Source organism: Zootoca vivipara, chromosome 3 (assembly GCF_963506605.1).
Source record: "Zootoca vivipara chromosome 3, rZooViv1.1, whole genome shotgun sequence".
NCBI classification, from domain to species: Eukaryota; Metazoa; Chordata; class Lepidosauria; order Squamata; family Lacertidae; genus Zootoca; species Zootoca vivipara.
Genome location: NC_083278.1, coordinates 54760385 through 54832473, shown reverse-complemented (window position 1 = coordinate 54832473; position 72089 = coordinate 54760385). Strand labels below are relative to the sequence as shown.

At 41.0% G+C, this 72089-nt stretch overlaps 2 protein-coding genes across 3 annotated transcripts; both read right to left on the bottom strand.

Annotated features, from left to right (window-relative positions):
* Nucleotides 1-37883: 37883 nt before the first annotated feature.
* TRMT11 (tRNA methyltransferase 11 homolog) lies at nucleotides 37884-60503 on the bottom strand. 2 transcript variants are annotated; one of them, XM_035109252.2, is made up of 13 exons: nucleotides 60321-60503; nucleotides 57987-58052; nucleotides 56377-56450; nucleotides 55862-55943; nucleotides 55651-55743; nucleotides 54015-54149; nucleotides 52825-52981; nucleotides 50753-50833; nucleotides 49897-50061; nucleotides 47764-47836; nucleotides 46129-46260; nucleotides 43934-44054; nucleotides 37884-38476 (listed from the first exon to the last, which is right to left on the bottom strand). In XM_035109252.2, the coding sequence occupies exons 1-13, from the start codon at nucleotides 60447-60449 to the stop codon at nucleotides 38345-38347; spliced, it is 1440 nt and encodes a 479-aa protein (XP_034965143.2). In that variant the 5' UTR covers nucleotides 60450-60503; the 3' UTR covers nucleotides 37884-38344. The 2 variants fall into 2 exon arrangements, with proteins under 2 accessions (XP_034965143.2, XP_034965145.2); XM_035109254.2 differs by lacking the exon at nucleotides 56377-56450 and having other exon boundaries at nucleotides 60321-60347.
* Nucleotides 60504-62529: 2026 nt separating this feature from the next.
* HINT3 (histidine triad nucleotide binding protein 3) lies at nucleotides 62530-71518 on the bottom strand. The gene is made up of 5 exons (XM_035109251.2): nucleotides 71215-71518; nucleotides 69787-69904; nucleotides 66684-66753; nucleotides 66315-66441; nucleotides 62530-65682 (listed from the first exon to the last, which is right to left on the bottom strand). The coding sequence occupies exons 1-5, from the start codon at nucleotides 71407-71409 to the stop codon at nucleotides 65635-65637; spliced, it is 558 nt and encodes a 185-aa protein (XP_034965142.2). The 5' UTR covers nucleotides 71410-71518; the 3' UTR covers nucleotides 62530-65634.
* Nucleotides 71519-72089: the final 571 nt, after the last annotated feature.

The window sequence follows — 72089 nt, the reverse complement described above, 5'->3', positions numbered from 1 at the left end:
CATGCAGAGCCCTAGGCATTTCCCTGCCACTTCTTGCTACCTCCCACACCCATTGTTGACCTTACCAGTGTTGGAGCTCTGACCTTGGTCCTGGCCACTGGAGGATTCAGTAGCAATGAGGAGGCAATGCAAAGGAGGAATCAGACATCAGATCTCCAACTCTAATACTGGAGCTCTGTCTTCAGCATTGGCAAGGGATATCTGGTATATCCTTTGGCCCTGGAATGCCCTCTTGGGGTCCAAACAATTACAGCCCATGCTTTCAATTAAATTGCATAGCCCTAGAAGAGATATATAGTGAGGGAGAGGGATATCTGAGTAAAAAAAATGAGACGTATAAATTATCATATAATGATTGACATGTTGTGGGTGCCACCACAAAAATGGCTGCCACACACAGGGAGGTGCTAGTTCCAGTGATTACTGGTGGGGGGGGGGGAAGCCTATATATTGACTGTACTGTAAATACATTTCAGTGTACAGGCTCCACAGAATGAAATACAAAATAGAAAAGAGAAAAACTTGAACTGGGGCTTGTTTTAGGTAAGATTATACATGCTTTCAGGTTAGAGAAAAGAGAGTACAGTGGTACCTTGGTTTACGAACTTAATCTGTTCCGGAAGTCTGTTCTTAAACCAAAGCGTTCTTAAACCAAGGCGTGCTTTCCCATAGCAGTGGGGGACTCAATTTACAAATGGAACACACTCAACAGGAAGCGAAACATGTTCTTATTCCAAGGCAAAGTTCACAAACCTACTTCCGGGTTTGCAGCGTTCTTAATCCAAATTGTGCATAAACTTAGCTGTTCTTAAACCAAGGTACCACTGTAATTAAAATGTGAGTCGGCCTCAATATATTTATCAAAATATTTATATTCTGTCGTCTCATAAAAAATATCAGGGCAGCGTACAACAATAAGTATGCAATAAAACATAAAAACCATTAAAAACAGAAAAAAATAATCATTAACGATGAACAGCAAGTCAAAAGGCTTTAAACAGTTGCGTAGTCCTGTCGGCATAGGTTAGGTTGTTTTCAGTCAAACAGTACTGGGAGATTGCTGTTGGTTTCTTTCCCCTCCCTGCTTCCTCAAAGATAAGACCCTCAAATAAACATTCAGCTTTCCTCACAGTGTCTGTGTCATGGTACACCAGTAACCTTGTCAAACCACAGCAAATTGATGAGGATATTGAGTGTAGCTCTCCCTCCTTGTCAGAATGAAAGCCACCTTCTATCCTCCGTCCCAAGAAAAACTCACTGATCCAAAGCTGAACTAATAGAAGATGAATGAAGGTGTTGCTACCTGAAGCTGTACAAATACCTAGTTTTGTCAGGAACAACTTGTTTTTCGTTCCTTTGTGAAAACAGCCAGCCATGAAGAAAATAAAATAAAATCGTACTTACTTATGTTAAAGCTTTTAATCTTTAAGGTCCTCCTAATGTCTGCAGCATGTGTCTCTAAGTAATCTTTACATTTAAACCCAATAATCCCTAATCTTTCCCTATGATGCACATAATCCTTTGATGCTACATGGAGCAGAGTTCAGGAACCAGCCCAAGAAGACTGTTCCTTTTAAATAAAAAAAACACATAAAGTTGAACATATTTTCCTTTGCCCACCCACAAAAGTTTAATCTTTTCTGTGACTGAAGTTGGCTTTCAAAGTTTCCATTCCTGCAGGTTTCCTTATTAAAAGGAAGAAGACAATTGCCTAGTGTTCTGACTAAAGGAAAGGACCTCTCAGTAAAAAATCTTGAAGCGGCTCCTGAAAATGTTGGAAGACATTTGAAAAGGAATTCGTTCACATTTTGAACAGTCCTCTTTATTGTTTCTGTTATCATTAACTTTCCATGATAATATTCAAACAGGGACATAGGAAGCTGTCTTATATTGAGTAAGACCATTCAGGGCCGACCCACCCATTTGGAAAGGTGAGGCAACTACCTCAAGTGGCAGAATTCACTGGATCCTCAGGGGCAGCAGTTCCACTTTCCATGGAAATTGCCACCCAGTGCCATGGTGGCAGCGGAAGCTGTGGTGCGCTCCTTGAAGGCCAGATCTGCCACCACTTTGGGAGCCCACCCCCCAGCGTCCTCTCACCAAATAGGAGGCACTGCTGGTCTCCTTGAACCCCCAGAGAGTAAATGACGAGGATTATCCCCCGAGGTCTCCTGGGCTCTGCACCCACCCAGCATGATTTAGAACAGCTCCCTCCCTGGTGGCAGCCTTTGATTTCCACTTCAACTGTCAGGTAAGGTTGATTTGACACACACCCATTGTTTCCAGTGTAGAGCTTCACTCATCCCCTGTTCCCTGGTGCAGAGCTAACTTTCTGCGGCTTGCCTCAGGTACCAAAATGTATTGGGCTGGTCCTGAGACCACTGGTCCATCTAACTCAGTATTGACTTGCAGCAGCTCCCCAGAGTTTCAGACAATGGTCTCTTCCAGCTACACCTGGAGATGCCAGAAATTGAATCTGAAACTTTCTGCATGCAAAACAGATGCTTTATCACTGACCTACAACTCTCTCCCTTAAATAATGTTATGCTATCATACATTTGCACTCCTCCATTATTCTAGGGATAATCACAGGGTTTATCTGCACATAGTTGATACCCTTGAAAACCCATGCTCACCCCTAAAATCCATGCTCACTATTCCTAACATACTACATACAGCTATTTTTGTTATTACTTAATGTTGAATGCAGGCCTTACCAGTGGACATTCACAGCTATCATTACATAATATCTATAGATGATATTTATGTTGATTATGTTGATAGTCTTCTATAGGAACCAGTGAATCTCCACATCTTATTAATTAAGACTTCTAATAGTTATACATGGAAAGATATTAATACATAACATCTCTGTCTGGAAAATAATCTACCAAGAAATAAACTGAACATTTGTATAATAAGTTGAAGGTATAACTGTTCTTTTTATCTAAATTGTTAGCACTAGACCTCAAAATGAGGAAATTGAGTTCAAATTCTCAGTTATAAAGCTTACGCGGGACTTAAGGCTTTCCTCACAGGGTAGCTGTGATAAAAAAAAGGTTGAGGGGGATATATTGTGTTACTTTGTGTTCCTTGGAGAAAGGCTGGTTTTAAAATAGCACAAGTAAAATAGAATGGAGCAAGATGCTGTAAAGATTAATGCTTGGGATCTGTGTAAGCAAATATAGTTTTAATGAATTTGAATGCATGGAAATCCAAAGAAGACAAACTTTACCATTTTGTATTTGGTTTTTACATTTGTAAGAGCAGGGTTGTGTGTTGTGTGATACTGATCCTGCTTTGAAGGTAAGAGTGCAAAGAGGTTAGAGAAACAGATGGGGAATTCCAAATTTTAAAATTTGGTTGCCTGGTATCCAGAGTCTCTGCCACAAGAGATGCCACAAGCATTTCTAAAATTCCTTCAGTAGCACCTTAAAGACCAACTAAGTTTTTATTTTGGTATGAGCTTTCGTGTGCATGCACACTTCGTCAGATACACAGTGTATCTGACGAAGTGTGCATGCACACGAAAGCTCATACCAAAATAAAAACTTAGTTGGTCTTTAAGGCGCTACTGAAGGAATTTTTTTATTTTGTTTCGACTCAGACCAACATGGCTACCTACCTGTAACTAGAACAATCATTTCTGTTTTATTTTCTGATGGCTTCCCGCTATTATGGGTGTCTTCATTTTAAGAGATTTTGCTTGTCTGTTTTGCCTGCTGGAAGGGGGCCCATGGAGGAAATAGGGCACATCAGTTCTTTTACTAGCTAGTAAACACACAGAAATCAGAAATTCTTTGAAACTAATATCTGCAAAGATTCATGACCCATGTCAATTATGCAGTGCAGATTTGTCGCAGATCATTAGTGGGATTTAACTGACTAGACACTCCAGCAAAAGCCCATGCAAGGTCTTTCGCTGGTGTAACAGGGCTTCGCCACCCTCCTTGTGCATGTTGGGTGAAGACATCTCCACTCCTTCTCTGATGTGAACAATGTTGTGCAAATGTGGCTTGAAACACAGCAGGGGGAAATGACTTTGCTGCATTTTAAGCCACTAATGTGAACATGCCAAAAGAGAAACTGAAATTGACATGCTTGTCCACACCTATATGAGAATATTGCCAATGAGCTTATAGAACCAAGTCTTGCATATGACAAGCATGTGACAGACGATACAATTTTATTAGAAAGAGGAAAGCATCACTCAAGTGTTTGTTTTTAAAGCTTCCTAAAATTACAGTATCTACCATGTTTGCATGCAAAGCCTGCAGATATAAAGATATTTTTGAAAAAATGAGCTGCTGCTTCTTCTTTGGAAGAAAAAACCTGTGTTGTTTTTAAGGGCTTTATGGAAAATTAGAATTGATTAGTACAATCCTGTTGTCTTAAACTCAATGGGAGCTTTGCCATTGATCTTAATAGGATGTGGTTTGCATCCCGTGCCTTTCCTTTTATAATAATTAATGAGCAGAACTAGTTGTAACTGCAACCAGGCAGGAAAAATTATTACAGGGTAAATAAATGCTAGTTCAGATGAATATTGTGGCCTTCATCCACCTTGGAATGTTGCTGGGTTACTAAATGGAAGCAGTAAAAGATCAGAGAACTGCTAAGCACTATGAGACCAGGAGGTGGAGGAAGGGGTGGGTGGGAGTCAGCCAAGAACAGCAAGATGTGGATATAGTTTTAATGGTGAATAATAACTTTTCATCTTCTGGCCAAACTGGGTATCTGTTATGAATAGTCACCACACCATACACAGACACTCTGTTTCCACAAGACCATGTACCATGGATTGCATATCCCTGTAAGACTCCTAGCCTGGGGGGTTGTGTGTGGTTGTATGATTTCCAAGTTCTTAGCCACTTTGGATATGGAGTAAACATTTGAAAGCTTCTGCTTCAAGTTCCAACGGGTCATGATCAAACAGAACTTCTGAAGGTCAGAGCTAGAACAGCAGAGAAGTTGCAAGGAGTCCAACTATGTCCATTTGTGGTCTTTCGTTATATTGACAAGTAGACGAAGATCTGATTCAAGAACTGTTGGGGACTAATAGAAATAAAGATAGCACAGTGGTACCTCAGTTTAAGAACAGTCCGGTTTAAGAACGATTTGGTTTACAAACTCCACAAAATCGGAAATAGTGTCTTGGTTTGAGAACTTTACTTCGGTCTAAGAACGGAATCCAAACGGTGGAAGGGCATCGCGGCGGGAGGCCTCATTAGGGAAAGTGCGCCTCGGTTTAAGAACGGTTTTGGTTTAAGAACGGACTTCCAGAACGGATTAAGTTCGTAAACCGAGGTAACACTGTAGAGAGGGATCAGAGTACTGCTTTTTCTGAGGCAGGAAACCACAGTACCACACACTGGGAGTTATGCTTATGGGTCTCTCTTAGTATTATAGTCTTAAAAATGTGAAAAGCCAGTAGTTTAAGAGCCATGAACACCGTCATCAGAATGCTACCCACCATATAAGAGTTGCGTAGCTCAGTGGCACTTAAGATACATTTAAGAATATATGCCATTTCCCAAACACTTAATAAACAATAATTTCTCCCCATTTGTAGGTTATACCGATAGCTATCCTTTCTGCTCTTAACAAGCAGGCTCCTGTTTTCATATTTCAGTTACTGCTATCTCATGAGCAGCCTGTATACATCCAAATAATGAATACGTTGGAATGGATTAATCTCCACCACAGCATCAAGTTTTGCCTGCGAGAAAGGAGGTTCACACACTAAATTCATTTCCCTTTCTAAAAATACCTTCAACATTTTTAATGTTCTGCTTTTGAGATCAACTTTACTAAGGTTATCTAGATTTACAACAGGTGATGCCGTTTTAGATGTTTAAGACAATACAATGAAAGAGATTTCAGAGGAAAGCCCATTTTTATTTTTTTATTTAGAAATGACTGGCAATAAATTCAGCTTGGATAAAGGAACAGGTTATACGATGATAGGGGAAATATGGGTTATTACTGGCTAAGTACAAAATGACTTCATAAAAGTGCAAGTGGTCTTATACAGGACAAGCTACTATATCATCCAGTTAAGCTTTTTGAGGGGAGGAGGGCAATGGGAGGGATCACCTTTTATCTCTCCAAGATGCTGAACATCTGGTAACCAGCTTTCATGTTGCTCATTTTGTTGGCCCCCTAAAAGTTTAGTTGTAAAGGAAAAGCCATTACACAACTTCAGCCTGGCCTCTTACAATAAATATCTTGAGAGAGCCATTGATATGTTTGATGATAATCTGCTTATTTATGGACATGCTAGTAACTTTATAGGTCATACGGGTTCCGCCTGAACCTTCTGCTTTAGACAAGATACTTGTTCTTCCAAGTTATGGAGCAGAAGCGCAGCTATATGTTCTCAAACGGAATGCATTGTAGAAATAAATGGTATAATGCAATCCAACTGTACGATTCAGGCAGCACTGAGATTGGCCTGAATTGGTACACCAGGCTAAGTAACTTACCAGTTGTCGTTTGAACACCCGTCACCCTGATATACTGCCAGCTTTGGAGGGGGACTTCAAGGCTCAATAACAATATAAAACAACCTATTTGATATTCAGCCCATCATAGTTGCAGCTCGCATGGTGAATTATAGACTAGAGACCCAAAATAATGTCAAGCATCCATCATTTTCAAAGAATGTTCCAATCTTGCCCTGTCAAAAGTTACAATACACATAAGGAAAGTTATGGATATATGGAGAGAAATATTCAAAAACAATTTTTGGGCCCACAGAATACAGACCTATTCCAACTCTACTAGACTGGGCAAGAAAATGGGACAGTGATTGATACGTATTACAAACTTTCCATAGAATGGGAAATGTAAGGCTTCTCTTGTCTGGGGATGAATGGCAATTGCTAATGTATGCACTAGAACATCTAATGATTCCCATGCGAGGAATTGTACTCTTGTCCTGTGCAATCCTTATCTTGTTTATTTTATTTAGTCAAAATCTCTTTAGGTCACCTTTAAGGACAAGAGCTCTCTCAATGCGCTTTATATGGTAAAATAATATACAAAATAAAACTTTATATATCTGCCTTTCACCTTTCCAGAAAACATTCAAGGTCCACAACCCATGCAGAAATAGTACGCCTAACTCTGTTGGATTGTGACCACAGAAACTTCCTAATTAGAATTTTAGACAACACCGTAGTAATGTTAAAAATCACACTAAAAACAACAAAGCAATAAAAGCAACAATGAAATAATAATAAATTTCAATCTATTGTTTAAAAAGTTCTGACTGCAACAGATGCTTCCTTGTTAGCTGAAAAGTATGTTCAATTCTTGCCAACCATTGCTAAATTCAGAACTATAACAGGCAAGCACAACAATATTCTTTGTCATAGCCACAAACTAACAATAACATCACATGGTTCTGCATAAGTAGTATCTCTCTTTCTTGAAACTGTGTATGTGGGTTTGTGGGATTTGTGGGAACCTACTATAAAAATAGATTTTTGATGAGAAAATACATGAGATAAAGGGTTTGGGACAAAAGGAAAAGCAGGAATGGAGAAAATTTATATTTAATGTCTGGGAAATTTCAAATATATACAAAACCACATTTTAGTTTTAACTTGAAGGCAACTCTGTGTTTCTCTTTTAGTAAGATTAACAGGATCTCAGTAGAAGATGCATCTGTTCAAAAGTAAATATGCCCAGAGGCGTTAAACTTTATCATAATCTGATGGCAGATTTTGGATTGTTAGCCTGCAACTCAGTGCACACTGACCTGAGAAGAATCTTCTCAGAACAGAATGGGACTTATTTCTGAGTAAACATGCATAGGATGGCACAGTAAGTGCTTCATCCCCAACATCCTGAACTCACTGAGACAGAACCAGAAGAAAACATATTATAGTTTTGGTTTGGAGACCTACAGCAGTCAGGTTGCGATTTGGGGGGGGGGGAACATTATCAGGCATGGTTTCCCTCCAGTTTCCAACCACAAATGTCCAGCAGAGGCTGGAGGTCTGAGATAAAAGACTTGGGGCTCAGTTACATCATTTTAATAGACACAGTTAATGGAGCTGTTTGGGGTTTCAGATCTGCCAAACCTCATCATTCAGGTTTGGCTCTGGAAAAGCAAAAACATGTTCAGAACGGTTTGGATCTTGTTCCATTTTATCCAGATCAATGAACTGAGGAGGTGGGATTTGGGAAGGAAGAGAATGGTTGGATAAGACATCTAGTCAGTTCCCCGCCTTTAAATTAGATAGGAGATTAATAGCATAACATTTCTTTACAATGAAAGAAACCAGATTTTAAAAGTACCAGAACTCATGGTTTAATTTAGGGCTCTATCCAGCATGGCAGTGAAACCTTTATATGACCACAGCAACCAAGAACAACTGTGGTGGCAGGATTGGTCATTTAGGCAATTCTGGACAGGAAGAGATTAATCTCAGTCCAAGAGTCAATCTGCATATGAGCCTTCCATGTAGTACAGCATTGTGTAGAACAGCAGTGTAGGAATGTATTTGACATTACTGTATATAGTTTCCACATAGCAAGGTTCTACTCAATTAAAATTTCTGCAGATTCCATTTGAATAGACTTCCATTAATAGAAGCTAGGCAATGTATTTTGTATTTCTCAAGTGCTTGCACCAATATGCCAACGTGTTATTCTGCTAAAGCATCCATGAACACATGCAGAAATGATTGTATAAACTGGGTGATATATGGACAGCAAGACGGTGGCTGCTGGTAGACAATATATCCAAAATCTCTTCTTTTAGTGGTTTTCAGTAAGACAGAGAAAGCATGCTACCAAATTACAGTAATATTGATGATTCTGAATGGTTTCATAAGTTTATACAAGTCATGTCTACAATAGTAATAAATTGTGCCACATTGCATTTTTGGCTCACTCAAAGCTGGAGTTCTGAGCAAACTATCTTCAAAATCAATTATAACATTCTGAAGTTTTCTCTTGCTAGACTTTTAACAAATTATTGAATTACAGAGTAAAGTATTTCCTCCTAAATACACAGAAATTAACTTAATTTCTTTTTGTGCTCTATATATTCCTTGATCTACACTGTTATTCCTCAGAGATTCCACCCTATACTGTATCCCTACTCTGGTTTCCTTTCGCATTTCCATTCTGCAATATGGTTCCATTTAGACACAGCTTGATAATTTCATAACCCAATTTATATTTTCTTCCACTATAAAGAATGGCTTTAGTTTCCTTTTATGCACCCAGCATGTAACAAATGGGAAAATGAACAAACACAATATACAGTGCCATTATGATTTTATGACTCTATATGAAATTAATTGTAAAAATCATTTTGCTTCAGTAACAAAAAGGCCTATATTTCCAACTTAATGCTTGGATTTGTTTTCTAGACTCAACTGGTTCAAATAGGAAGAAATCTGATTCAAAATGTAATACTGGCTATATATTTTAATTGCACTGGAATAGTACTTCATGGCTCATGAATAATTCTTCTTGGCTCATCTCCTTGACACTGGCTAAGCATTCTAGTATATTTCTGAGCAACAAGTCCCCTGTTATTCTCAGGTACTTCTTTGTTATCTTCTCTGTGAAATGAGAGGGGAGGATTAACTTGGAAGATCCACTCTAGTTTCAGGCAACGGCATTTCACTTATCAATGAAATAATGAATGGATTCCCTGGTGAGGTATGATTACATGCTCGCCCCCAGCACAGTATCCTATTATTACTCAGCTAAAAGGAGATTAAGTAATCTAATTCTGCATAGCAGCTTCTTCTTTTTAAGAATACCGGCAACAAGAGTGTAACAATACCCTTCACAACTACTTTACCCCCATCCCTAACCCCTGCCGTGACAGAAAATTAAAAACAAAGTAGTGGCCCAGCGATAACATTTTTTTAAAAAAAAACAACTAATCAAAATTAAGGGGAGTAAGAATTAGAAAAACTCTCAGGAGATACCATGACATATACAGGAGCAGAGAGACCAAGAAATGGAGAAACCTTTTGGAATTATGTAGATGGAGCAACCTCATGATGAAAACAGTAATTTGTGCAAATAAGGTAGAGGCTGCATACACACTAATCCATTTGTGACACAAAAGTGTAGTTTTTGTCAATCCAGAATCTTCATGCTCAGCCTTCAATCAAAATTGATTTGAGAATTAGCTTTTATGTTTTGAATGAACCCAGTTTCTCAAGAAGCACTTCTCAGGGGCAAAACATGTGCAATGGAACTGGATTGTGCATGAACTACATAGAAAAAGGCAAGTCCCCAGTCCCCATGGATTCTGGGATAAAATGCCATGTTACGCACCCTGTGCTTCTGAGGACCAGGGATCACACATTTGAGGGAAGGGGAAGCTGTAGTTTTTAGAGTTTCTTTCCCTGCATGTTACACTCCCAACATCCACATTTTTGTGGGAAATTTTGTCACAAGGCAGCCCACAAATATATAACAACAATATATGAAACATGTCATTTAAAACTAAAGGGAAAACACTAAAAGTAACAGGATTAATATATAGCCAGCACCTACAATAAAACAACAATCAACCTCAGCAGAACTTTAAAATTATGATACTACCACAATGAAACAGCACCACAGATGTCAGGTCCAATTAAAATCAATACAGAAAAGCCCCATATTGTAATCAGTGGGACACTATGTGAATACACATAGCTTAGAGTGTTCTACTTTATATTGCAATGAGATAATCCTTCAGATAAGGAAGGGATAAGAAACCTACGGCCCTCTGGATATTTTTGGACCACAGTTCCCATCATCCCTGGTCATTGTCCATACTGGCTGGAGCTGATAGGAACTGGAGTTCAACGACATCTGGAAGGTCACATAGCTTCAAGCTTATCACATCTGCAGCCATAGGAAAAGCCATAATTCTACTCCCTGATGATTCCATAAACTTTAGAAGGGAGTGAAGAGAGGACAGTCTGCAATAATAGGAACATAGGGAGCGTCTTATAACGAGTCAGAACATTGGTCCATCTAGTTCAGTATTGTCTACACTGACTGGCAGCAGGGATTGAACCTGGGACCGTCTGCTAGCAAGGCCTCAAACAGGGAAAAGTATTCAGGAAAGTCTGAGCCAGTTTCAAGTTCAAAGAGCAAGCAATTGCCCTTAGGAGAAAATGCAAACTATTTATATTTGGCTAGAATTATGACCAGCCATAATCAAATGTCTTTATACTACATAGCAAGTGGCAGAGCCAAAGTACAACAAGATGTAGCCTATTCTACGGAATCTCTAGAAATGTCCACTATTGTCATGCTGAACTAAATAAATACCAGTGGGATTACAGAAATTACATTCAACCAGCAAATGAAATATAGTAAATATGAGACAAATTCCAAAGGGACTTAACACGCTTTTCCCCTTCCCATCTTTGTCTAAGCCGTAGTTCACTGAGGAACTGTTTACATTCTGGAGAACTGTGAATATTACCACCCTTGATATATGAAAATACACAACACTGTGAAAAACTTCATAGTTACAATTCTCAGTGAATTTCTTCTCAGGAACTCATGATAAAGACTGCAAACCAGCCTCTTGGTGAACAGCTGGTAGATCACCGTTGCTGGGAGTTCCTACCTGGTGGATCTCTTAAGAAGTTCATTTTCAAAATGTCTGTATTTCAAAATAGGTAGTTGGTTTAGTCTGTTGAAGGAAAAAACAGCAAAGAGTCTTGAGATACCTTAAAGACTAACACATTTCTTTGGGAACTTTCACCTGCTAGAGACCACTTCATCAGATGCAACAAATCCTTTACACCAGGATTGGGCAGATTTCAGGCTTATAGGACCTAATCTTTATTTTACCTTGGGCAAAACAGTAGCTGATCCAGGTGGGCATAAACTAAGGGTTAAGAACTTCTCTGAGCACACGTAGAGTCGAGGAATATTTAATCAACACTAGGATCAAGTTCACAAGTCCTTTCACATAAAAAGATGCACTCATAGTTTCCCCCAAGCATTGTTTTTTTAGCAGAAACACCTAATTTATGGTGTGTTAGGAAAAGCTTTTGTTAGACAGTTAGGAGTCAGAACTCCTTGCCAACCCACTGCAAGTAAGGTAAATCTCGATCTACCTTAAGAGCATAAGAAGAGGTCTCATGGATCAGTCCAAAGTCCCATGTAATCCAACATTCTGTTCTCACAGTGGCCAATCAGGGGAGAAGCCTGCAAGAACCTTAGCACAACAGCACTCTCCCCACTTGCAATTCCCAGCATTTAGTAGGCAACATAGGATGTAGAATATAGCCATTGTGGCTATCAGTAGCCTTCAATACCTTCTGCTAATCCCTGTCTTATTGTGATCTCTCAAGACCAGACCCACAGAGGGAGTCTCTTTTTAGATGCTATAAAGCAGGGGTCACCAAACTAAGGCCCGGGGCCCGGATGCGGCCCAATCCCCTTCTAAATCTGGCCCGCAGACAGTCCAGGAATCAACATGTTTTTACATGAGTAGAATGTGTCCTTTTATTTATAATGCATCTCTGGGTTATTTGTGGGGCATAGGAATTCGTTCATATTTTTTTTCAAAATATAGTCCGGCCCCCCACAAGGTCTGAGGGACAGTGGACCAGCCCCCTGCTGAAAAAGTTTGCTGACCCCTGCTATAAAGCCTGCCTCTTCCGTCTTTTCTCTCCACTTCTTTTCAGTCCCAAACCTATTCAAGAGAAGATGTCTGCACACTCCTAGAGTCCATCTTATTACGATAATTTGGATAGCACAGATAATAAAGGGGCAAGGAAATGGAACTCTTGAAATAAGGGAGACGAAGTGGTCAGTTGAACTTGCATTGAGGAAAGGCTACAGAGAAAAAGAAGCAAAATAGAAAAAAATTCCTTCAGTAGCACCTTAAAGACCAACTAAGTTTTTATTTTGGTATGAGCTTTCATGTGCATGCACACTTCTTCAGATACCTGAAGAAAGAGAAAAAGAAGAAAAGCAGACTTTTAATTATATGCTGTTCAGCTGTCCCTCTTTAATTGTGTTGTAATGGTAGGTGATGCCCTTCTGCTATGGACCTTTATTTTTCACAGTTCAGATGTTATTGCCATGAACGTTTTCCTCAGAGCTAAAATTTGGCACAAGATCTCAGAAAAGGGGTGTTGTTAAATTTGAATGTCAGCATATTTCATGCTTATGAAATGTTCTTTTATATTACTGTTTCTTCTACCCACTCTCAAAAATGATGGTGTCTGTTTACAAAATGGGTGCATTATTAGTCCTTAATGGAGCATAGTAGCTTTAGATCAAAATTGTTATGTGGTTTTCAAGGAGACATTATTGTTCCCATGTGTGATGACTTTTTTATATGGCCAGTGGTTTTTGTTGTGATGTTTTCAGCATATGGCATGAGTATCACACTTGACAGTTGACTTTAATTTTAGTCCAAACCAGTCAATCGACATGACTTAAACAAAAGGACTTTAATCCAGGAATAAGAAACTCCTAAATTTAATGTGACTTGCTACAAAGCTTTAAGCAAGTCTTATGACAGCTAACATGGCTCCACCAATTTGAATTGCTGGAATAATTGAATTGCCCAATTTATGATGCCTTAAGTTTTGTAAGATCTAATCAAACACAAGGCCAACTGATTCAGTAAAAATACTTCTCATTTCCACAGGATTATGGAGATGTAGCATATGAAGGACCATGCGAGTTAGAAAGTCCAACCCCTCTCTAGAAGCAGGGGATCTATCTATATATTCCATTTTCAAAAATCTGTAAACCCTTATTTCTATTATGACCGCTCACATGTAAGACTGGAATTAGAGTTTAAGGCAGGTGTGGGGAATCACTTTCAAAAACCTAAGCTCTGATGAACACACAGAAATGCTCCCCTCCCTGGACAGCTTTCCCTGTAATTTCAATGGTAAGGTACAAGTCACAAATTCATTTATTTGAGGATGTCTAAATGCACAAGAGATATGCCTGCTTACAGTTGCATACACACATTTTAAAGCACTGTATGTTGTTTGAAAAGTCTATTATGTCTCTTATAAGCGGCCAACAATGGCAATACCCTCAAATAATGTTAAATAATACTTCAAACTAACTGTTTAGCACCCAATTCTGTGGCTACGGTGCTAGAAATATTATCTGTTAGTACTGAAAATGATAATTTGTCATTCATACTTTTAGAACTATAATTTAAAACATTTCTATACTGCCCTTTGTCAATATTACCAGGGTGGTTCACAGCAACACAATGAAAAGACAATAAAATACATTGCAATCCACATTAGACCAACCAGATGCCACCCAAGCTCAGTATTAACAACACACAAATGCCTGGGTGAACAGATGGGTCTTTTAGCAAGCATTGAAAGCACATCAAAGTCGGTGCTTGCTTTATTTCAGAGAGGAGGCGGTTCCATATGAGTTGAGATGTCCACATATTCCCACTTGCAGAAACTATCAAAAGAACAAAGCAACAGTACAAAAACAACCCTGCCATTTGTGGGCCTGCTGGCAATGATTTAGTCCAAAAAGCTTTCACAATGGAACTAAGTATGCACAATTTAGAGACTCGTGTAATTAAACAAAATATTGTCTAGAGTATTGTCTGCTCTGCAAGCCAAACTAGAGGCAGTATTTTTAATGTAGTTTGGCTTCGTATAGCTGATTTTTGTTTAGTAAATTATGCCAGGAGAGGGTGCAAGCCAGATCAGGCCCATGGCTTGGAGGAGGTGGGCTATAATAACCCTTTGGCCTCTGCCAAGGTCCCACTTGGAATTCCTACTCCATGCCTTTTTCTTTGAAAAGGGATGAACATTTCCATTGGTGCCAGTGGCAGCTTTCCTGCACATTGTCAATAGTGAGTATGGTGTGCCTGACTCTGACTGGTTCCTCTAAGGGTGTAGGGAAAATAGTTAAAATACAATGGTCTTGCTCATTGGGGCTGATGGGACAGAAGGCCTGAGGCCAACAGTAGGTGGTGCCTCGGCCAATGATAGCCAGCACCAACTGACTGTAGTTAGACATCTCTCACTGTTTGTCCCTAGTGTTTCAGTATTGTGTGTCCAACTGTCAATAGCTTGAGAGGTCCATCTTACACTCATGCTGTTACTGTTTTTCAACATATAGAGTATTTCACAATGTTGTGCTTGTTCATCACCATTTCATCAATTCAGTGAAAACAAAGCCACCAAGACTGCCAATAAGACCTATTTTGGGAATGAATGGTGGCTCAAGCATCCAGGCCAACACACTTTCCTTGTTCTCTGATTCATTAGAAAAGAGGCTATCACTGAGGATGGATGAATCAGTCTATTTTGGTGCCATGACAGTTTCACATGTATTCATTCATCAATCTGTTCCAGCCTCCTTCCGTATTTAAAAATGCACCTAAAGGATAATATTCCAATCCATGAATTAATCCAGGGAGTGCAAATCAAGTTGTTTCACTTAAAAATATGGACCAAACATTATCCTGAGCTTCCCAAAATACCATCTTGCATACTGTACTCTGGGCATCGGTCTTCAGGAGGCTGGTTACTATCCTAGCCAAGATAAACTGCAGTTTTAGGTGATCTAATGGTGTGACTCAGAATAACCTGTGTTTTCTGCTTTATATATGCCTGGCTTCAGTATGCTGATGACACCCAGTTCTATTTCTCCGTAACATAAGAAGCAGGAGATGCTGTGCAATTTGTGAACCAGTGCCTGAACTCAGTAATAATCTGGATGAAAGTCAATAAACTGAAGATGAATCTCAGCATGAGATTAACCTGTGGCTTAATATTGTCTGTTCTTGACGATCTTGCACTCCCTCCGACAAAACAGGTGCAGAGTTTGGGCCATACTTTTTATCAAGCATTTTCACTGGAGACCCAAGTGTCTTCAGTGTCCAGGAGTACCTTTTGTCAGCTTCAGCTGATATGCCAAATACAACCAACCCTAGACAAGGAAAGCTTGGCAAAAATGGTCCATCCATTGGCAATCTCTAAACTTGATGCCTGTAATGCACTTTAATCGGGGCTGCCCTTGGCTTTGACCTGGAAGCTGTAGCCAGGGCAAAGCACTATTGTATGGTTGCTCCTTGTTCAGAGCCAGCCTGAACTGTGACCCGAGCACATGCTTTTAGCTTTGTGGCACCAATTCTCTGAAATTCTCTTCCCCGTAAAAGTGAAGCAAGCACCAACGCTCGTATGTTTTCTATGTTTGCTGGAAACTTCTCTTTTTCACCAAGCCTTCATGAATTAGGGCACAATTCAAATTCCCTTTGCATGGCTGATGGTGGATTGGATGGAGATGTTCCTCCACCCAGCTCTGCTGGTCTCTTCCATCCTCCACTCCATGTGATGCTAGCACATATTTAAACACATCATTGCCAACTTAAATGGATGCCCCAAGAGCCCGCCTAAACTATAGTTACTGGCCCTTGGAAAAGAGGATAATCATAACCAAGCCTGCAGTTATTTTCCAATATGGCACATATTCTTAATACTTTATACTAATATCATTTCTCCATTGGTGTTCTTGCTGAATGCAGATGGAATGTGTTTCCTCCTAGGAAATTAGACTCCAAATTTAGAATAAGCTCTTGTTTCCTCTACTTAACAAAAGAAAATTGAAACGTAAAGCCTCATCAACTTTACTACTCATAATTGCACTGAAAATGAAATGTATTTGGCTCATATAAATTTGCTAGCAAATTGTACTTGCTAAAACCCTGGTGAGCAGTTTAGAGTCATATATCCTCCCCATGCCGAAAATGTTCATAAATTATGCCATTTCATTGAAGAGCCAAGCTCTGTCCATGGAATGTTTCAATTGTATTGAATTTACAGCTTTCAAGGAGCCTTTTTATTATCCTTAATTACCATTTTAAATTCATTCATCTTCCACTTAGAAAGTATGTTTTGCAGCTATCCTTACATATGTCTTTGAATCTTAATAAATGTATCGACGAGAAAGCTGAATTCATACCAAAGCACAAAATCAAAGGACCACTCCATTTTTTCAGAAGACAGGCAGAAATAGCTTTTTGTGAACGGCAAGCACCTCTGCTTTGGCAGAAGAGAAAATGCTACCGTGTTTCCCCCTTTTTAATACATAGTCATAAAGTAAGCCAGGGCAGGATTTTTAAGCAGTTGTGAAATCTAAGACACCCCCTGAAAATAAGCCATACCTTGTTGCGTTTCTTTAGAGCCTCAGAGAGGCTTGAGACCAGGTCGGAGGGGGTGCACGAATTGAGCGTGTCACCAGGCGAGCTGCGCTGGGAGCAACTTGTGCCGCTTTGCAACTGCACAGGCCGGCACGGCGGGAAAAGGAGAGCGCTATTGTGTGTGAGCCGAGCAGCACTTGGCCCGGGTGAAGCGGCGGTTGCATTGTGCAAGCGCTCGCCGGGCAGGGTAGAGTTACACGGAGGGATGCGGAGGAGGGAAGGCGCTCCCCCCTTCCCCATCCCTGCCAGTTTCCATGGCCTGAGGCTGAGCGGCGGCGGGAGGCCCGCGGGTCCTTCCGCGCCGCCGGAGTGACGGACGCCGGAGAGAGCGCTGCTGGCTCCTTCCGCGCCGACGGAGTGTCGTGGGCTGCATGGCCCAAAGCTGAGTGGCAGGAGGAGGCCCGCAGGTCCTTCCGCGCCGCCGGGGCGATGGACGCCAGCGAGAGCGCTGCTGGCTCCTTCCGCGCCGACGGAGTGTCGTGGGCTGCATGGCCCAAAGCTGAGCGGTGGTGGGAGGTCCGCAGGTCCTTTCGCGCCACCGGGGTGACGGGCGGCGGGAGCAGTGCTGGCCCCTTCTGCCGGATCAAGGAAGCGGCCTGCCGGGTCGGTGCCCAGCAGCGCCGTGTGGAGCACCAGATCGAGTAAGCGGCCTGCAGAGTCAGCGCCCAGCAGCGCCACACGGAGCACCGCCTCCTCAATCCAGCGCGGGGCTGCTGGGTGCTGACTCGATCTGGTGCTCCGCGCAGCACTGCTGGGCACAGACCCGGCAGGCCGCTTCCTTCATCCAGCTGAAGGGGCCAGCAGTGCTCCCGCTGCCATCCGTCATCCCGGCGGCGCGGAAGGACCCACGGACCTCCAGCCGCCACTCAGCTTCGGGCCATGCAGCCCACGACGCTCCGGCGGCGTGGAAGGGACCAGCAGCGCTTCCGCCGTTGCCCTGGTGGCAGGGAAGGACCCGCGGACCTCCTGCCGCTGCTCATCTTCGGGCCATGCAGGCCAACCAGACCCAGTAGGCCGCCTCCGGGATCTGGCAGCAGCAGGAGGCGGCTTGCTGCGCGTCCCGAGCCCTGAGCCAGCAGGACCCAGTAAGGAGGTACCGTACTTACAGTAACAATAAAAAAGACACACACCCCCGAAAATAAGCCATAGGCTTAGTTTCTTGAGTGAAATAAATATAAGACGGTGTCTTATAATGTGGGAAACACGGTATGTTAGCACATATGATGTAGCATTTTTGCATTCTTACAGTGCTGTCTTACACATACATTTTGCACCTTCTTCCAGTTTTATGATAGCCTTCTTGAGATGATGATGATGATGATGATGATGATGATTAAATTTATATACTGCCTTGTACCCAGAGGTCTCAGGGTGGTTCACATAAAAAGATCACAGTATATGGAACCAGTACTGTACACCATATTCCAGGTGTGATTGTAATAAAAGTGGTGGATAAGTTTGATTCAGTTCACATTTAAAGGTGAACCTACTTAAGCTGCGCTTTCTGAAGCAATTTGCAGTCATCTATTTTACACATAGCTCTTTGAAGCATGTGTACTCTCTGTTTCTAACTGAAGGATCCCTCGTTTGTTGTCAGGTTGTTGGGTTTTTTAACAAATCAAACCAAATGATTCCCAACACAGCAAGTCTAACAACTCTGTAGGAGTTCTACTACCATCCAAAAACCAGCAAAAAATTAGACATGCTTAAGAACATTAATTTTATTGGGCATGACCACAGATGTGTTGCCTTTGAAAGAAGACTTGTAGAACTATCCTTCACACATATTACACCATTGTTGATACAAGTTGATACTACTGATACAAGTTCAGGTTTTTGTTGTACAGACTGAGTTGATCTCTAAGACCATCTAAGAAGACCCTTGGCTATTACATGGTCAGCAAATTTTCACCTGGTGACAATACAGAAGCAGACCTTCCCAGTGAAAGCACTCGCTCTCATAAATTCCTTTCCTCGGGTAATTTGCAAGGCAGAAACAATAATGACTTTTAAACGTCATTTAATTTAATTTAATTTAATTACAATAAATGTAAAAAACAATAAAGAATACAAGAATGACATTCATTAATGTTAGAGGACTTTTAAACATCTCTTTAAAATGTATATGGTTACCCAAGTTTGCCTAGATTCCGGTTCCTAATTTTTACATAAACCACTTAGGGACTTTTATTATATTAAGTAGAAATACTAAAATGCAATAGAAGGATATGTTGACTGATCATCTGTTCAAGCACCAATTGAACCTAGGACAAAGAGCAAGCATTATTAGAAGAATACTCTCAAACTCTTTAATTAATGAGCTTATTACAGGCAGACAAGATGTACAAGACGAAATGAGAACTGTGTGTGCTTTTTGGAATGTTTGTGGTTATTAAAGATAAATTCTGTACTTTATGAGTTCTGAGCCTTCAAACATTCTTAAGCCTTATCACTACCACAGAAATTATAGCCTATAAAAGAGGAGTAGGATCATACATTAATTCTCTGTCTTGGACCACTCCTATTTTTCCTACAAAGAAAATAGTCAGCCCCTCCAACTTACACTGACTGCTATTCTCAGAGGCAGAGCCCTTTGCCACGAGATCTTGATGTGATGACAGCAGCAACTGAAAAGGAGTTAAGAGTTCAACCCAACTCCTTCAGAATTTGTTTTTCGTGGTCTCTCCTGGCTCTGGTGTACCAGGAAGCCAGGCAAATTCAGGCATATTTCTGTAGTATATATAGCCAAAGTGCTGACATCTATATTCTCATTCATTGCTTACACCCCAATGGAGACCTATGCTTAATCATCCCCTGATATATTCAGTATTCAGTGCATGTTGTAATCCAGGCATAGGCAAACTCCGGACCTCCAGATGTTTTGGAACTACAATTCCCATGATCCCTCACTAACAGGGCCAGTAGCCAGTGATTATGGGAATTGTAGTCTCAAAACACCTGGAGGGCTGGTGTTTGCCTATGCCTGTTGTAATTGGTAGGGTAATCTCCACTTTTACTCAATAGGCCCACTTTGCTCAATGGTTTTCTCCCTCATATAAGGGTGTGTGGGTTCATAAGCATGAAGCCCAATCCTATTGTTATGTACTAAGCTTGGATGCTAGAACAATAGACAGGTAGGATCCTAGAATGCACAACCTGTTTGGCCTACAGGAGCAGCCCAATCAGACCCCAGGAGGAAGTTAATCAGCCTATTATGCCAGCAGGAGCAGCCCAATCAGGCTCCAGGAGGGAAGCAGAACCAGCCAATCATTTACACTCATTGTGTAAATAATGTATATAAAGCCTGAGGTTGGGGGGGGGGGAATTCATTCACTGTTTTACGAGCTGCAATAAAGAGCATGAAATCACTACGCGACTCTGAGTATATTTCACCTATGAATGTTTACTTGAAAATCTTGGCACTAGGCAGAAATCACATCATATCAACATCCACTGCTGACCTTAGCGGTGCTTTGTTTCAATGCATCAGTCAGATTCCCCTGATCTGCATCAGGTCTAAGTCAGCTGCCAGGTGTCGGCCGAGGCAGAATGTTGCCTCACCCATTCCCATCTGTAGCCTGTCAGTACTTAACTAGAAGTAATTCCCATTGAATTCAGGATTGCGCCTACATTATGCTGCTGAATGAAGAAAACTAACCTGAAATGGAAGCTAACCAAAATTGAACTTTTAGCAAAAGGACTGTAAACTTCTAATTCTTCAGTTCCCAGTACCTCCTGGTAAGGCTGGAAAAGACTCCTGCCTGAAACTCTAGGGAGAAACTGCATGTCTGGGGATCACTAACTTCATCTGCAGCTCTCCCATACTCATATACCATGGAATAGACTTCCACATAAGACAGCTATTCATATTCCAGATATTCCTATCTTCCATTCCCTTCGGATGTAGCAAGCAATGGAAAAGATACTGAACCTAATCTCAGTGCTCTTGCTGATGCTTACGAGTGCAGGACCTTACAATCCAATCCAAACTGTGATCATAATGTCTTTCCAGAACACTAGAAGGCATAATTTGGAGATAAAATGCTGGGCGAGCTGTCCTCCAGCTAAACGAGTCATAAGGGGAAATAAATTTCCAAATTATAAGTTTTAAAATGACAAAGCCACCAGAAAAAAGACATTTGCTTAATTGTAACCAGATAAAAATAGATTTCAGTGTCCCGGGTTTAATCTGAAGCAAGGATTTGGATCTGTCCTTTGTTCTTGATGTCAGCTATGCTCAAGGCAGGCCAGTTCAATCCTGGAGTGGGGGAAAAGACATTTTAACATACAGCTGTCACAGCTTTTCAAACATAGGGCCCACCAATTTAAATAAGTTTTTGGAACCTCTGCTTCTGTATAATTTTATGTGGTTTCCTGGTATTCTATAAACAAATCTTTTTATTCTCCCATGCAGTAACAGGAGCCCATGAAGCTGACTTCCTTTGTTGTGTTGTTGGCTTCTGTCTGTCTCGAAATACAAAGGAGTGATCCTGAGTTAGCAGCACTGAAGTGACCTCCTCGGGGTGCAAGCCTGGGCAGTGTGTATGGAGGTTCTGGGCTACCCAGACAACAAGACCCTGTTCTCAGCCTCACTGATGCAATACATTTGGCATCAGCTTGGCTGCAGGAGTTGCCATTTTCAAGGATCATTTCATTCAGGAGTTGCTAAAAACCAGTTACCATGGATCATAGGAGCTGTCGTTTAACAACATATGTTGGGCTGTAGGTTAATCAACCTCGATTTAAAATAAAAAAATTCCTTCAGTAGCACCTTAAAGACCAACTAAGTTTTTATTTTGGTATGAGCTTTCGTGTGGTCTTTAAGGTGCTACTGAAGGAAAGTTGGTCTTTAAGGTGCTACTGAAGGAAATTTTTTATTTTACTTCGACCCAGACCAACACGGCTACCTACCTGTAACCAGAACCTTGATTTAGTTCAACGCATGCTTTAACTTAATGGTTTTTGTTGTGTTTTTTTACTTGCCAAAAATGATTTTCCCCTGTCTTAGTAAAAGGACTTAGGACTATATAGTTGTCAAAGGCAGGCTGATGCTCTTCATTACTTTAAAGAATACAGTACCTCACAAGCCTAGTCTAGGGAGCTGCCCACAATTAACTGCTTCTGGCAATCCATCAGTTTAATTGAGAACAGTTTATCTGTAACATTTACCTCAACTTGTGGGCTCCATTTATGTTTTTGCTGGCCTCTGCTCTCAAAACACATTACTGAGGTTGTAATTACATCTCTTTGGATGGCATACATATGAGACAGAAGATTGTGGTCACACTCTGCTAAAATGCTACTAATAGGATAGTCCTACTCTTGTGTAGGACCATGGCAGAGACACATGCCTGACTAGCATGTTCTCTTCCTCCTGGTCAATCGTTCGGGAGCTTCAAAAGCTTTCTTCTGCCTGAACATCACAGCGACTGATGCCAACAGACACCAGCACACTCAGGGATTCGCAGAGTGTTCGTAGTTCGCATAACAGACCTCAACAACTCAGCATTTGGCTAATCTACTTTATTTACATATAAACACACATGGAACACTGCAACATGGCTCCCCCCCCTCTAGCATCAGACAGCAAAGAGAAAGAACAAAGGACAATAATCCTAGTTTACGGAACACAGTAACACAAACATCCTGTCTGTCACTTCCCACTTTATGGAATGAAAACATACACCGTCATGTGATAGACAACAATCCCGTGACTGCAGACCCGGGGAAAGAATCTCCAACACTCAGAGCCAGTTGACATGGTGGTCTTGTGCACTCTTCCCCTGGAATTTTAAGTGAGCTTCCTGTACCCTTGGACCACTATAATTCAGTAAGTCAATGTGAGACCTTCTCATATCCCAACTATAATAGCTAAGATGGGATATTTGTGTACACATTTGCCTCTTTCACATATACAGTGGGGACATATAGAGTTTCACATATAGAGTTCTATTTTGTTATTTGGGTTATATGGTTAAAATTTAATAAAAACATTTTTTAAAAAAATCATGCAGAGTGGAGATGTGGTAGAGTGTCTTTTGTTTCTATGACAGGGAGCATGTAGGGGAAGGGTGTGTGTGTGTCCCACACACCTCAAAGTGGCCTACTAATTTAAATAGTGTTTTTTCTGGCCTAGGTTGGATACCAAGTGTTAGCTGACAAGTGACAAATCCGCTTTAAAACAGGACTGGGGAATAATCAATGAAAATGAATTTTCAAGTAACAAAGCAGTGAATACTTAGGGGGCTGCTGCCAGACCAAACTAGACTAGACCAAACTCCTATAATACTCAATAGATTGTATAAGGATATCTCTAGCCCACTCTTTATCATAATGTATCTCAAGGCAGGGTACAACACATCATTATACAACACAAATTAAAAAAAAATCAGTTAAGAGATGCATGGACATACCTTGTACACTCCATTCATTCATAGGTAAAACTTGAAAATTGTGCTTAAGCATGGATTCTATCAGTTAGCAACGATGGCTTCCAGGTATTTTGAGAAGGTTGAGCATGCTTTCAATGTTGGCCCCAAGCACTTACCGTACTTTTCCGTGTATAAGACTGGTTTTTTTACTCTAAAATAATGTTCAAAATCTGGACTCGTCTTATACACGGATAATATCTTCCCCCATTTTCTTAAATTGGAGTCCCCAAAAATAGGGGCTGTCATGTATTGGGGGCATCTTATAGACATAAAAATACAGTATCTATTTCATATCTCATCATAAAGATTTAGTAGGGGTGGAGATTTTAGATACAAGCACAGGCAGGGCCAGCCCAAAACATTTTGCTGCCTGAAAGGTGGTACTTCTACACACGCCAGCCAGACTGGCAATTGAGTCTTGCTTCAACAGGATCTCCCACTGCACCTGAGGCAACCTGACTAGTTTAAGGGACCCTTTAGCCACAGACAGCTCTGTCCTCTAAGGGAGAGAGGAATAACTGTGGGGCTCAGAAATAATTGTGGGATTTGGGGCTACAGCTACTGCCTCACTGGCTAGCAGTAGGATCTGCCCTGTATACTGGAAATTTCTGTTCCAATGCCGCCCTTTTGTAACATGGTCTTAGCTAAGCACCCTTAACCAGGAATCATGGTGAAGTTTTGCACAAGGCTCCCCACCTTCCCATTAAGATTTTCTGTCTCGTCAAAAAACCAAAGGAAACACAAAAGGAAACAGGAAACCAGCTTTCTCTTTGCAATGCTTGGCTTCCTAAACCCAAGCAAAGCAGTCTGTAGGATTTTGACTGGGTGTGCCTACATGCTAATAATGATCTGACAGCAGAACACTTGCTTGATTTATTATGCTTTGTGTGAAAGAAAGCAATGCTCACCCTTTTCTACCATGGGAATAAACCAGCTCAGTAGAAAATGAAAACAAGAACAAATGAAACACCAGCTAGAAATGATTCAAACATGCAAACTTTCTAATAAAAAATTGGAACCAGATGTTGCAAAAAAAATGGAGTGATAATTAAAGAAGATAAATTAAAGACATGTTTTCCAGTGGATGACTCTGTTGTACTTTTGCATGAGAAAGAAATTAACAAATTACTACTGCTGTCTGTTTTGAAGAGTTTCCATTAATAAGAGGCAGAGCAGGTTCTCTCTCAAATCTACACCCCACTGGGCTTCAGCTAGTTTAATCCCGGTGCGGTTTAGCAGAATGAATAAGGCCATTGGGAGCCAGACTTTCTTGGGTTCCAACATTGACTCACTGTGTGGGCTGGAGAGCAAGGGAAGTGTATTTTTGCACCTTAGAAAATGAGTTCATACCAAATAGAACTGTAGCACTCCATAAATTACCCTTGTCCCACTTGTTTCTTTATCAGGTATTTCTGGTTTAAGACTAACTGCATTGGCTTTGATACCAACTGTAGCTCCAGGCAGGTAATCGCAGGTAATAAACTGGTAGGTTCAGATGTACAGCAAAATAAGTCTCCAATCGCTTCGATGGGGTTCAGATGAACATTATGATGTGGGTGAGAACTAATTATTTTAAAATATTTATGCGTCATTCCTCTGTTTTGAAAAGAAACTTACAGAAACTTGATGCCTAATAATAATAATAATAATAATAATAATAATAATAAACCTACATGGGCAGCAGGGGTGGGGGGTGGGGATTAAAACCAATAGGTCAAACAGAAAGATCGTTAAAGGCAGGAAAGACAGATCACTTAGCAACAAATCGCACATTACTTTAAATGTTAGATTGCATTTAATGTATTTTTAAACACATTTGCATCTGGAAGAATTAGAACCAGGGCCCTTGTGCATGGGGACAGGTTTAAACCTGGTCCCAGTCATGGTCCCAGTGAGAATCCCTCTCCTCACACTTTGGCCATAATTTAAAAGCATGCAAAAATGAAATGTGCTCACCTAATGGTTAAAAGTAGGGGTTTACATCAGACTCAGATGACTCCTAACCAAACTTGGCATTTTGGGGCAGATTTGTGGCTTGTTCAAACTGAAGTGGGGCATCTCCAAAGCATCCTGAAACAAATTTGAGGACTTCTGAAACTTTTCAGTTGCTCTGGAGATTCATACAATAAAACCCCCTGCAAGCGGTGTTTCTGCAAAAACTTGCTATTCTTCCTCGGGCTGGTGGGGTATTCCAACAGGCCTTTAGAAACTGACTGCTTTTAAGGAAAGGTCTGGTGCTGTGATATTTTGATTGTTGTTGCCATTTGTATTTTTAATAGAGTTGTATTTTCATATTGTTTTGATTTTATAAGTGCTTAGTTACTTAGCCTTTTCTATGTTTTTTTCTGTTTTATCTGTAAGCTGCCTTGAGAAACATTTCTTGGGGGTAAGTGGGATATATATAACAACAGTGGCAAACTGCTCTTCCTTCTCACTGATTTCTTCTCTTTTAGTAACTACTTGCTGCTGGTAAAGCAGATCACTTATTTCCTTGCTGCTGCTTCTCCAAGTGAGTTAGTTCAAGTCAGTCGTAGCATGAGCTAGTGTTAACTGCTTGGCTTCACCTTGGCCATACATAAAACCTATCCTTGGAATGGCTTTGCTTGCCATAAGCTGTAAACCTTATGTTTTCTTTATCCCTTCAACCAGCATTTCCACCATACTTTTTTCTTTCTGTACACTGCTGCAATATATTCCCTGAACTCCAACAGAAGTGGGGGGCAGGGGGCGGGTGTGTGTGTGTTGTTGATAGCAACAAAAGAATATATAGTGATACAGAACATGCTGTGCATGTTGATGTCCTTAAAAATGATCCAGAAGCTCCATCACGGGCCAGCAAACTGTCAGCTCCACAAGACCAAGTTGTTCAAAAGGCTTATTTTATTACTATGTCAGCATTCAAGAAACATGAACCTTGTGTGTTGTAAACAGCTTGATCCAAAGGAACATCAGGTCTTTTTATGCAGTGAATTCATCACAATTAGTTCCAAATCACATACATTACAGGGACTGAAATGGCTTTACTTTTTGTTGGCCAACTGTAATGCTGTTAGTCAAGCTAACTATGCTACAGTGCAGAGTCTGGGGTCAAAGATTAGTATGAATTTTCTTTAAACTAGGATAGAATCTTTCTGCTTTATAGAAGGTAAGGATTACAGTTTGGGGCTAGATTGAACGACAGTCCATTAACTTTGCATTTGTTCTTTAGTAATGACTGGGAAGAAGTTCAGAAGCAGGTTATGCCCTTTCCTATTATTATTATTATTATTATTATTATTATTATTTTATTATTATTATTATTATTAGTGTTAGACTGTTCAAAGCACTTTGCATGCAGTATCTTGGCATAATAAGCTTGTATGGTAGATTTGTTAGACATGGATCTGAGGTTGAGAGTGCCTTGCCCAATACCATCTAATCAGTCAATATTCTTGAATCATAACTCAGTCTCTTGTACTTGACTGTTTTCCCCTGCTTTTCAGTGAGGCAAGTTGGATCAGCCCTGGGCAAGGAAAAGGTATCGTCTACTCCACACAATTTATCTGCTTGCAATTTCCCTCCTTCCCTTGAGATGAAGATCTCCTCGCTCTGGGGAGACAGCTACAATACTGATACTGTTGGAAGGTGAACTTCAAGTGTGGCAACAGGCAATCTGAAAGAGTGAACTGTGCTTCTTCCAGCTGTGTGTTCCAAGCAAATTGGAGGGTCATGAATACTTTTCAGCTCTGAAAACAACGATTAGGAGATCGAGTCACAATCTTCTGTGCCTCATTTAGTTTAGTTTGGCTTTAAGTGGTGTTGGACACGTCACTCTGACCCTCTGTCATGGCCGGCCCAAGACCTTTTAGTGCCTGAGGCAAAGTGCCACTGAGGCTCCCCCACCTCCACAGATCTGGGCCCATGTGCCCGTGGGGAAAGAAGAATGCTGCCCGAGGCAGGTCACCTCAGGTAATATCCTTGGTGAGCCAGCCATGCTAGGGCAGTAAGTTAGCTTAAGGGCTGCAAGGCAGACTACGTGGCACACATTTCTATTTTTTAAAAATATATTTTTATTAAATTTTATATCACAAATTTAAATTCAAGCTTTAAACATCCACATCATCATTGAGGATTCCCTGAATCCTTCAATTCCCCTCCACCCTTCCATCGTTACCATTATCAATCTTTTCTTCCAACTGCTTCTCTTATTTTCTTTACTTTTTTTAGTATTTTTTATTAAAGAGTTCTTGAATTACAAAGGTGAGTGCAGTGTCTCTCATATTTTTACATGTATCATTTTTGCAAATCAGTTTCATTTGTTAAGACACTATATTTTCTCTATTTTTAAAAGAAAAATAATCTCTTTTTACTATAGTTTTTTGTACATTACAAGCATTACTCAAATCCTGCCAAAGTTTTTAGTTGTTTACAGTGTTCTCTTAAATGCATTATATTTTTCCCCCATTCTTTCTTAAAATTCTTCTCTTCCTGGTTTCTAATTTTCCCAGTCAATTTCGCCATTTCGGCCTAGTCCATCATCTTCATCAACCATTTGTCTCTGGTCAGGACTTTATCTTCTTTCCATCTCTGGGCCAGTAGTATTCGCGCTGCTGTCGTCGCATACATAAATATTCGTTTCTGTTCCTTCAGAATTTCTGCACCTACGGTATTAAAAAGCCTCTGGGTTTTTTTCCACAAACATTATTTTAAACATTTTTTTCAACTCATTGTAAATCATTTCCCAGAATGCTTTTGTTATCTTGCACGTACACAACGTATGGTAAAACATTTCTAGCAAACATTGGAAGCAGTTCCATACATCTTTGCTCATTTTACAGGTGCTAAATACCACCGGTACATCATTTTTATAGTTCTCCTTCAAAGCTGTAAATTTTAAATCTTCCCTCCATAAGTTTCCCCAAGATGAAAATTGGATATTGTGACATGGCAGACCTTTCTAGCCACTTTCTTTGTTGTCATGCGTCTGTCTCAGGGGACAATGGAGGAATTCGCCTTTGGGGTGAAGTCAAACCATTGGGGAGTTACAGCGCCTGCTGTGCCTATAGAGACCGATACAACTGGTTGCGGTGATGCAGGGGCACCATAATGTTTCTATTTTCTGTGGTCCTCCCAGCAGTCATTCTACTTTTCATCCCTCATAATTTGTCATCTGAGGCAGCCGCCCCACAGTAGGGCCAGCCCTGCCCCCTGTTCCCTCATTATTATTTTAAACATTTTTAGGATAGGAATTTCGAACACGAAAAGAGAAACATAAAGCATTTTGTGTCAGAAACTTTCATAGTATGACAACAATAGAAGAGGAAGTAGTAAGCCTTTGCTGAAGCGTTTTGGTTGCTTTAGTTCCAACGTTCTTTGAAAAATATGCTTTTCCAGTGGAACTTTTACTACCACGATTAACAGCCTGATGAGGCTTTTAAAGACGAGGTTGCTGATCTTTCTATGAGAGCTCACAACCACTTGTTTCAGTCCAGTCTCAGGAGAATAGCCGTGTTAAGCTGTTGCAGAAACAACCAACATTTATGTTGGCATTTATATTAGCTGCACAGGTCAGTTTCTTTGGGGGGGGGGGGGTGAATTAAAAAAGGACAAAGAACATTAAAAATAGTACATAGGCATAAATTACACTACACTGCAGTAATGAAGTCCCATTACCGTTTTCTTTACTTTTTCCAAAACCTAAAGCTGTGGGGCAGATTACATCTGAATAAAAGGTCAATCGAAAGTAGTCCCTCTGGTCTTTCTTAACTCGGCATGGCCTTCTGACTTCTCCATGTTGCTTTTTCTTTGTGGGGGGAGCAATAACAAAAAGGGGGCACTGGTTGGCTTTTCCTGGCTAAACGTATACCATTGGAGGGCACAAAATCAATCCACAAGATCCTTAAATGCCATTAATAGTCCCAGTTCATAAATTTAGGAAACAGGAAGGCATATAATCAGAAAACAGTTGGTCAATCAAATGATTAATTAGTTCAGGAAAGCACAAACCATGCCAAACTTGCAAAATTCTTAGGCATGACAAATAAAACTTTAAAAGAAACCCAGAACCCCTTTTTATGCTTTATTAATCCAGGCTACTATTATTCTAAATACAGTATTGTCCCTGAAATATACTCGGAGTCGAGAGTGAATTTCATGCTCTTTATTCAGCTCATATTCATCAAGGAGAAGAAGAGAAGACGAATGGCTCTCTTCCCAAAACCATCTGCTTATATACATTATTTACACAATGGGCCTTGCGTGATTGGCTACTTCAGGGCTACACCTGTGGGCCAATTATATTGTGGATTGACTTCTGCCTGCAGCCTGATTGGCTGCTCCTACAGGCCAATCAGGTAGCAGATTCACTTCTGCCAGCCGCCTGATTGGCTGCTCCAGCAGGCCAATCAGGTTGCGGATTCACTTCCACCTGGAGTTGGATTGGGTAGCTCCCGCTGATTCTGAATCCTATTGTTCTAGGATTCAGCTCAGTACATAACAGTCCCGTTACACACTTGTCTGTGTAGAGGCAGTGAAAAAGCAGGTGTTTGTCCATCTTCTACTGTATCCCTCCGAAATGTGACTTCTGCGATTAGAATTGGGACAAGGGGCGGGGTGCATCTTAAAGATATTTAGAAAAGTTAAGATGTTAAACCACGAAAGAGCTAAACCAAGATGGAGATTTGGCATTTCAAAATCTCTTCATATTCCTATAAAGTCACAAGGCATAAAAGTGTCTCTTCCTGCAGCTTTCAGAAATATGCTATGAATATAAATGATGTTTTTTCTTATCAACATGGTACTTGCATTTCTGAAAGTAGTGATGGACACATGATGGAAAATAAAGTTTCTGGATCTGAAACATACAGAAATTACCTGGCTAAGCAGCCAGCTAAAACTAAGTAGTTTTATGCCACAAGGGAGATCCAGCAACTGTGAAAACACATTAAAGTATAAATCAAGTCAGATCAACTCTCCCCACATCTCCCCACACAGTCTTCATGCTGTTATAATCATGCATCTAGTTTTTTCTTAAGAGGGGAAACACACATCCATGCAGATTCAGAGCAACTGTGTTGTTAAACACTTACCCAAATCCTGAAAAGTCCAGTGATAGTGCTATAGGGCTTGGGCTGCAATCCTATACTGACTTATATGAGAGCAAGACCCATTAAACTTCCCAATGTTGTTTCCTTTGGACAAGAGAATAGGATGGTGCTGTTGCAATATCTGTTTTATTGACAACTTTCAGGGCTGTCTTAAGCATGTGCAGCGCCGGGGTGCAACCCCCCCTCCAGTTGCCCAGTCCCAGGCGCGCAGGAGGGCGTAGCTGTCCGGCTGCCTCAGCGTCTTGCTGGCTCAGTCACCCCCGAACTCGCGGCGCAGAGCCGCCCACAGCAGAAGAGCCCGTCACAGCGCTCCAACCGACAGGCGGGCTCTTCCCCAGACTCAACTCTTGGGCCCCAGACTCCCGGGCTGGCACCCCTGAGAGCCAAGCACCCATGTGCCCCGCACCCTTAGCACCTATGAATAAGACGGCTCTGACAACTTTCCATAGTGGGAGGAGATGGGCTCCAAAATCAGGCAGAACTACTGCTAATCCTACTTCAGATACCTCAGACTGGGAATCTGCACCTCCCATCTAAATTCACAAGTTCTCTCTGTCTCAATCAGTGTCTAAATCAAAGTTGCCAAATGTTTTCTTTTTTTAAATAAAAATATTTGAAATAAAATACACAAAGGTTAATATCAAATGTGCATTTTTAAATCAATTATTTAAAAACTAATCTAAATAATCTAAATACAAACACAAACCAAAAGAAGGAAAATAAAAAAGAAAAGGAAAAAAAGTAAAGAGAAAACATCCCATTCTTCGTCTGTCAGCTATGTATAGAAGAATATTCAAAACATCTACTCCAAGATAACACTTAACATTTCCACTTTCTATAAACCCAGTGGAATTCAGTCTCAAACCCAGATATCATGAATTCATTTTCTCTTTCACACAAATGCTATAAGGAGTTTCCATTCTTTAGTAAATATTGACAATATTGATTTTTCTTAAACATGTCAACTTTGCCATCTCATCTATGTCCAATAATTTTAACAACTATTCCTCCATCATAGCTAATGAGGAATCTTCCTGTCTGTGCATATAAATTTCTCACAAGTGTTTTCATTTCTCACACACAATCCAGCAGGAGATTTTCAAGCAGAGGTTGGATGGCCATCAGTCATGGATGCTTTAGCTAAGATTCATGCATTGCAGGGGGTTGGATTAGATGGCCCTTGGGTACCTTCCAACTCTATGATTCCTTCCATTCTACATATCAGCCTTGCTCCGTGTCTCTCCCCCCCCCCAAAAAAATCAATCTGGTAAAAAGTGAAGCAACAAACTAGGAAGCCAAAATATCAATTGTCCTGTTCCCTATGCATCCTTTGTGGGGGGGTGGGAACAGGTTGTAATAGTTTTGTAATAAATTACGTATTTAAGTTTTACTTGGGTTATTTCAGTATAAATTTGCCAGTGCAATAGAAAGACATTTTCCATATCAATCTTTATTTCAAGTATTTGTTGTGGGTATAGGGGCACAGTAGTCTAGAAATTCTACTCCATCCTGAAAACAAAAATGCCGGCTGTCATGACAGCTAACAGGATAGGTCAGAGACGTGGTGTTGTCTTACCTCTCACCTTTAGCAAACAGAGTGTCACTCATCATAGAGGGAATTATTTTCTAGGAGAATAAAGAGAGAAACTTTGAAAAATAATCTGCTCTGTGTATGTTGCAGTGACTCTATCCACACACACACCTGCCACCGCCGCCCATCTCATGCTGGTGTGCTGCACCCTCTGAAGACGACCAACTCAGACCCACTGAGATGTTGTGGCACTTTTTTTCCACACCTTGTCACCGTTTTGCTGAGTGACAGAACTGGTTCTGAAGGGCCCTCTCTTCCATAAAGGAAGTGTCATCACTGCTCTAGATTTCAGATTTGGTCAAGTATAGCTGAAAGCGATTCAGAAGAGAATTAAGGTTCAATTCTTGGGTCACTCACCAAGTAAAGCGTATCAAAAAAAGCAAACAAGCAATGTAAAATCTCTCAGAATATCATTATGCTTAATCATCTGAACTGCTGCAAAGGCAAGTGAAAAGAGCCTACGTTAAAAAGTTCACTGCAAGGGCCATAAGGTAGATCAGTAGATTTATCGTGGCGTAAATTATTTTATTTTTATTTATTGTGACACTTACATCCCACCTTTCCTCCAAGGAGCTCAGTGAGGCATTTATGGTTTATCTTCAAAACAACCCTGTCAGGTAGGCTAGACTGAGAGACAGCGACTGGCTTAAGATCTAAAAAGCTTGTTTCTTTCAACATATACATTTTTAAAGAGCTGAAACACTGAGGAAATGTGGCATCTGGTGAAATGTCCAGATCAGGTTAGTTTGATTGATCAGAATTCACAAAGACTGAGTGTCGCAACGTTAACAAGTGTCATAGGATGGTGCTATACTTAAGCAAAGGTCACACTGAAACTACAGCTGCATATCCATTTACCTGAGAGCAAGCCCCAATGGACTCAATGGGACTTCATTCTGAGCAGATTTCAGTCACCATAAAGTAAAATAAATTATATATTGTTATGTATGTAACATTTACATAAGTAACATTTACCTACCTACCTATATCCTCTACAATGATTATGTTAGTGTGCATGTTTTAATTTTTTTTAAAAAAAACAGAGCCTCCTGAAAATGGGGTTGAATATTTGAATATTAAAAATGGAGTATTCTTTCATGCAGTTAGAATTCCAGAGCCCAAGGAAGAGATATAGCTAACAACTGAGATTACCAAATTATCCTGTATTTATTTATATTGCCTCAGCAGGTAAGAGCTGTAAGAATACTAGATGCTGTGGGGCCTCAGCATTTCTTTTGCCAGGGTATTCAGTTTGAGGCTTCCAAACATATACTTTAATCCAAATTAGTAGGAGCTTCAGAAAAGCACTTTGGCAAGGTCACAACTGGAAGGATTTTTGTCATTGAATTTGCCAAATGTAAGAAAAACAGGCGTTAAAAAGGAGGCAGAAAGGAAACTCTTGGCACTAGCATTCATTTTATTTTTTAATATAATTTAAAAACCAGGTTTAATTATGAAACATTGCATAATTTTGTTCACTCCATAATTTTCATGCATTGGTGAAGAGGCTGTTAAGAATGCTTCTCTCTTTTTAGAATTAGGAATAGTTATCTTTGTATTGTGTAATAGCAATTAATAAATCCAACCTCCTTCACCCACCTTTTCATTTTTGAAAGGTCGTTCCCTGGACAAAACTTCTGTAGTTAACTTAATTTTCCACCCTCACTGTGTCAAACCTGGAATTCAATTTGATGGGCAGACATGTACTTTCATGTGAAACCACTGGTAAAACTGTAGAGCAATCCAAATGCATTACATAGCATTACCTGAAAGCAATATCAATTAACAGCAGGCACTGGTGAAAATTTCTGAGATCCAGCACAATTAACACAGCAGACCTTTGCTTCCTATACCGTGTTAAGATGCCCTTCCTCCACCAGAGGTTAATGCCAGATCCTCTTGAGGTGGCGTTGGGTCTGTCGAAAACCACGTAATGCTGTTCCCTGACGTTACCTCAGTGGAATGAGCTTCTTCCCATTCTATTCCAGTCACATTAGACGTGCAAAATCACATGAGGGAACAAGCGAAGTTGCCACTACACTTACGACCAGACTCCACAGTTATGACCCAAACTCCTTCTGTCATTATAGACCTGTCATAACCTGGATCATTTCCCCAACTCTTCATTTTCTTGGGTACCCCACTAAGTCATGCAATTGTCTCCCCCCAGAAGTGTGTCTCACATCTTCCTTATGTACTTTCTATGGTGTGCTGAAGAAGAACCTCTTTACCCTCACTTTTGGTATGTGTGTGTAGGTAAAAAAAGGTAAAAGGTAAAGGACCCCTGGACAGTTAGGTCCAGTCAAAGGTGACTATGGGGTTGTGGCGCTCATCTCGCTTTCAGGCCAAGGGAGCCAGCGTTTGTCTACAGACAGCTTTCTGGGTCATGTGGTCAGCATGACTAAACCACTTCTGGCGCAACAGAACACTGTCACAGAAACCAGAGTGCACGGAAACGGCGTCTACCTTCCCGCCACAGCGGTACCTATTTATCTTCTTGCACTGGCGTGCTTTCGAACTGCTAGGTTGGCAGTAAACCCAGGTGTGTCGAAGAAGAAGAAGAGTAGTTTGGATTTGATATCCCACTTTATCACTACCCTAAGGAGTCTCAAAGCGGCTAACATTCTCCTTTCCCTTCCTCCCCCACAACAAACACTCTGTGTTTGTTGAAGAGATGGCGAAAAAGGCATTTGGACTTGCAGCATACCATGGCTCTCTGTGGCCATGTGAATAGCAGCACACGGCAGCTTTGATTAATTTGAAATATGAAGAGGTGTTGGCATCCAGTGTCTCAAATCCATTGCCGCTTTAGCAGTTAGGAAGGACACTCCCTGCATTGTCTTACACTCCCTTGTCCATGTCAAAACAGGATTTTCAGTGGGAAACTTAAAGCTCCATTTGCCCTGGTTAGCTATGGCAAAATAGAACTTATTGAGCCAAGGCACCATTAACAGGACACACAAAAATGATGATGGGACTGCAGCACCATGCTTTGTGGACTTTTCAGAACCACCCCCCCCCCTACCTAAAGCTCCATCTTGGAAAAGTAAGAGTCCAGTGAACACAAAGAGGCCTCTTGGAAGAGTGGCCTCGTCAACCTAAAAATGTTAGTTCTTCATCCCTAGTGGCTAGAGATGAGGAAGGGATTGAAGTTTCAAAGCAACTACAAACTAAGGGTTTTACCAGATAAGATTTTTTTTAAAAGCTTGGCAGAAATTGGACATACCTTGCTCTCTTGATAAGAGGGCAAAAAACCTTACTGATATTTGTCATTCTCTGCAACAAGAGGGCCAAATCTCTTCTCTTTCCTTGCATACCGCAGCAAATAAAAGAGCAGTTAAGAAAAGAGAGAGAAAAAAGTGGTCCAAAAACAATATTTTTAAAACACTGGAAAAATCTTAAAAGCACCCCAAAGAACTGTCAAAGACAATGATTTCAGAGCAGGCTTCTGAACAGAGCGTCTCCGCCAGGGGTAAGAGGCTGGAATTTAACACAGGCTGGAGTCAGTTTGGCTAGGAGGCTGCTGCAAATGACCAGTTTCTGGCAAGTGAAAGCATCTATCCATCTCTCGTGGAGGCAATAGGTCACAGAGAACTTGCAAGGATGTGAATAAGAGAGGCCCTGATTCAGGCATTTTATTTGGGGGCAAAGTAAATAAATAAATGTACGGATGCCCAGGGAAACGCTTTCTCTGCTGTGGCACTGCTCTTTTGGAAAAGCCTCTCAAGGGAGCCAACCTTATTGCTTTAAGAGTGCCACTAAAACCCTATTTATTTTAGCAAGCAGGTTAAGGTCCTTTTATCTGTAGTGCTAATGTCTTCTCTCTCTCCATCCCTGCCAATGGCTGCCTTCAGATATGCTTACTGTATGGGGGATCTTATTTTGGTTACACCAACACCATGCATTTAAAGCACATGGCTTTCCCTGCCACAAAGACTCCTGGGAAATGCAGTTGTTAAGAGTGATGGGATTGTGGCTGTCATGGGGGAAGCTATGATTTTAGAAGTGGTATAAATGTGACTTATATCTATCATGTCCTGTTTAAGAGATGCAAACAATCAACTAAAAGGAGGCAGAGCTAGCAACTCTGCCTTCCATTCCTCTCATGCCAACCTATTCTTCCTTCCCTGAAAAGTCCGCCACATATTAGCACTAGGAGACAAACACATTGTTCATTCCATTGTTCACTTACCTCAAAAAACCCCAAGTTAAAATATTAATTGTATTGCCAAAATACCTACTGGTACTTATTATTTGATATCAGTGTTTTGCTTTGGGGGTTACTCTGTAACAGTGGAAATGGATCTTCTGCCTAGGACCCTTAGTACTGATTATATTACGTTAATTTATCCTTTTCTCAAGTCAGAAATTAAGGTTGTAACTGCCCGTGGCCATGAAAACCGCATTACAACTGCCCCTAAACGAACATAGCCCAGGGGATGGTAGCTTTCCCAGTTGCCAGACAGCATTTTCTACAAAAGGCGATGATTATTAAATTCTGCATAAGCACGTTACTCCTGGAAAAGGATTTTCAAACTGTGATAATATAAAAGGTACAGCTAGCACCTAGTGAGACATGGAAAATGGTTAGAAACAAGAGTAAATATTTATAATGCAGGCTGGAGACAATTCAGCTAGAAGACAAACTCTTATACAAGTAACTAGTTTCTGGCAGGCAGAGGAGAATCTGTCCATCTGTAATGAATGATACAGAGACCAAATATCTATGTACTGTGCATGATTTCTTGTCTTACAGCCAAAACTGTAAAACAAAGAAGGTCCAGAGTCATAGGTACCCAGCATTGATATAATACTGTAAAAGCTTGGATGAAGAGTGGTATATAAATTTAAAGTAAAATAATAATGTGTGGCTTAAATTCTCACCAGTGCCAGAACTTATTCTTATCTGATCGCATCACCGCTGCCTGAGAATCTTATTCCCTGTTTGGCAACTAAGGTTAGATTGAGTGTGTTGAATGCATAAAAAGTCACAAACACAGTGTTTTATGCTTTCCAGACACCATAAATTGTGAGTATCAGATAATTTTCACTGAAAAGCAAAATCTTCTTGCCGTTGTGTTGACCATCATGACGCTGAATTAAGCCAGTGAACTCACATGAATGTGCACTGACCTATATAGCAATAAACTTGCACGGGGGCCCTGCAATACATAGAACAATACAGAATTGTTATGAGCCACTAAGTTTAAATGACAGTGATGTAAAGGAAACTGGAAATATTGTATTTTTCCAATATTCCATGGGGAGATAGGCACAAAAAGCAGAACACAGGTTTCATGGTTTTCAAAAGTACAGTAAGATGTTGTTATGGATTCCTTATTGCAGATTTGAGGAACTGTTGGCTGCATCCATTGGCCGCATTTGTACTTACTACCATAATTTATCAGCTTCTGATTCCAAATGCAAAAGTAGACAGATGAGCTTCAGGTGGATTGAAAAGGTTTAATAGCCTCTTGATCCTAGAACTGGTTGCGGGAGGGAGCAGGTTTATGGTCCCAGAAATGTTGAAAAGAAATGATGAATGGCTGCTGTATGCAACACAATTTTAAAAACGCACAACAATTCTTACTGACTTTATTGCATATCAAATACAAAAAAAGAAAACAAATGAAATCAATCTTCCTAATAATAATAAAAAAATCTTAAATCATTGAATTATGTCTATTTAAGACTTCCAGATGTTCACAGTTTAAGAAGCCAAACAATACTACTAGTTTTTTCTACAGGTAATGGGTTAAAAAAATGTGATAAAAAATGTAGTCAATTATCATTTGAACTTTAAGTACAAAAATAAATTAAATAAGGGTCAAAAAAACCTTGTGCAATAATCTGGTATAAACAAAGTTAATGAAAAAGAACTGTTCTTAACTTGTGGTTTTTGCTTTTGAGTTTTTAAAAAATTCAAAACAGTATTTGTTCTCTGAAGTATCCATATAATGTTGAGGTCCAGATGTGCGTTCTTTGCTTTTAGTCTCATTCATATATATATATATATATATATATATATATATATATATAATCATTTTTGGCTGTCTTTTTCTTCCTTGGCAATCCTCTTTGTCACTCCACTGAAATATTTCTCACGAAAGCTATTGTGACTTTTGTATGGCAGGTACTGGCTGTCCAAGATGTGAGAATCACGGTCTTCATCCTGGTGTTAAAATACATTGTTTAGACATACAGTATATATTGCACCAGTGTGACTCAACAATTTTCTTCAAAATGGAATTTATCTACAAGATCTTAAAGGAACTATTACAAACAAGCTTGTACCTTGGTCCTAGGAACTGCTGTAATGGCAAATAATAATTTTGGGTGGAATGTATGCCATTATATTATCAGGACTGTCACAAATTTTGCAAGTTTCCAGCCCATGCTGTAGTCAAATGCACCTGAAGTTGGATCAGGCACAAAATCTGTTGTTCTAAAGGCACAATGACAGCTTTGCCATGCATTTTCTGTGAATCAGTAGGCTACTTTTGTCATCAGATATGGGAATCATCATCATCATCATCATTTTGCTCTTTTGGGTGTTCAGGTGTTTCACATATATTATCTCAGCAATCCTTGCAAAAATCATGCAGGTAGCTCGGCATTATATACCATATATTGCAGGTGATGTAGCCTGCTAATAATGCTCGCCTAAAGCCACCTAATGAGCTCACAGCAGAGACTAGATTCAAACCCAGCCCAGTCGCTCAGACACTATGCTATCATCAGGTTATTTTAGACTGAGATTTTGAAGGTTTGAATCTTATTCCACTCCCATTCCCCTTGATTAGTCTAGCTATGTGACTTCTTCCTGCAACATGTCTGAGTCTCCAACTGAAGTCTGTTCATCATGGCAAATTAAGCCTCAGGTCCTTTTAAGCCCACCAGTTTACTTCCCTGACCAAAAGAGTAGTAAGGTTATTTGTTTATGTGCAGTTTGGAAAGACTCCAGTAATTCACCACTCATCTTGTTCAGTGGCATTACCTTACCTTTAGAAAGCTTAAGTGCCAAGTTATGTTCCAGTCTTTCGACTTTATCAGTAGGCAAGGGCTTCCAACATACATACTCTTGAATAAATCAATTGAGAGCTCTTGAACATGGCAGATTTACAATCCTTTCGACAACATCTGGAGAACACCACACAGACTACCCTGGTTTCCTAAAACAAGCCAACTTCAAACCTTGGCTTATTAACCTGGTGTAGTCCAATGAACTATAAAGATTGACGACAATTCGTTGCTGTGTCCGAATGTAGCCATTAATTTTAGGTATGGTCGAAAAATGTTGCTGGATTTTGATGAAACACACCCCATAACCAGTTATACACTGCATAAACAGAACTGCTTTGTTTACTTATTGCCTTTATATTCCAACTCTTCTCTAAGGAGCTCATGATAGGAGTGTACATGGTTCTTCCCCAACCTCATTTAATCCCCACGACAACCCTGTGAGGTAGGTTAGGCTGAGAGGCAGTAGCAGGCTCAGGGTCTGCCACTCAGTAGACTGGGGATTTGAACCCTGGTCTCTGAGGTCCTAGTACAACAGTCTAACCCAGGAATCCCCAAACTTCGGCCCTCCAGATGTTTTGGTCTACAATTCCCATCTTCCCTGACCATTGGTCCTGCTAGCTAGGGATCATGGGAGTTGTAGGCCAAAAGATCTGGAGGGCCGCAGTTTGGGGATGCCTGGTCTAACCAATACTGTAGCTTTATGTCTAAGCACTGAAACTTAACATACAATGGATTTTATACTCAAGGGCTACAGTGGCCTGGGGAGTTAATGGGGAAAGCCCAGTAGTGTTTGCCTCTTTATCCTGTGTTTTTTTGCTTTTCAGCAAACTCTAAAATTAAAACAAAATGCCTTGAAAAGAGCAGTTTTAGAACCTAGCTTTGTTATTTATTTATTTTTTTTAAAGCCCTGTTGCTTTAAAAAAAATGAAGAATTTGACAATGAATTCTATTTATTTAATTTCACCAGAATTTCGGATACATACATGTACCTCTAAGAGATGTACTGTTGCAGTTACACAGGTTTATTTGCTCAAAGCAGTGCAAAGTGGTTTATTTGTTTTTTTAAAGAGAGACTAAATAGTGAAACACAAATCTATTAAAACAAAACAGAAGGGAAAAAAAATACAAAAAGCCAGTTTTTCACCATCTACCTCAGTTTTCATGTTTTCCCCAGTATGTATATTCAAATAAAAGTGCTTAGAATAGGTTATTGATGTGAAAAATAAAGGTTCTTATTTAAATAAATATTTGCAGTGTGCTAGTCAGGTGTGTATGCACATTGCATTCATTCATGAGTTAAGGTAGTAATAAATCAGTTTTATTCCTTTAAATTTTTAAATGTTTCCTTCTTTAATTATTCCTGAGCTTAAACTGCAGACAAACACAAATTTCACTTAAAGGAATCAAATCTGCAAATGCTCACATCTCTGCAGGCACTACGTCCCACACGCTTCTGAGTCTGATTTCTGAAACGACTCATATGTTGAGAGAGGTTAGAGTCAGCAGAAAAAAGATTATGTGGGTAAATCCTTGGGAGAATGCAGAGTATAAAGGAAACTCAACCTGCCAGTCAAACATTCTCAAGGGAAGATTATGATGTGTTTGCTGCCCTAATAGCAGGCTCTCTTGTGCTGAGCTATGCTGAGATCTCAGAATTTGATCAATCAACACAGATACAATTTTCAAGTGAAATAAAGAACCCATCTGCATTTTAAATCTCTTTCAAAACTGTATTTACAGCCCAAGATGAAACTAGCTGGTGTAGTGGTGTAATACTTCCTCGGCAACCTTAGCATAGCGTTCACCAAGTACTGCACTAGGACAAAGTCACAGGGAGGCAGCTCAGTTCAGAAGTGTATAATCGGGATAGGTATGTGTGCATAAATATATGGAAACTGTTTCCGTGGTATCATAGTTGTCATATAAACAGTAAGTTAAGACAGCAATACTCATTTCTTATGCTCAGTGTGCTAAGAGTTTGTCTGCTGAGTTCTGTGCAATTTCTGACCATGGGAAGGCGAGGAATATTAATCTCTGCATTATGTTCAACAAGGACTTGGAATGTTCCATAAAACGGAGCAAAGGCAGAAGTCATTCCAAAAATAGTATAGGTAAATAGTTTACTGCTAAATAGGCCATGCTTTGGCCATCATCAAACGGACCCCTGTGCATTTGTTGCAATATTTCCCCTTCCAAATACAGCTTCTCGTGAAAATGTCCTTTGGACTTGGCGTAGTGGGGTTTTTATTTACGAGCTACTGTGCTGGAATGAGAAAGTTTTGGAGTGTGACTTTTGGGATTCTGTTCTTGTTGTCCCTACCATGGTATAGTGGCATTTCCATGTATAAAAACCAGATATTTCCAGGTATAAAAGTTGGATAAAGAAGGCAAAAAAGGTAATTCATGGTTTTATCTTTCCATTTTAAAGAAAATATCGTCACTACATCTGCAAAGGAGCATGCATAGGAGCATGCATCTGCAAAGGAGCATGCATACATCTGAGAGTGCACAAATCTCTTTAAAAAATCTCTTAACAAACTGCATTATGAATTGGTGTGCTGGCATGCATGCCCTTGTAGGTGAAGGTAGGAAGTGATGGTCTATTAGATAAAATCCCAGTCACAAACAGAATACAGCAAGGATGGATTTTTACTTGATATCTGAGCAGTTTAGAGGGAGGCCACTTATTTCCAGAAAAAGTTGGAAACAGCTGATGCTCTGTCATATAATTCACATTCTGTTAAATGTGCTTCTTTAAGGCAGACAGCACTGGACGTAAAGGGGGCTTTTCTTGAAGTATTACTATGGGTTTGTGTAATTTAATAGTGGTGTAGAAGTTGGCATATCTCTTCACAGGGTGTGAATCAGATATGAGACTACAAGGCAATTCTATTCCGATCATTATTGTTAAAGTTTAGAAGGAATGCTAGCCGTGAGAAATTAATGCATTTACTGACTAAATGGGTAAGACACGTTCAGAACTGAAAAATCAATTGCAACAGCTCTGGAAAAAGCATTCAAATTTTAACAGATCTAGAAAAGGATGTGCAAGTGAAATTTCTGATTAGGGTTTTCCATCTGCACTTTATGAACACAGCCACAGAAAGTGTCTATTTGTTCATTATGTTCGTTTGCATTTTATTTCTCTTTCAGTGTGCATGATTTTATTCTTTGGGTTAATGATCAATATGAAACTAAATGGTTGTAAGATCTCCCCCCCCCCCCCCGCCGCCGCCAGGGAAATTGAATAATGGCTTGTTGCTAAAAATATAATAAAATATTGATCTAAACCTAAATAATCTTTTCGTCAATGGGCCCAATGTATTTGGGGTGTGGACCAATCATTGAGTGTCTAGCAGCAGAGGTAGGAGATGTGGCGTCTGGGGTATGCAAATACATCTGGCATGGACCGGGTAGTGGATGCGTCATCTTTTGGGGGCTGCTGTCAGAGGAAGAATCTACCTCCAAGGATTCCTACTGATAAAACTTATATTCTTCTCCATTTGTGTTTACTGAGATCTTAATTATTTTTTATCTTGATAAATTTTTGTGGCTTTTTAAGTGGTTATTTATTTTAAAAGGGAACTTCAAAGCTGATAATCAGACTCTTTCCCATGTACAAAGCCCTATCTTAATGCTGCATTTAGACGACCCCAAAGGTAATAAAAGTTGTTGAGAGAATAGAGGCTCCAAGGAATGTAGGGCTAAAATCCAGACAAAATGCAGGAGTACCCTCCTAAGTAAACTTTAAAATCCAGCTAGGAATGTACTGGAAGCTGTTGTTCAATTTGACTAAAAAATGCTTGAAAATTGTGCCCCTTTTAGAAGAAGACAACATTTGTTTCCTTATGCTGCATTGCAAAGTAATGCTCAGATATATATATTTTTCCTTTTAAACTAGGCTTGCAGTCTTCAAGGTGATGGGCACCACAGAAAAATACATAGCCTGAGCAGTTATGCATGTTGACTAAACAGCAGGTGCTATTTGGGAACTTACGAGCCAAGTAACACCCATGCAAATGGTTTTCTGCATATGATAATGACGGTGATTGATTACCTGCCCTTACCCTAAGGTTCCAGGGCGGGTTACAACAATGAAAACACAGTGTTAAAAACAACGTACACAGAATAAGGTGTTTCACTCTCTTCTACACCCCTAGCAGGTATTTATAAAAACATTTCGATACCCAAGTTTTACCGATTTCAGTGGGGCTTGCAACTGCATCTTGCAATATGATATAATAGAAACAGCAAAATTAATCATTCTCGTTACTTCAGTCCTAACTGGGCAGCACCTCAAAACCAAAATAATAAAAACGGAGAAAGAAATACCCCTGCCTCTGTATTAACAAGTTTACTTAACGCACACATACAAGTAAGAAAAGTGCCCTTCAATCACTGCCGCCCATGTACATCAGTGCAACAAGTACTTTGGCTTCCTGTTTTGACATTTATGACTCTTTCACAAACCTTCTAAAACCACCTTATAAAAGTGCTTTACGGCACACTACGTCTGGTATGGTGAATTCCCTCCGTTTCTACAGCAGAAAAACCCTGTTCCGAATCTGACACTGCTATTTTGCGAGAAAGCCATCAAAACAATTACCTCAAAATCTTTCACTTTTTCCATGGTTATCAGGTGTCTTGACGTGTGGCTGGAAAGCGTCTGTTCACAGTTGCTAATAAGTTTCAGGCATGGGTGTCGGGGTATAATCTCTTCTGTATATCTGGAAGAAATAAACAGTCAAAGGGCTACAAGAGCTTAGGAGCTGTAATAAGTGAATCTGAAACAGAACAGCCAGAGGGCTGATTCAAACTGAGTTAGACTGTACACTTCCACATGGTTCACGGCCTTATTAAATTTCCCAGAAACAATGTACGCTAATTGCTTTCAGAATCCACAGCCACATGTGTAGCACACAGAGAGAACAAAACAAAAGACAGGATGCAGGTGAAAGTTTGGCTGCAAACAGGAAAAGGACGTTTCATGTGGGTTTCTCTTGCGCTTCAGCACCCAAACCGTTTAAAGAGATTATGAAAAGATGTCTGCCAGCATGCATTCTTATAAGAACTGTCCTTTATACAATGCTTAGCTGCTTTTCAGCTCTACATCCAGCAAATATACTACTGCCATCCTGAGCTCTTTGGAGGAAAGGCAGGATACAAATGAGATAAAGGCAGACTGCTTGGTCGGTAAATTCCTTACCAAAAAACCCCCACCCCCAAAAAATGACTACCAGAAATTAAATCTAGCCACACCTAAATTCCTTAGCAGTCACCAATATATCCTCAAATTCAAGAGCAATCAGTACAGTAATATGCAGTAGAAATGTTTGTCACTCGTTCTGATACTAGCTAGTATACGGTCCAGCAGTAAAACTGCTAGCACCTTTGCAAAGCTAAGCAGGGTCCAGAATGGTTTAAAATTGGATGGGAAACCATGTGTTGAGATTCCTGCATTTGCAGGGGGTTAGACTAGTCGGCCCTTGGGGTACCTTCCAATGCTACAATTCTATAAATCCATGTCTTCAACAGCGTTAATTGAGAATGACCCCATTCTTACTGCTTCCCAACCACTGTCTAGGTCTAGGACACCCTTTCCTAACCTGGAGCCCTCCAGATGTTGGATCGTAACTCCATGATAACTGGTCATGCTGGCTAGAGCTAATGGGAGATAAATGCTACATGCTAAACTAGATGATAGGACACGGGTGGCGCTGTGGTCTAAACCACTGAGCCTTGGGCGTGCCAATCGGAAGGTTGGCAGTTTGAATCCCCGCGACGGGGTGAGCTCCCATTGCCCGGTCCCTGCTCCTGCAAACCTAGCAGTTCGAAAGCACGTCAAGTGCAAGTAGATAAATAGGTACCGCTCTGACGGGAAGGTAAACGGAGTTTCCGTGTGCTGCTCTGGTTCACCAGAAGCGGCTTAGTCATGCTGGCCACATGACCTAGAGGCTGTCTGCGGACAAACACCGGCTCCCTCGGCCTATAGAGCGAGATGAGCGCGCAACCCCAGAGTCATCCGCGACTGGACCTAATGGCCAGGAGTACCTTTACCTTTAAACTAGCTTATGCATTTACCATGTATTATTTTTAGATATGTTATGGTACCCTGCAGACTCTATCTATCTATCTATCTATCTATTTGATGTCTTTAAATCCCACCTTTTCCCCACATTTGGACTCAAGGAGGCACACAACATGTTTAAAGCATTATTATAAAATTCAACGTAATGAAAACAAACTAGTTAAAAACAATACAGTAGTCAAAATAAAAACAAAATGTATCTAAAGCCAGCATTAAGATAGTAATTGCCCTGATAGCAGTTTAGTGGCCAATATCATCTGCACCTGGTGTTCAAAGGGCTGTCAGAATAGGAAGGTCTTAGCCTGCTGGTGGAAAGATAACAAGGAGCGAGCCAAGCTCACCTCTCTTGGGAGGGAATTCCACAGTATGGGAGCAGCCACTGAAAAGGCCCTCGGCTCTCCCTCATGTAACCAACAGCCATGCCTCTGATGCTGATGGGACCGAGAGAAGGGGCTCACTTAAGGATAAGTCTGCCCCAGGGTTCCCCTAGACCAAACATCCCCAAACTGCGGCCCTCCAGATGTTTTGGACTACAACTCCCATGATCCCTAGCTAACAGGACCAGTGGTCAGGGATGATGGGAATTGTAGTCCAAAACATCTGGAGGGCCGAAGTTTGGGGATGCCTGCCCTAGACCATGCCCATCCTTAAAGTCTGCAGAAGTTACCATGTAACATATTAAAGACATTCAGTGTGTCTGAATATATACATACTCTGGTTTATACACAGGAAGCCAGTAGACCAATCTTCCTCCAAGTACCAAGTATTCAGCTGCAAATTTTAACAGGTCGAAAAGGATGTCACTCAGATGATAATTGGAAGAAATTGAGACGTGATTTTCTGTGCTGGGTAAAATTTTGAAAAAAATAACTAATTGGTAGCAGCTTCATTGTTATTTTGTATTATTTAAACACAGCATGCTGATTTCACAATGAGAACAGAACCTAGCATATAGCATCCGTCACAGGTTTGTCAGGTCTCTCTCCCACTTTTGCTAAGGTTAAAAAAAATACATTGAAATATGACCTAGATTTATGCTGGCCAGAGAAAGAAACCAGGATTGCACCAGAACTTCATATAAAATTATTACTGTGGGTAAAAACAGAGAGCAGTTCTGGCGGGGGGGAAACAAAATATAGTGAAAGCAGGGATGGGGAATCAGAATCAGGGATTATCAGAGTTGAAGCCTGACAAATTCCCACAGGTTCCAAATCTGAGTCTAAAGGCAACATAATTGTATGTGTGGGTGGTTGCATGGTGGAAAGGGAAAAGGCAGTGCATATTAAAATAAGGCTGAGAAATGACAGTACAATACCACTTCGTTTCAATGACAGGAAAACTGCCTTTCTGCCCAAGTTTTAATGCAATGCACCATCACAGTAGGATGCAGATTATAATGTAAAATATAGAACTGGGCCATAGCAAACCCTGATCTGGCATCAGGCAGCAGGCATTGTCCTCATAACTTACTGAACGTTGTATTAGTTTAGTTAATTAATTAATTACATTTATCGTTTCACACAGCCTGAAAGTCATAAATCAACATACAAAAATAATGAAATAGAGTCATACCTTGGAAGTCGAACGGAATCCGTTCCAGAAGTCCGTTAGACTTCCAAAACGTTCGCAAACCGAATCACAGCTTCTGATTGGCTGTAGGAAGCTCCAGCAGCCAATCAGAAGCTGCAGAAGTTCGGCTTCTGCAGGAAGCTCCGTTTGACGTTCGGCTTCCAAAAATAGTTCACAAACCGCAACAGTCACTTCTGGGTTTGTGACGTTGGGGAGCCAAAATGTTCGGGAACTAAGCTGTTTGAAAACCAAGGTACGACTGTACAAGAATATAATGATCTATCCATCACAACAATAGAGACAGGCTAAAATACTTGGGATTTCAGGCACTAAGAGGGTTGCTACCAGCTATCCCAAGTCCTAAAAGCCACCACGTCATAGTGGCGAGGCCTGGGGTTAAGATTCAGAAGGAAACCTCCACTGACATTACTGAACAACTTTTCCCCACCAGTTTTCTACCTGCTACTGTGTAACTGCATCAATATGCACACTAGGTGCCAGACTCCTATGTCGAAATCAGAATGCAAGAGGCTCCCCATTTTCCATATGGGAAACATGTAGTAGTCAGATTCCTAATCCCAGTGTTTTAAAAACACGAGCGAGACGCTAAAAGAGTGGTTGCTGCGTACATAAAAGCAACGTTAATTAAAAACAGCCCTGTCGGATTTGTCGCTGGTTTGGCAGAAGGCTGGAATGTTTAGCAAAATGCAAAAACGCTTCTGAAGCCACAGCTGTTTTTCTATTCGGACATCTGCATTCTCAACCCACCGTTTACCTACCCTCTTTCTGCCATCTTGGCCATTTCCTTCTGCGAACCGGTTCTTCTGGTGGCTTCTCGTATGCCGTATGGAGCTGCACAGATCAAGAATGTACGACACGTATCCATCAATACTACCTGTTCAGAAACTCTAGCGGGGGCTGAAGGCAACAGTGAGCCTTCAAGACAAAGCCTGATCCCTGGAGCCTGAAACTATGCTAAATACAGAGGTTTCGGATTCATTTGAGCCCAATTCAAGACACTTTTAAAGCCCTCCATGCCTCCTCCCACATATGAATAGGCGCATCCACTCAGGAATAGGCGAATCTCCACATCTTGCAGCCATCAGTCACAGCTAATGGTGATGGGAGAGAGGCAGCTTTCTCTATAGTAGCATGAAAGTCTGTCCCAGAAAATCTGCTTGGCTTCTAGATAGGCAGTGCACCAACAGCACCCAGTAGCCTTTTTATTTCTTTTCCATTTTTTCAGCCCACTATGTTTTTATCTCACTGTTGGTACTTGGTTTCTTCCTTTGTTTTTCATACTGTTGTATGTGGTATGTTGCTTGCCATTCATATTTCATCATTGTGTTTGAGCTTCGGGCAGCTCAAATGATCTGGCAAACTAAGATACAAATAAAATAATTATCATAATTTATTCACCCTTAAAGCACAGGGTCTCGTTAGATGTATAGCATAAATTGGATGCTTTTTCTTTCTTTTAGTAAATCTTAATAAGCTGTGCTTATTACGAAATTATAAAATTGATTATTAGATTGATTTTACATCAAATTAATTATAATGCTACAGCAGTTGTAGACAGTGCCTCTTGAACTTACACTTGATGCAATGATTAAAATGTGTATTTTTAACAGATCACACTGTTGGAAAACCATCCATGCATTTTCTAAGCTATTAGTATGTTTTTCTCCATCCATAGCTAGTGCATTGTTTTATTAAGAAAATAAATGCCTTTTGTACTTGTATGTGGCAACTGAAAAATTTAGAAACTTGGTACATATTTTCTTAGTAATAAGCTTCAGATATTATATATTCCATGCTCAGTTATAACTGCATGGTGTCAAAGTGTTAGTTGAACATTATTCATAGTTTTAAAAGCTGCTTGAGGCTTTCCAAAGACACTTGGGGGGATATTTTTGTAGTCACTAATTAGAGAGGGGTGTTTAATTCACACTGACTTGCAATTAACATTATGGAGTTAATTTCCAGTTCTGCATCTGAAGAACATTTCTCTGCTTCCCAAATATTGCCAACAACTACAAGCATTGCCTTGTAAAGGCTGTGTATTTAAAAGAAGGAGATCAAAGAGTGAATTCTCCTGTTTTATAAGAAATGGCACATCTTTTTCATGAACAGCTTCAACAATTAATACATAGTGAGAGATGGTTATGTTTTGTTTTCCTGAGCTTCCTGTTTACGACTAGACATGAAAAAAACATTTAAATTCTTTAACAAATTACTGGCAAGCTAATGCATAACCAAACTGGAAACCAAGAATTTTCTGTATGGAAACACTCCAGTAAGCAACTGTCCATTAAGATCACTGCCACATTCAAAATGGCTTCAAAGTGCTAATCTCGGAAACAAAAAAGAAAAATTTTGAGTGTTTCCTAAAAAAGATACAACTCCTAATAATATACACATTCAATGTAAAGAAATTTACATTTACATAAAAATTTATTCAGTGGATACTTGCAGGTGGTCAAACTACAGACCACAATCTTTTTTTACAATGCGAACTTAAAAGCTGCCAGCTTCAATATACAGGGTCTAGATGTCAGCATGAGATTTGCATTTAAGGCTACACAGAAGCATGTTTATATCCATTATGAGGTTGAGATGCAATCAGGGAAAACTGCAATATGCTTACTCTCAGGATAAAAAGCTATTTTAGCACTACTAGTCCCAAGTTACCGGGAACTGCTCCTGCAAGACTTCGTTTTTCATAAAATAAAAGATGCATGAACTGAGGGGGCAATTGGCTCACTGGTCAGCAAATTTTATTCAGTCTGAATGTTATTGCTCTAGCGTTCACTTTGGAAGAGCAAACTGTATGACAAGCTTGCAGATGTTTCCATTATCACTACAGACTGAATTTATGAATCATACATATTTTAGGCTGTGCATTAACTTACGGTCTGTAATTACTGCATCAAACTTCACCCCCTTCCTCCATATGGCTTTTGATGCATCAGAAACTAATATATCAAGGTAGTGCTTCTCCAAACCATACTGACGGAGGTTCGCTCTGATATTTTCATCAGGTCCTCTCCACTTCTGGTTCTTCCTGCTAGCTTTGCCTGGGAGCAGTGGGGAGTAAACAACGCCAACTCAATTTCATGCCATATTGGATTCAAATGATTATCCTGTGGCCTTCGATTCCTGCCGCAATTTATTTCAGTTCCCCTCACATAAGGTATCTCTGGCAAACACTTCCAGTTTTAAATCTATAACAAGCACAGCTACTGAACACATCCCGCATCATCCATAATAAGTACAAGAAACTTAAAAGTTATTCTAATAGTGTAAGAAAAGGAAGTAAATGTCATGGGCATAGTTTGGGCTCCATTTAACCCTTAGAGCTGCAGCTGTATTAATCAAGTGGCTTTGGAACTTCAAACAAACATTGGCAAAGGTAGAAGTGACTTCTTCATTGAATGCGGTAACATGAAAAACTGGAACTCACTCATCCCTTTCTCTGCAGTTACCTTACATAAACATGAATCAAAAGCAAACCCTAAGAAAACTTGCCCTCTCACTTGCACCATCCATTGCAGTTCCATTTTAAAAAAAATCCTTTCTGCAGTCAACTTGCCTGTTGCCCATGATCCACTATGCTCAGGAGCGCATAGGCGGAGGTGTAGAGGGTAGGTTAAGTGAATGCGCCCATCTCTGACCAAGCTTGAACAGGAAGATCTCTGATTCTTTGCTAAACTTGTGTAATTAACCACATCATTACATTTTCACTGCTAAGAACTGAAAGCAACATACCCAGTCCATGTACGGTGTTATAATCTATATCTGTCCCACATACGTATGCTCCAAAGTGTGCTGAAGCGATAAGAAGTCCACCTGCAAAACAAAGAAAGTACCACTTGGTGCTGACGATGCAACTATTTGGGAATACAACAGCAAAAGGTATTTGATACATGTATATTATAGTGCAGAAATACAGCAGAAAAGCAAATAGACAAACAAATAATGCCCCTCGATGCCATATGTTGCCAGGCATACGCAACTGTTTCACACACATATTATTTAAGAAGGGTGTGAAGCATTGCCGGCAATAACGGCAAAGGCAAGAGCCTATTTCTGAATCTAAATCAAATCTCATACTTGACATCAGCCCCAAACTTGATACAGCATCATTCACCTTTAATCCCTTGAACTTCTTATGTCTTCTGCCAGAAAGCCTTCTCTTCTCATATTATTGCAACAGTTTTTAAATTCCCTTTATGTGAATTTGCTTTATTGCTACTTGTGGTTTATCTTGTCTTTATATAAATACGGTATGTGTGTGTGTGTGTGTGTGTGTGTGTGTGTGTGCGCGCGCTCGCGCTCACACACACACACAAAATATTTAATTTCACATTAAGGTATTTCACAGAGCTGCTTCTAAACGAACAATATAAATGGGATAAACTCGCCCCCTACTGGTATATCAGGAAAAGGTCATCAAAGGAAGAAAATATGTTTTCTATCAAGCCTACAGAATGTGAAGGAGTATTTCCTACCTACAAACCTGGGAACATGATTGCAGTGTTTATTCCTATATGTGCTACTGAGTATTAGCCTGGACACTCCCCGTCTCCAGAGAAAGCTCTGTTGAACATTCACTCTCTGCTCCTTGATTTCCAATGCACCACTTCTTAGAACTGAAGTAGATGTATTAAGAGTACCACTCCCTAAGCAGGCAAGTGAGGATAACAAAGGGCTTTATTGTTCCTTCAACATCAGAGATTGCTTATATGGACTGTCAGAGGATAAGGACAGATCACAAATGGCCAAACAGTAATATGGAACCAGTGTTGTAATCGATGAGGTATACTTAAGAAAAACAACATGTTAAAATTCTTTTAACATGTTAAGAGAAAAGATACCGTGTTTCTCATATTTTAAGGCATCCCTAAAAAATAAGGCATGGCAGGATTTTCAAGACCTTGCGAAATATAAGGCATACCCCAAAAATAAGACATGAGCAGGACCCGGCAAAGGCAGCAGTGCGCGCTTTGCCGAGCTCCAAGCCGGCGGCGGGCTGCTGCTGTCCCGCTCAATTTCCCTGCCCCCTCTCGCGAGACTCGCCGCCGGGTCCGCTCTCGCGCACATGGCCCGGTGAGAGGGAGCCTCCCCTGCGCGCGCGTCTGCGCTCACCCTCCCCCCTCCCTCCCCCTTTTCGGCCCAGCGCGCCGCCTTGCCTGTTCGTGTGCCGCGCGTGTGAGGCGAGCGGGAAGGCAGGAGACCCAGGAGAGCCTGGCGGCCGCCGAGAACCCCACCACCGCTCTTCCCGCCCAGGACGAGGGGCCCGGAGGAGGAGAGCCCGGCGGCGGCGGAGAAGGAGAAAGAGGCGGCAGCAGCAGCGGCGACTCAGAGGCCGAGCTGCTGGACGGGCCTTCCGCGGAGGAGCCTGTGGGGAAGAAGGAGCTGGAGCCCGAAAAAGGCGGCAGTGAGGAGAAGGAGGAGGAGGAGAAGCCGCGAAGCAGCAGCCCGCCGCCGGCTTGGAGCTCGAGCCGGCAAAGGTACCGTAGCAGCGGCGCTTTGCCGAGCTCCAACAGAGCGGGAGCTGGCAAAGGCAGCAGCGCGCACGTTGCCGAGCTCCAAGCCGGCGGCGGGCTGCTGCCTTTGCTGGTTCCCGCTCAGTCATGGCTCGGCAAAAAATTAGACACCCCCGAAAATAAGCCATAGGCTTATTTTCTTCGGAAAAAAAAAAAATAAGACATGTCTTAAAATATGAGAAACACGGTAGAACCCAGGGAGATAACAGATACAAATTTGACAGGCAACTTTACAAATGGTGCGGGCCGTATACAAATTAATTTTTTTCCCATTGGAGGAGGGAAAAATACCTGTTCCCACAAATGGATCAAAAACAACATCATTTGGTTTCACCCTCCCGTGGTTTGCCATAAGAAAAGCCAAGCAGGCATCCATGCTTGTGTTCCCAATAAAATGTCTCCTTTTTACACTGTATGATTCAATAAGGTCCCTTTGTCCATCGGCAATCTGTGGCAAGGGGGAGAGAGGAAAGAACCATTAACTCTGGTTACCAATAACTACCCAAAATACACAGAACTGCACTGTTACTTTGCTTTCTAAAAGGAAACACATATGCTACGCCAGCTCATAAAACACTGACTGACTAGCACTCTAATACGCTTTCTTGTCCAAACCTAAACTTAAAAAACAAAACAAAAAGCCCTAGAATCCTAGAGTTCCGCCAATAGGTCTAAATTTTACAAAGCATGCTAGGCATCTCTTAACCTGGGGCAGTTGGGCTGTGACTCTCCAGATGTTGCTGGATTCCACCTCCCATCAGCCCCAGCCAGTATGGCCACACTATGTCTTAACTGATGAGATGTAAGTAATCTGAGCTGGAGCAACTGTTTAAGGACGTAAGACCTGACTATCTGAATTAGGCCAAAGTCACATAGTTCAACTTTGTTTGCAAGACAGCTGATTAAGGCTGGACATCTGCCCACCACTGCTATTTAGTGCCGTAAATGAAAAATATGCATCATAGATATCAATATGTGATCAAATATGTGATCAAAGATGCTGATAACTGGGGTGGCAAGATTTCAGGCGGGATCTCTTTGGATTCTTTGGATTCTGTCCCCCCAGAACCCTATGATCCACTGACAGGAACTGGGTACAAAATAATTATGAAAGCCTGGAATTTGTTCTGAACTGAGCTTGCAGTCCTTCCACACAAAAATACACTCCTAGTTAAGCCCCCCCCCTCCAATCAGCTTTATTTTGGTAGTATAGTTTGGAGTGGAGGGGAAAGGAAAGACTCATTTTGTTGCTGCCATAGTTAAAACAACTGGGAGTTAGAAATCCTTGCTGAGCTACTTCAAATCATTCAGATCTTTGAGTACGTCCCAGTCTGACTTTGCCTACCACCTGCTTATGGTATTAAAAAGATCCACGATCAAAATATGAAGAAATCATGCCCCACTATCAACTCATTCTCAGTTATCATGTCTCTTTCATGCTGTAACAATTCTTTAATTATTAATAAAATGACTCTACTCACCCATCTCCCAAAATATAAATCAAGGGGCTGTTCTGGGATATTGTTTGGATCCGTTCCATAATCTTCCAGAAGCCAAAATATATGATTTGGTTTCTTTAAATTTACTTTTCCTTCAAATGGCAAAAATTCTAAAGACTGTATTAAGGAGGGGAAGAGGGAGGGAGAGAAACACATAAATATAAGTAACTATTACTGAAACATAATACTAGCTTACTAAACTATTACTGAAACATAATACTAGCTTACTAAACCCGAATAATTACTAAAAGTATTCAGACTATCGTTTTCAATATGTATATGGTGCCTTTCCAACAAGCTACCAAAGAAGGTGTGAAAATCAAAAACATGAAATTTACAATCCATTAAAATCACATCATATATAACAGAAAAAACTGCAGCCCAAGAGGAAAGCCATAGGTACAACAAAAACAGAGATAATGGGCTAATGCTGCCAATTTCTTCAAAAGTCCAATACAAAACAAGCAGCACGCAAGGGCACCAGATTCAATCAAGTTTCAATCAAATATTATTAATCCAAAGAGAAAACAATAAGAGAACCATATACAAGTGCTGACACAGGAGCCAAAATCAAACGTTAAACAGATAGCATGTACAAATAAAAGGCAAACTAGTCTTTATAGTCTTTGAAGCTATATAGCCCATATGGCGGGCTTCTTCAGTAGTTTCTCCTTGTGCTTTTATGTTTAGTGCATTCACTGGTGGTATAAACCAGGTCTTATTAGAAACTACTGAAGAAGCCCGCCATATGGGCGAAACAGGCAAAAAAACGCCGGCAGCCTGTCTACCATTGACACCTCGTTCGACCTGCTGCCACTTTGCTGACCGCTATATAGCTTCAAAGACTATAAAGACTGGTTTGCCTTTTATTTGTACATGCTATCTGTTTAACGTTTGATTTTGGCTCCTGTGTCAGCACTTGTATATGGTTCTCTTATTGTTTTCTCTTTGGATTAATAATATTTGATTGAAACTTGATTGAATCAAGAGGAAGGCCAGACACTTAACAAAAGCCAACGGTGACTTTGCATTAGTGGAAAGCACTAGAGGAATTGCACCTGATTTTCACCAATTCCAATGCATGTGTGCCTCCTGCCCAAAATTTCTGAGGGCTGGGGTAGCTGCTGGAACAGCATGGGATATGGCTTCAATTAGTAGGGTGGGACTGACAAAAATGAGGCACCGTGCTTTGAGCTAACGGAAGCACTTCTGCTGGCACATATTTATCACCATTTGATAAAGCACCATTTGTTTAAGAACAGCAAGAACTGAAGAATGCTGGTGGTTGACTTTTCTGCAGAGGCTACTCCATAGACATCTCTACTGACCAAGCTCTATTCTCTGGCCTAAGATAAACTTATTTCTGGAAAAGATGAGAGATGGGGCCAACCAGGCCTCCCTTAATGACTTGAAGAGCGGAAAAGGCTGTTCCTCGGGTATGCTAAGCCTTTAAGGTAAGGCTTTTAAAGCAAATCACCAGTTCCTTGAAATGGAATCCCATAGTAGTCAGCATTCCAGAATGGAATTAACATGACCTCTCTGTATTGCTCACTATCACTCATTATTAAGGAAGAGCACAAATATAAGAAATGATTTCAAGAAATTACAGTCTACTTACATCTATCTTCTGAATCTTCTCTTCTTGTGTTAGTGTTTTGTTAAAAGTGTGAACCTGTATTTTGTAAGTTAGACTGGACTGTAAAAATGGGGCCTAAAACAAAGCAAAACAAGATTTGATTAGAACAAGAAGCAATACACTATTGAGTACAACTGTGTAACAGGCTCCAAAAAGACAGAGCAAAATCCAAACCAGCTTCTCTTATACAAACCATTTTCTCTGCTGGGTAGTTCTTCAGTGAAGAGTACAGCTCTTCTGCAGATTTCCCATGTCCCCACAGTTCAAATACGCATCTGAAAGTATTGTAACAGGTTACATTCAGCAAAGGGAAAAAAAGATTCATAAATGCTTTTCCTAGTTCACTTATAAATCTTCTGATTCAACATGCTCATGAACTCCACAATTTTACTTTCATGATTTACTTTCAAGTTCTACTGAAAACATTTCAATGGGAAATATGCATAAGTAACTTTGAAATATTTTCAGGTAATAAAACTGAACAAAATGTTGCCACACACCAAAAAAAAACAAACCCATGTAGTCCTTATATTTGGTCTATTAACTTGTATAGCAAATGGGCTTTTCAAGAGTTAAAGATCCAGAAACAATTTCTGCTTCAGCACAGAAGCAGAGCTACATCCCAAATAATGGAAGAATGAGATGGCAAAACTTAGAAGGAAACTTAGCAGGCAGGCTGTTTCTTTTTTCTAAAAGTATAGCCCTTACTTTGCACACACAGTTCGCTTCATCAGTCCTCTTGCCATCTCTTCTGAAGGCATGCTAAGAATCCAAAATGGAGACTGCAAAGAAAGAAAGAAAGAAAGAAAGAAAGAAAGAAAGAAAGAAAGAAAGAAAGAAAGAAAGAAAGAAAGAAAGGGAAAATATCAATAGGGAGAAGACAAATGGACTACAAGAGGAAAGCTAAAAATGTGTGTACTTCAGCTGTCACGGAATTGACAGACAAGCATGCCAACTAATCCAATGTTCCTTTGAACCTCTCTCCAGCTTCTGCCTTCCTTACTCTTGTCTTCACTTCTACCACTTTCTCTTGCAGAAAGGTAACAAAGTGCAATAATATTTCCATCTCAGATATCTGAGTCCAGCCCAAGCAGGAAGTGGCGTTCGGGGGGGGGGGGGGAGCTACGATTGACAGCTTTGAATACTCTGCTTTCATTTCAGTTTGTGAAGAGGGGTTCCATATTGCGTGAACACACTACAAGTCTCTATATTTATGCCCGGCTTCTTACACAGAAGGTTCTATCACCACCTAGACCTTGTTTGTGGTTGTGCGCCTTCTGGTTGTTAACTTACTCTGTCACTTCAGGCCTGAATCAATGTTACAAAAAGACAGCAGCACCCTGGGATAGAATTCAAGTCATCCCTTATATAGAAGGTCCTTCGATGTATGTATCAATTAGGTAATTTGTGATCCTTCACAAGATGATTCTGTTCTGACACCATTGCAAGGTATGCTGGCAGCACTCAGCAAAAGCTGAGTTCAGGAAATTTGGTTTCCCCTAACAAACCTTGACTACAGATCGTGGTTAAGGAAGGGAGAGCGATCCCACGTCTAAATAACACACTAAGTCAAACTTTAGTTTGGCTCCTATGCAACACAGAGCTAAAAAGACCAGGGAGGAGCAAAGTGCAAGTTCAGGATATGGAGCCTGCAAGTTCACACTAAACCATGGTTTGTCTAAGTGTTATGTGGAAATGCAGCCACATAGAATCATCTATACAGCACAACAATAGCAAGGCAACAAAATATTGTGCAAGGTACTAGATCCTTCAGCAGACTCACGGTGTGTGAACAAGCCCTTTGATGCACATCTGAAAATTATTATTCATATTTGTGAGTTGTCTTTCCCATGCAAGTGACCCATAACAACTTGCAAACACAATATAAACAGTAAAACTTACAACAACAAAAATTACAACAAACGCAACCAATAAAAACCTAAAAACATATCTTTACAAATACTAAAAGAGGCTACATGCTACAAGTACTTTGAAACAAAAATCGGTGTAAATGATGAGCAATTGTAGATTCACTGTTTGGCTTTGCAACCCATTCTTGCTTGGCTGCAAAATAAATAGTAAATCTATAGTGGCCTATTATTTACACAGATTGCCAAGTGCTGAAAGAGATAAAATAGCACATTCAGTTCTAGAACAATATTTCTTCCAGGTCTGTTTCTATCTAAAGAACTTAAATATTAATGCAACGAAGATTCAAGCTTAGCTCTAAAATACATATTTCACTAAAGTTTTTTGGGGAAATAATAAACCACACAGGAGCTGAAGATTCACAGACTTGTTCACAATCTAATACTTACATTTAATCTCAATTCCTCTTGATCGCTGAATCGTCCACCACAGAGGGAAACCAGAGACTTTATTTCCTTAGGAGAAAAGATTACAAAACAAATATTTTTAAAGAACATAGAAAGGTCATCAGGCAACCCTTTCTGAGGAGAGCATTCCACATAGGCTGTGACCACTGAGAGCGCTCTCTCCCTAGTAGCCCACCTATGTAAACTCAGTGGGACTTAGTGGCACTTACTCCAAGGTTTGCAGATACAAGAGTACAGCTCTGAGAATCACAGAGAACTGCATACAACAGAAAGCATCCAAAAATCAGTGTCCATATACACTTAGTATATATAAACACTCATCATACAATCTAGATAAAGTGAGAGCATGCAATTTCAATGAGGTGAGTAATCCTATGTGATTGTTAGTTGGAAGTAAGCTCATAATATTCAATAGGTTTTCTCCTAAGTGGATGTGAATAGGATCGCAGTAAGAAAGATGCTCAGCTTTGGCTGGAATAAAAGGAGCACATTTTCAGTATGTACATTAAAGGTACCGCTTAAAAATCAAACCTATGAAAAATCCAAAGACACCCTACTGATGAGGCTAGGTAAAGGTAAAGGGACCCCTGACCATTAGGTCCAGTCATGACCGACTCTGGGGTTGCACGCTCATCTCGCATTATTGGCCGAGGGAGCCGGCGTACAGCTTCCAGGTCATGTGGCCAGCATGACAAAGCCGCTTCTGGCAAGCTAGGGGAATTTATCTTTTTTAGTCCAGTGAAGACCACTTGAAAACATTCCTCTGCGCTCTTTCTAACAGGCATCTAGGGAACTTTCTTTGTTGAATTTATTCACTGCAGCACAGCTTGTCAAGAGGATACAGTTCCATACCCTGTCACATCATGCTTCAATGTGCAGAAGTCAGAGTGGGAGATACCTTCTCCCTTTCTAAGCTATCAGGCATGAGTTTTTCCTTTTTTTCCCCACGCTCAAATGGGCTATCAGATCTGCGGATTGCGAACCAACAGGAACACATACCTCTTAACGTCTTAACTGACCCAGATCCTGCAGTCCTCATCCGAGGCCCTTCTTCATGTGCCTCCTCCATGAAAGATCCAGGGGGTGGCAACATGAGAACGGGCCTTTTCTGTGGTGGCTCCCCATTTGTGAAATGCTCGCCCCAAGGATAAAAAATTTCTCTTCTCCCAGACCTTTGGCTAATTAAACAATTTACGTCCCCCCCCCCCAACAACCTACCATATTGGCCCGAATATGCCGCACCCGAATATAAGCTTCACCTTTAAAATTGGAAGGGGGCAGGGAAGAAAAAATGAAAAAATGCCCGAATATAAGCTGCTCCCTTCCTGGCCTTGGGGGAGAGGAAGGAGGACTATGCATGGGGAGGGCACTGTTTGCCCTGCACTCCTGGTTGCATACCGTAAGGTCGCGAATATAAACCGCACTTAAAATTTTCACGGTTGGAATTTTTTTGGGGGGGAGGGCGAGTGAGGCTTATATTCAGGCCAATACAGTATGTGTGGTGGGGGTATTGCTTTCGGTTGTTACTGTGGCACAGGGCCAGATTTAGGTTTGATGAGGCCCTAAGCTACTGAAGGTAATGGGGCCCTTTATATGTCCAGCTGTCCTTTGTCAACAACAAATGGTTGCTGTTTTTTGTGTTGAATATATGCTATATTGTAATTTATGGACCTAATAGGTATCTAAAACCATTTGCACATAACAAAATATGTATTTTATCAAAGTACATCCAGTTTTTTTTCTTTATTGTTTAACTGATACGTAAATCCGGCACTGCCTGTTACTTACATCATAGGAGTCTACACAACAGAAAACACTGTTGCTGTATGTAGGTTTTATTTTATTTTATATTTTGGAAATGTACATCCAGGTTTTTTTCCCTTTAAATATTTGGGGGGGCCCAAAGAGAGTGGGGCCCTAAGCTACAGCTTGTTCAGCTTATACAGTACGTGCATCCGGCACTGCTGTAACACACGTATCTGTGTTTCTATACTGTACATAGAAATCCAATGTATGAATCAACATTTCATTGGCACACCGCTACCACAATGAAACGAACGGGCTCTTCTGCCATGTCAAGGAAACGGGAGTTTGCAGCAGCCCTCGGGTGCGATTTGTACACGGAAGGAGGGCCTTTGAAAAGCCCGGGGTTCGTTCGTAAACAATGCATTTTGTCAGCAGCCCGGAAAGCAAAGGCTCCTTCCTTCCTTCCTTCCTTCGCTTGTCCTGTGCTCGGGGTAGGGGAGAAACAGGAGCGGCTCCGCGCGCGCACTCGGTTTTCCGGGCGCCGCTGGGGCTCTCGCGCTCAGGACTCACCGGCAGCCGGAATTCCAGGTTCTCTTGCGCCAGCAGCAGCAGGTAGCGCGGAAGACCCGCGCTGGGCAGCGCCATCGCACCACCGCCGCCGCCGCCTCCCAAAGCCCGCATGCGCGTGGAGGGCAGCATCACGGCGGGAAGGCGGTGCTTGAGGGCGAGGGGAGGAGACAAGGAGGAGAAGGGAACCCAGGGAAGGAATGGCGGGCGGGAGGAGGGAGCCCGGGACTGGGGGCAGTAGCGCTTAGACCCCCAGGAAGTGTCTCCTTCCTTTCTTCTCCTTAAGGAGATCCCGTCAATTATATATACAGTGTGTGTGTGTGAACGTGCTAGAAAAGCTACCGCAGCCTGCGCCATGGGATTAAGGTGAGGATGTTTGCAATAAAAAAAATCCTTTCTGTAACACTCGTTTTTTCCACCGCGGAGTGGAAGAGAATGTGTAGCATTCCGCTACTACTCGGCATGCATCCTTGTCATCAGCTGCATGCATGCAACGCTTTGAAATGCGATTCCAAGCAACGTGTATTTAGTTCGCATGTAGGAATCGGCACCATAGAAATCAGTGCGACTTATTATGATAAATATGCTGCTGAGATGGATGGTTACTTTTGAAGCATAAATAGGCAAGCGGCTGCAAAGCCTGAAAACTTAATACAGTACTGTACAGCGGCTGCTGTGGCGCGCACTCAATACGTATGGATTTTACACAGGCTTATCATAAACTAGTTACCTGGTGAATATGCATTTAGCTACATGCTAATTTTATAGAAATCTGAGGACTTGCACCCATCAGAAAATGTTTGCTGCTGTTCATGTACAGTATAATGAATTTGCACTGCAGGAGTGCTGGAACCTTTTTACTAGGGTTATTGAAACCCCCGTTGGGCTGTTTCCATTTTCTACCTATTAAAGTAGGGGTATTGAAAGACTGCACTCACATGCCATTATGGAAATTGTTTTTATATACCTAGTGCTATCTTATATTAAGTGGAATATTTTCTGTAGTTAAAAACCTACAGAAACCTCAAATAGAATCTTGTATGTTCTCTCCACCTTAAAAAATGCACAACTGTAGAAGGAATCACCACCCCTTTGTGACAATTAATAAGGTGACTGTACTCTGGTTAACTGACTTCTATCAAGGAAGGTGCTACAAAGAAGTTGACAAGGCCATGCATCGTAATTATTGGCATGCTGCAGAGAAAAGAGGAACTCTACAAGATAAGCATTTATTTAAATATAATGTTAGCTTTTCCAAGGGCACATTTATCCAGACCAAGCAATCAATACCTTTGGTGTTACCTTGAGCAAATGCACACAATTCTTTCCCTTGAATATATCTAGCATGTAAGAAAGAAAGAGTCCTGTGCACATTGGTAACACCATTGACTATAAAGGGACCTGCTTCCAAATGACATGTATTGAGCCTATAACCTATGTGTATATAAACTTGGGAGTAAGTGAGGAGAAAAGCAGAAGTGGGGTGGTTATGCCAAACTGGGTTATGCCCACCTGAAATGTGAGGTGGTTATAGGTCTGTCTGAAAAGTGGAATGGCATCCACCACATCCTACCCCACTGGACCCATGTTCTATTGAACTTGGTGAGATTTCAGTATAAACATGCATAGAATTGTGTCTAAGTAACCAAACTTGTCTAAAGGATAGTATAGGGTTGGCCTACTGTTTTATCTTTCAGGTCATGCAACTATAAAATGAAAACAGGTGCAACAGGCTGGGTATGATCTGAATTGCTATTAGGAATAGAAGGCAAGTAGATCACTATTTATGACAAGCAGATGTCTTGTGGTACCTTAGACTTAATGTGTAAAAACTACTCTTTAAGATGCCCTACGGCTTGTTTTTTGTTGTATCAGACTAAGATGCCTACTCCTTTGAATATATATGTGCCATTTTACTACCAATATTGATGGCTTTATATACCACAAAAATATTATTACCTTGATACAGTGGTACCTTGGTTTACGAACGTAATCCGTTCCGAAAGTCCGTTCTTAAACCAAAGCGTTCTTAAACCAAGGCGTGCTTTCCCATAGCAGCGGGGGACTCAATTTACAAATGGAGTCAACAGGAAGTGGAACGTGTTCTGCTCCCAAAGCTAAGTTCACAAACCAAAACACCTTCTTCTGGGTTTGCAGCATTCTTAATCCAAGTTGTTCATAAACTAAGCTGTTTTTAAACCAAGGTACTACTGTATACGAATTTTGGCTAAAATAAATGTGTGCGTTTTTTGTTTTTTTGCAATTTCAGAGCTCTGCTTTTTGTTATGTCACAGCCTCAGTACATGGAAGCAAAATGCAGAGTACCAAAGCAGTAAGAAGTGATCTTAGCTCTGTGGGAGAACTGACACGAGGCTGGCAGAGCTGGTTGGAGGTTCATGCTGATTATCAGAGACAGAACCCCTTCAGCAGCAACAAGCCAGTAACTCGGCGTACTGAGAGAGGAGATCCCACCTATGGGAGGCCCCCCGAAGGCTCCAAAACAGAACGAAGAGGAAAGGAAGCTCACACACACATAGGCAACGAAGTGGAAGAATTATGCTTGGTCATACGTAGTGTTGGAGAGAGAGGGCACGATGGACAAGTAAGAATAACATTTAAACAGCTCTTTGACAGATATGTAACTATATCCAACAAAGTAGTAGGTGTCCTACTGAGGGCAAGGAAGCATGGACTCGTTGATTTTGAAGGCGAAATGCTTTGGCAAGGAAAAGATGATGATGTAGTTATCACCTTACTTGAATGAGATGGTTGGATTTCCATGATTGCATGATTGCATTTGGCAACTCCTTTAAAAGCCTTAATCAATCATGTTGGCTGGCCAGGATGTGATGAAGAAAATGCTATCTGGTGGAAACAGGTTAAAAACAAAAATGAAGTAGAAGTTATACATATTTAACTTGTGTCCATGCACTTTCACATGTGTGAAAATTTAAAAAATAAAATGGATAGGAGGTGGGGTTATGGGAGAAATGTCTTCAGCAATTCCACCCACCGTTGAATCCAGTGTTTTAAATACAGTATACACGATTTTGGCTTTAGGTGCGATCCCCATGCAAGTTGCAGGCTTACGGTACCTGTCATGTTTTCCCCCCTCCATGGTCATTGCCTATACATTGTAAGTGATGAGGGTGTATTATAAGACAACAGAGTGGTAACTCTTCTGAGTGTACGTGAACTGGAAATCTGTTTGGCTGCAACGTGGATGTATTTCACAAGAGTCATGGCAATGGAAATGTAGATGCTAAAAAATGGAAGTGATGTGATTAAAAATATTTAGGATTTTCTTGGGGTAAGTGTTTTTGTACCATCACTGATATTCTAAAAGTATTTCTTACTTTGCAGTTAGCAACATTTTCCACTCCAAAATGGATGTTTTTAACATTACAAACTTTGGAAAAGTAGAGTAGCTAGTTTCAAATTCATGCCGAAAAGCTAATTCTTAAAAGTTTGATTTTAGAAATAGACTATAAACATTCAAATGAGTTTGGCAAAATGTTTTCAGATTATAACTAATGTTACGTTGTTTGACTAGATGGCAGGTTTATCATACATAGAGTTCCTGAGATGTTGAAATATAAAGGTACCAGTTCACAAACAATATTCTCAAATTCTGATACAATAACATTCAAGAGGTTCATCTCTACACCTTGATTTTTATTAGCTTCTTTTTCAAACAGTATTAATGTTGCTGTAATGTTTCCAATGGTACATAAACTCACAATCACAACTGCTTTTCATACATAACACATTTCAACATGGTATAAATATAACTATTACTCCACTAAAGGAAGACGTTTGTTGATTATTTTAACAACAGTAGTTAGAATCCAGACTCGAAGTATCAAAATGAATACATGCCATCGCCAATAAATACGAGGATTAAAATGCTAAAGCCATAAAGGAACACAAAGGGTTATTGTATTTTGGCATACTTTGAACACTACTATGATGCAAAACTGTGCTAAATAATTGGATGTTGCTTTAGTAATGCAGTAGGTACTGCACAATTTCAGCAAGTGCTTGTTCAAGTTAATTTTTCAGTAAGAAATCCAATTAGATTTGAAATGTTCTCTAGAAGCCATTCTATGCCAAGTCTTAAAAGCATCTGCAGTCTTGACATTAAGGCTGTGGAGGTAGACTAAGAACAAGATATTTTTTGTTGGAAGAGAGGACTTAGTTAATGTTGTGGTCATGTAAGGTGGACAAGCAGTATGCTATATAAGCAACTCTGATGAGTGCTTGGATGAAGGCTTTAGGTAGTCAACATGGGACATTTGTGAATAATGTATATCCCTCTAAAATTTGATAAACAGATTTGGATAATCTACCCTTAAGAATGGGTTTAGTGTTTTATGTTTGATTTCAAAGAAAACAACCAGGTGACATTCATGAATTCACATATTGACAAACTCTTTGTTGTAAGATGTTCTGGGTACTTAACTATTGTATAAATACTAAGAAATAACCATTCCAAGGTCTGTCTGCATAGTGGTAGTTTCCCACAGTAGGCAATGCCTCCCAACATGCTTAAGATTTCCCAAATATCCAAAGCTATAGTTATGGTTACAAGTTTAGTTCCAGCATAAGCCTCTTATACTTCGTACATCGGATACCTTTCACTAGTAACAAAGTAAAAAGAAACAATTCCTTTATGTAAACTTGCACTGCAATTCACCTTCTAGCTAATCTTAATTACATGCATTTAACTGGTTACAATTGTTTACAGTGGTACACATTCAAACAATCTTATCCTAGACCAATATACTAATGGTGTGATGTCTCACATGATAAGTACAGATGGAAGACATACTCTGGTCCCAATGGCTTGTTAAGATATCTTGCTGTGCATACAGTCATGTACATGTGTGTGATAAGTGATTTAGCACCAAGACATCATTGCTATCACTAGCATTGCAATGCCAAAAATGTCACTAATGTGTTGTATAGGCACAAACTTCTTGCATTGTTTAGACAAAGAACAGTCAAACCCAAAGGCATATATTAAACTTTAATTATACTGTATCTTTTTTTTTTTACAAGATCAGTATTTTCTTTCGGAGAAGGATAGGTATTTTTACTTTCCGATTGGTCGATATGGATGTTCTCGAAAGTGCTGTTTTTTCAGGTATTTGCCTGAGACATGTATTGTACAATGTTCTTTAATGATGAGTTCAACCATTGTATAGCAGCAGATTCAAGTGCTATTTTTCAAACACCTGGCATATTAAGAATTACATCCAACCCTATAATCAGTGGTCACAGTTCACAGAGATGTATGAACTGGAACAGGTGCTTTTCAGATAGTAGCACTTTCAGCCTTCAGCCGTTCCAAGAGTTGCTCAGCCTGTTAAAGAGATGTTTATGTTGCACGTTAATATTTCCCAGAGATTACTTGCTGCCCCCTTGAAACTGGAGAGATAAGTAACAGAAACCACTGAGCAATGGTACCATTCCCTCACTGCCAGCCTAGATGCAAAAGCATCTGTGGCGACAACTTTCAGGAAGGCCATTTTAGAAAGCGGAGTGGGGGCAAAGCATCATCTACAAAGGGTCCATGCAGGATCATTTTCCTGTGGTGTCTTCTATTACAATGAAGAAAATATGAAAGATGGCTTCTAACACTTTAAATGCAGTTAGTTAAAATCTAGACATCGCTAACAGTTATTATTAAGTTGATAGGACTATTTCAACTTGACTTAATTCAATATCGGACAGTAAACAGTAAGACTGAGAGTTACAAAAAGAGGATAAACAGTGCAAGTTTTTCCAAAGGAGTAGTCGGGGGTCAGGCAGAGTGCCTTGGAAATGGAATAATGGCAGCATCTCAATGCCTTTTGATTGCAAAATGGTGACATCTTAGAATTCACTGGCACAAGAAGTAGAAAAGGGAGCCTCAAAGTTTTGCACTGGTGGTGTCCAGTTCTTTCTTTGCAGCAGAAGGGAAATGGGGATCACCAAAGTAACTGAAATACTTACTGTTATAAACCAGTAGGAATTGATTCTGTAAACCATTCGGGACAAGAATCCCAACTGACTAGCTGGAGCTAGGACATGAAGATGTAAATGGGCTATAGAGCAGAACGGAGGCCAGTGAAAACCCAACCTTGAGAAACGGAGGAGAAAAAGAATCCGTTATCAACTACTTAGCATTCTTTTGAGCGAAGTGTGTGAAAGCTCTTAATGACTTAAAACAGCAAGCAGGTCTGTGCATTGCACTAATGCAAAATTCTAAGACCTTCAGCTATTATTTCATACAACACAACCAAATTATATGCACTTTCCTTATGTATTACGCAACTCTATTATAATGAACATTACCATATACTTCCCTTTTTGGAAACATACCTTATATCATTCAAGTCATTAAATTTATTTCGCTGAAGGACAGTCTTTCCAGCTGCCATCATTCTTTCCACTGTCAGATCGGGGAGAAAAGAATAAAATCAGATTTAAAGCTCGTTAGATTTCTGATGCATTATAGTCTTACCAGCTTTATCCTAAACTGAAACTAATGCAAACTCTGTTGATTTCAGTAGAATTTATTCCAAAGTAAGCCTGGCTAACTTAATAGCTATAAAGCTATAGCTTTTTAGCTATAAAGAAGCATACATATTATTATGTACAAATTTTAACATTTATTTTTAGTGATAATGTAACCTACAAAAACATAGGCCAAAGCAGGCTGAACCACAAGGGATCTGTAAAGGGCACATGGTGAAAATATCCACAACAGGTTATGCAAGTTGAAGCAGCTCCTCTTTCCCTTCTCAACCTTCACCTTTGCTTGCTTTTCTACCCAGGTGTAACCTGACTGACAATGAAGACTGCTCCCCACAAATTTGCCCAATGCAGGTTTAAGGACTGGGTAATCTTCTGTGTTTTGTACACCACTTGGTTCACTACTGGTGCTATACAACACACAGCAAGTGTGATGGACAGCCAGTTTTCAGGCATGCTTTCTGACTAGTTCCAAGATACTATGGCTAGGATTTGCTTATACCAAGAAAACTGTTTTGAAGAACATATTCATGGGGGAAAACTGGAGTCTTCAGCTCCACATACGGTAGCCATATGCTGCTGGCATGTAAGGAAGCTCCCAGATTAAGTTCAATCCAAGCGGAGCTGCAAATATTCTGGACCCCTAGTGCCAAACCATGCAAGTTGAGTGACCATTCAGACAGAACTTAGCATCCAAAAAAGATCTCAGCTTCCATTAAAAACCAACACACAGTCATTTTATACCCTGCAAGGCTTAAATGTGGGTGGTCCGTGTCCTGTGAAATCTCCACAGCAATGGGTGTAGGTGGATGGTACAGGGTATCAGTCAGGAGTCATCAGGGAGTGGGACATCAAATATAGAGAGTTGAAATGGCACATGGGTGGGTCAAGGCTGCCCAGAGGATCTATGACAGAAACACTGGTTAAGACCCATATCTGACTGTGGACCCGAGAGAAAGAAAGACTTTTCTAACCCTTCTCAGCTCCAGACGCTGGCACCCCTTGAGGCTCAGCATTAATAAGGAAAAAGTGTTTTGACAGCTATCAAAAGCTGTCAAGCTGTCAAAAGATTAAGAATATTCATTATATTGGTTGTGGATGGCAAAATTTATGTGAAGATGAGATAGAAGTAAGCTATTGGAACTATGATTTGAGTGGATTTGTGATGGAGTTAAAGACAAAGGAGAAGACCAGCCAAGATGGAGGCAGCCGTGTTGTAGGAAGGAATTTTCCAGCACCCTTTGTCCCCTATCTTCTGCCTGCCTGTGGTTAAGAGAAGTATGAAAACAAAGTACTCTTGAGCTTTCCAGGAGGCTGTGCTGAACTATTTACAAATATGGGAGGATATATACAAGGAACGGCAACATTCTAATTCATCATCCTTGGAGATTGAGGTTCAAGATCAGGACACAGAGGATAATTTTGATTTTGAGACTGGGTGTGAGGAGCAACAATTTGAGGAAAATGATTTGGACCATAAAAAACTTTTCCTGGACAAGGTAAAACAAGGACTGGGAAAGGAAGAAGAGGCCGACAATGAGAACCAAAGCGAAATGAAGATTAAAGGAAATGAGGAGCCTGGAGAGACTGAAATGTGGAGTGGTGTTATTGAGGGATGGGACAGGCGGGGGGAGGGGGGGACAAGGGCCTGGAGTTGGAAGTGGGAAAGAACTGGTGTGGGGTGATAATTTTAGTTAAAAGGTATTTTTTGGTTGCTAAACAACGGTTTCTGAAATCTTGGCTTGCTAAAGGAAATGCTGATCCAATGGGGGGAAAGGCAGTGGGAGAGGAGAAGGAGAGTGTTTTTAAGTTTAAGGTTAAGAGTTTTCTGGAGGGAGGTAGAAGAATGGTTGAGGAAATAAATTTTAGACAAGTATGAATATTTCTGTGATTAGATAGGTGTCTGGGTAGAGAGCTGCCTGTCTTCCCCTCCTTGTTCGGAGGCACCTAGTGGCAGGGGGTGCTCTGAGGGGGGAGGAGGGGGTGGAGGGAAACCCAGACACAAAAAATGGATCCTTTGAAGTGCTGTGCCCCGCAGGTTTCTCTTGTGGCAGGAGGGGACTTGGGGGGGGGGCAGCATGAAGAAGGAGGAGGATTAAGTTAATATTATAAGATATAAGATTTTGAATTAGAAAAGAAAACCCGCCATAATTAATTAAAGAAGGTAGGAAAACCAGGAGGAAGAGAGTCGAAGAAGTCACAATTATAATGTTAACAAAATAAGAATTGGATATTTTATTGTATTTTTCTTTTTTTTCTTTTTTTCTTTTTTTCTTTTTTTGTTTTGTTTGTCTTTTTGTTGTGTATTGTTAAATTGATTGTTGTGTTTAAGAAACAGCTGGGGGAGAGCCAAACCTCAGAGCTCCACCATCACTGTCCTCTCAGTGGCAGGGAGGGGATGAGGGGGAGGAGGGAGAGGGGAGGTTAAACCCAGCTTACAAGGGGCCCCTTTGATTCTCAACGCCCGCGGGTTCTACTGGTGGCAGAAGTGGACTGGTGGGTGGAGGGAAAATGAAGGGACAGAGTCTACATTGTATGTTTTGTTTGTCTTGTCTGTATAAAACCAATAATTTTTTTTTAAAAAAAAGACCCATATCTGACAGGATCCAGTCCACTGCTTTGTCAATGGCCATCCTGCAACAAGTTTCATGGAAGAGACACTTTGAAATAGGATAAAAGATGGTGGACATGTCTCCTCATTAATCCCCCAAAGGGTTTGCTTGCAAGTTGCCACAGCTACCGCCTTCTACCTCTTGGTAAGCAATGGGGGGGGCAGGGGGGGGCTGGTAGTACTTGCGGTACAGATGGGATCCAAGGGCTCCAGTTGTTGAGATCCATAATAACTGCTAATTATATAGACTCTTGTTTTGCAGCTAATTGCATTCAACATTGTTATGTTTTATTCATTTACTTTCAGTTCCAGTATTCTGAGTGCTCGGTCCAGACTTACCTAATGGTATATGCTCACTCTTTAGAGTCTTGCAATTTCCTATATGGTTTTTTGGCACCACTAAATAATGATGTGGAGCTCCAGGCCTGATATCTCTAAAGCACACCAAGTCTTCATCCTAAAAAATAAAGAGAAGAAAAGCTTGATAATAGCAGATCATGTAAGAAACAGTTTTGCAGGTACCCATCTGAGATAGCCATGCATGTCAGTAAGTAATGCTAACAAGCTAGTACCAACAAACAATATTAATTGTGCAAGTGGCATGTAAACCATGCAGCAACACCTAACAACATTTTGAAGGCTATATTTTTAGTCCCATCAGAGCCATGTTCCAGCAGTATCGGCCAATCCCACTCATTTATTTTTCTTTCCATAAAATGCCACTATCCATTAACCCTGGTTAAGTAGGCAGGGAGAAAAGGGGGGGGGGGGAACCTGACTACCATATAGCTGCAACAAGAGGGAAACACAATTAGGATGATGTGTGAAAAGCAAAGGGTGAAAGGATGAGGTAATGGGAGAGAAGCAGAAGTGTGTTAGCACTTAAAGGACTGAGATAAATGAATCATGTTTTCATCCCCAAATTTCTAGCACATTGGGGGTAAGAACGCTCTGTTTGCTTAAGAAGCACATATATTCTATTGATGTCATTATATAAACAATAATTCATGTTATCTTAAGGTTACTGATCCTGGTATTTATGATGAGAAGTGGTGTGCAAACATTAAGAATAAATCCAGAATTGAATGTGGGCTGGGGCTGAAAACCAGAGGCCAAGCTTCTTTTCACTATCACAGTTTATTTATTTGTGTATTTAATAAGCTTTTGTAGAAAAAAGCTTCCTGGGCAGTTTCCCAAAAGAAATCATGCAGCCATAAAACCTAGCACAATATAAAACGAGGAACAGCCTAAAACCCATAGAACAAACAGCACCAGAAATGGCGCAACCTTAAAAGCTTCAAATCCATAACTCTTTTATTTTATTTTTAATCAAAGAGTAAGCACGCAAGACCTGGTGATGGGCACTGGCTTTAAAGGTTTCTCACCTAAGTCTATCAATGACTATTAGCCATAAAACCTCAATGGAACCTCCAGCTCCAGTGGCAGTTGCCAAGAAAGAGGGCAAGGAGCCGAGTGGGGAATACGGGGTTGGTTGCCCACCGTGGGAAACGGGCTGAGCGGGGCTAGAATTTGAAGGGATGGCGGGCGGGGAAGTGGCCTTGCAGCTGTTGCCGGACTACAAATCCCATCGTCCCTGGCTACTGGCCACGCTGGAAGGGGCTGATGGGAGTTGGAGTCCATTCTCCCGTCCCTAGCACTGGATGAGCCCCCAGCCCGAGTTGAGCTCTACTTCGTGGCTCGGCTGCAGCCTTTGGACGTGAGGATGTGAAGGACCCGCCCGACTCCCTTTCGCTCGCTGCGCCTCACCTCGCAAGGCAGCAGCTCCGTGCCCGCCTCCTCTCCGTGCGTGATCCGGCAGAAAACGCACTTGGCGTCGTAGGCAGCGCCACCACCGCCGCTGCCTCCAGCGCCCTCTCCGCCAGCCGCGCCAGCTTCTCCGCCGCCGGGACTGGGCTCCGCCGCCGGAGACGAGCCCGAGCTGCCTCCTTCCTCGCCGGCCATCGGGATCCTTCTCTCGGGCGGCCTTTGGCCGGGGAAACGGGGCGGAGCGGTCCTCGGGAGACAGGCGCACCGGCGACTCCGCCCTTTGGCGACCCCGGGTGCGCGCAGGCGGAGCGCAGGCTGCGGCGCGGCGCGGAGGGCGGTCCGCTCGCCTTGGCCCCGCCCCGACGACGCGACGCAGAGATGATCACTGGGGAGGGCTTGGAAGGCGAGGGTAAGGAGTTTGCGCCCGATCGAGGAGCGCGCAAGAAAGCAGATACAGTACAGCAGTGGAAGGAGTGGTGTCGCAGGATCAGAGCAACAAGAGAGGTGGATGATTTGGGCATCAGCAGATTGGCTAGACGTGAAACAACGGAAGACCAGAGAACGGAATATTTCAGTAGTCTAAGCAAGAGATAGTCAGGGTGTGGTGGACCAGAATTGTTGCCTAGTGCACAGAGAGGAAGGGCCATAATCATGCAGTACTGTAAAGGAGAAAGTACCGTAACATGTCTAGGGATTGAGCGCGAGAGGCAAAAGGGAAAAGGGCGAAACCCTGTCCCTGCCCAACAGAATGAGCAGGTAACATCATACCTGCCAAGTTGCTGTCAGAGAAATAAGGGACCGGGCCGGAAATAGCAGACCGGAAGTAGCGCTGTCGCCATTTTGGAACTGGGCGGAGCATGCTCAGAAGTGACTTT

Bases quoted from the DNA above. Each gene is read 5' to 3' on its own strand.
- TRMT11 (XM_035109252.2), bottom strand. From the start codon at position 60,449: ATGCTGCCCTCCACGCGCATGCGGGCTTTGGGAGGCGGCGGCGGCGGT. The intron at 50,834-52,824 runs GTATTTTTCCCT...TTTGTTTTGCAG, and splicing joins TGATCCATTTGTGGGAACAG to GTGGACTTCTTATCGCTTCA. The intron at 46,261-47,763 runs GTAGGTAAACGG...AATTTTACCCAG, and splicing joins GCCAAGATGGCAGAAAGAGG to CACAGAAAATCACGTCTCAA.
- HINT3 (XM_035109251.2), bottom strand. From the start codon at position 71,409: ATGGCCGGCGAGGAAGGAGGCAGCTCGGGCTCGTCTCCGGCGGCGGAG. The intron at 69,905-71,214 runs GTGAGGCGCAGC...TTTATTTTTTAG, and splicing joins CGGAGCTGCTGCCTTGCGAG to GATGAAGACTTGGTGTGCTT. The intron at 66,442-66,683 runs GTATGTTTCCAA...CCGTTTCTCAAG, and splicing joins AATGACTTGAATGATATAAG to GTTGGGTTTTCACTGGCCTC.